The sequence below is a fragment of the Vicugna pacos genome, chromosome 20, assembly GCF_048564905.1.
Source record: "Vicugna pacos chromosome 20, VicPac4, whole genome shotgun sequence".
NCBI classification, from domain to species: domain Eukaryota; kingdom Metazoa; phylum Chordata; class Mammalia; order Artiodactyla; family Camelidae; genus Vicugna; species Vicugna pacos.
In genome coordinates, this window is record NC_133006.1 from 22,896,798 (window position 1) to 22,968,886 (window position 72,089).

At 39.2% G+C, this 72,089-nt stretch overlaps 2 protein-coding genes and 1 pseudogene across 2 annotated transcripts; 2 read left to right on the top strand and 1 right to left on the bottom strand.

The window, feature by feature from the left end:
* The first annotated feature begins 34,581 nt into the window (after window positions 1-34,581).
* Window positions 34,582-46,357, top strand: LOC140687603 (butyrophilin-like protein 2; annotated as a pseudogene).
* Window positions 46,358-49,908: 3,551 nt separating this feature from the next.
* LOC140687604 (butyrophilin subfamily 1 member A1-like) lies at window positions 49,909-57,257 on the bottom strand. Its single transcript, XM_072944697.1, has 9 exons — window positions 57,179-57,257; window positions 56,279-56,626; window positions 53,850-54,131; window positions 53,511-53,678; window positions 53,129-53,149; window positions 53,004-53,034; window positions 52,123-52,148; window positions 51,889-51,915; window positions 49,909-50,444 (listed from the first exon to the last, which is right to left on the bottom strand). Exons 1-9 carry the CDS (start codon window positions 57,255-57,257, stop codon window positions 49,909-49,911), a joined length of 1,518 nt encoding a protein of 505 aa, XP_072800798.1.
* A 5,125-nt stretch (window positions 57,258-62,382) lies between these two features.
* On the top strand, window positions 62,383-70,172 carry LOC140687605 (butyrophilin-like protein 1). Its single transcript, XM_072944698.1, has 9 exons — window positions 62,383-62,512; window positions 64,738-65,088; window positions 65,672-65,953; window positions 66,067-66,267; window positions 66,838-66,858; window positions 66,949-66,975; window positions 67,162-67,188; window positions 69,001-69,027; window positions 69,682-70,172. Exons 1-9 carry the CDS (start codon window positions 62,383-62,385, stop codon window positions 70,170-70,172), a joined length of 1,557 nt encoding a protein of 518 aa, XP_072800799.1.
* The last annotated feature ends 1,917 nt before the right edge of the window (window positions 70,173-72,089 follow it).

Below are 72,089 nucleotides of genomic sequence, written 5' to 3' on the forward strand. Positions count from 1 at the left end.
TGCCATACCTTTCTAACTATTTCTAACTTTTCCTACCTTTCTATCTATATAAAAGTTCCTGGCACATCCTTCTCCTCTTCCCTCTCCAATATTTTGGATAAGGACCACTCTCATATTAATGTCTTCCTTCTATATTTCCTGTTTCACTCCCTAATTCTCCTTGTTTTTCACTGCATGCCTTTTATTTCTTTTTTTTTTTTTCAGTTCTTCAGATACTTGCCCTGATTGATTATTATTTTTGTAGAAATGTCTGGCATTAGGCGGGTCACTACATCACTTCCATTCTATATATGTTTTCTGGCAAATGACCACTGAGGTAGAATTTCCATCACCTTTCAACTTCTGGGGAGAATAACTATGCAACTGAAGGTGATCCAACTTAAGTGAAAAGAAGACTCCAATTTGCCGAGTAAAATTTCTCAACCTTCTGATCTTTCAAGGACAATAAATTGATGTCATTCTTGGTCAAGTGTGAGCTCTAAGCTAATTCTACAGTTCACCTTGATCATATTACCCAATAGTTCCCAAGTATACAAATGTATTACCTAACATTTTGTGACCTCTTTTCTTTCAAAATTATTAGCTCTGCAAAATGTAATTTTTCTTAATGAGTTTAGAGGGACTTTACCTGCTAAGGGAAGGGCATTTCATTACATATCTATCATTAATAAAATGTTATTTCATTAATGTGAGAAGTGAAGTTTGGGGGAAAATTTTTTAAAGTTTTTCAGAAAACACTGATTTAAACAATAATTTTTTACCTCCTCTATCCTCTTGAGATTTTCCATCTACACTTTTGTTTCAGGAGAAATTCAGTTTAGCCATGTATCTCTTCACAGTTTATAGGAGGCTCAAAGTGGTGACTGTTCCATTAGCCCCTGTGCACAGCGGGGCCCTTTACCGTATGTTTTCTCATCACTTTTTAAGTATATCTTCCCTATCTTCCTTTACGTTAGTATTTTATTTTGAACAAACCTAGAAGAGCCAACACAGCCCAATAGGAACTCCTATTCTACCTCCTCTTATGGAAAAGTTTCCAATCTTAGATCCTTTGCAAAATAGAAGTTATGGAATTAAAACTACAACACTTCTCATTGGCTATATGGACTTCAAACTTTAAGGCTTGAAATCTCATAAATGTATGCTCATTTGAACCTAAGAGAAAACTAAGTAAATACAATATATTTTTGAAGCCCTCGCTTCCTCCCTTCCTGACATTATCATCTTACATGGAATGAGTTGCTGTTTTCTTATTTTCATTGACGGATCAGTGTGAAGAGGGTAAAGTCATGGCTCATAAGGTATTTCACTGTGTGCTAGAGCATGCTTTCATTTGTTTCTTGTACCTTTGCCTTCAATACTCAATTTCCCTATTCCCCAACACCATTGTACATAGGGCTTACGTGTCTGTCTTCCTGTTTAGTCTTTCCAAATGAAGTTTGCCTTCTCCATTGTTTTTTAATTTCTCCCATTAGCACTTCTGTGATTTCTCTTCTGGATACTATCTAGGCAGAATTTTTTTGTCACTAAATGTTACTAATAATGCATTTCAATGATTTGCCTTTTCCAAGCTTGTGAAGTGTGAGTTTTCTCCAATATATTCTCAGTCCTTGATATACAAATGCTTTCAAACTAACATTTGGTACTTAAACTCCATCTTTTCATGGGTTTTTATTAAGACATGCCTCAGTAGGCTTTAGCTACAATAGAATGTCATATCACATGAAGTTATTTATTGATCGGTTGAGAGAAATGTGAATAGAATCATCCAGGAAAAGATCCCTGAATTTCCTCTACAAGACTGGTTCATGATGTTAATTCAATGTACATGTCTTCTTCACACAACTTAGGTATTACAATAATGAAGTTGACTGCATACATGTATTAACAGGCAAAGAAGTATTATAGGTAATAAGCCAAATAATAATAGCTCTAGTAATGTCAAAATAAAGGACATTTTAAAAATGTGCACTTCAGAACTGTTACTACGATACTTTTCCTTAAATTAGATGATATTTATTTTTATTCCTATTCTCCTTTGGGAGAATGTTTCCTTGACAAAATCAGCTCTGATTCACTGTGTGTATGGTGTGTGTGTGCCCCTCTGTGTGCGTGTACCTGCATTCAGATAATTTAACTTTATATGTATATATTTTGTAACAACTTTGGTTTCCTGGTGTTCCATTTCCATATTATTGACATTAATCTTCCATTTTGCTTGTTTTTTTTTTAAAGAACCTGAGGGAAGGGATGACAAGTATCCTAAAAATTCTGATGACAGGATTTTGAAAAATGGTAAGTATTCTAAAAACTGTAGAATCCCTTTTTCACGGCTGATTTCTTGAGCCCTTAACATTCCCAGTACTCAGTCCCTGTGCTTTTCTTTGTCTTTCCCTTCTCCTGGATGTCGACCTTTACCTCTCGCAATTTTACGTATGGACCTCCCCATAAAATGTTCTCTCCATCTAGTCTCCACTTGTACAATCCATTTCAAATCCTTATTTTTCCATCCTTTAACATATCTTTCCTGTTAACATTATCTTTGTATGTTTTTAGATACTTTTAATAGAATGTCTAAAATGTTGATGAGATTATGGACATTAGTATAAAAGGCACTGGGTTCCACTCTGTTTGGGTTCCACTCTGTTTAGCTTCCAGGAAACATCCCTAGTTAGGACCTCCATTACTTTCCAATTTCAATGGCCCACATTTGTTTTGATAATACTTCCCCAAAGCTGCAGAGATCAGAGAAGATGCCTAAGAGTCTGGGTGAAATTCACCTATTAATTTTCGCTTCAAAGCCTGTGTAAATTCTCCTCTCTCTCCTTCTTGAGGCACATTTCTCCACTTGCTTGAATACATACCCTAGCACTCTTAGGTTTAACAATATTTCCAATGGTGTTTTTGGAAGTTTTTCTTTCATCTTCTTCTTCTTTGTTTTTCGTTCTGCACTTTGAATGACACAATGAACACCTCAACAACCAGAAAGTTGTTTGATGTTTACAAAAGAAGTTTAAATAGCAGAAAATGTTCAATTGTTTCTCTCGCTTCCTCTCAATTCTCATCTCTTGATGTGAAAGATAAGGAAATCATTGCCCTGGAAAGTTTCCAAAGAATTTTTTTAAAACAATTGGATAATATTTTTAAGTTTTAACATCTTTTCGTAACAGTTTCCAGTGATAAGTATTATTTTTAAAATAATAGAATTCACGAATATATCAAATTAATGTATATAGCAGGATTTATAAGACTATCATTACCGGTAGCTTTGAGGAAGATGGGTGCCATTACTCTGTTCTTCCTCATTTCTTTCCAACTACCTCTCTTGTGAATGGGTTTGTGTTTGTTTTCTATGAGTCCTGAAAAACGAGAAAGTTCCGACGGAAGACCAATGATGTGTAGCACCTTTATCCCTTAGAGAGGGCGCCGATAGCTCTTATGTATTACAATATGTATAGGTATTACGTGATATCACTTTCACTCTTACTCATTTTGACACACAAGCATATATAGAATGGCAACAATATTTCCTCTTCCTGGTGAAATGATCTTTGAATCTCCTGGTTCCAGTGCTCAGAAATATGTGTCAGTTAGGACCCCTCAGAAATGTATTGCAGTGTTTGAAAATTTAAAACTCTTCTCTTCCAACATTCACTCCTCATTTTGAGGGAATTGTTTATTTATTTTTTTACTTAAACAGTAACTCTCCTGGTAGTAGCTCACAGTGAAAAAGAATATGAAAATGAATACATGTATATTCATGTATGACTGAAAAATTGTGCTATACACCAGAAATTGACTCAACATTGAAAACTGTCTATAACTCAATAAAATTAAAAAAAAAAAAAAGGACAGTAACTGTGAGGAGAAGAAAACAAATCTAGTTATTGTTTATCCCTGTGTATCTGGTCATGCTTTCACTGTTTATTGGAATCTTGTCTGCAATGCTCAATTGCCATCTTAATCAAATGCAATATACACATATTCTTGTATGATTTTGACTCATCTAATCGCTTTTCAGTGGATGTTTGGCAAATTAATTACTTATACAGTGTTCCCCATTGGTACTTCTGTGACTGGACCTGCTGCATCAGTCTCTGTAGACATTTTCTTCCTCTCTAGTTAATGCCAGCAATCACATACCTCTGAAGCACCGTCATTTTAAGATCTGTAATGTTTGTCTGAGAGACATAAGCCCTGTAACTTAGAATTTGTGTCACTGGCAATGACTATTTCATTTCCCTTTGTCTCTTGAGATTTAATTCACGTGCCCTTCATTTAGGCATGAGTTGAAATAGAAACCCACGAATACAGGGTGATGTGTTCATCGACTGACATAAAAGTGAATAGAGAGACTCAGTACATACTGTGTGTAATCTCTAGTAGGGTTTTCTAGTCTTCTAATTCAGTGTTTGTGTCCAGTTTATTGAACACAAATACCCTGATCACTGAATAAACGTGGCAGCAGCCAAATAGTGTTTTATATTTTGCAAAATATATAATGAAGGTATAACTAATATCAGACATATTTAAGAATTTTTTAAAAAGGTAATCTCCAGGACTAAGAGTCCTAAAACTGTTATCAATGTAGTGAAATCATTCAGTTGAAACCGCTCTCCATGTCTAGAAAATATCCCTGTGCAGAGTAAGGGTTTGGTCACTGTGGATGTGTGAGTGTTTTTGTGTGTGTTTCTGTGAATATTTCCTCCTGTGACTATAGGCCTGTTCCATGTATGTTTTCTTGTTTTTTGTGTGTGTACCTGACTACTAACCATTTAGTTGTCATTGCAAAATCTTGAATAAAATTGAATTCTATTTGTTTCTCTTTCTTTTGATATTTCCTTGGACTTTTCATTTTGTTTTTCAGATGTTTCCAAAAAACCAATTGGTACATATTCTCACATTCTTTGCCCCATAACCCTTTAAATGAGTTCTAACTTTCCTGCCTTTGTATCTGTATGCCACCAATTGGCTCATCCTTCCTTTCTTCCCTCTCCAATTTTTGGATCTCAACTACAATATTCATTTCTTCCATATCTTCTTCCCCAATTCCATCAATTCCCTTTTATTCTTTTGTACTACAAACATTTTCTTCTTTGTAACCATAAGGGGTTCTTCCTTCCTTCCTTCCCTCCTTTCTTTCTGCCTCTCTCTCTCTCTCTCTCTCTCTCTCTCTCTCTCTCTCTCTCTCTGTCTCTCTCTATTTCTTTTTTAACGTTTCCAGGGAATGGCCCTGATTTGCTTTTGATATTTGCAGAGATGAGGGTTAGTAGGCTGATCATGACATTGCTTCAGTCCTATGTATATGTTTTATGCAAATGACCATAGAGATAGGATCTCTTTCAAATTTCTGATTATACAACCCATACCAACTAAAACTACAGTGGAGTGAAAACACAAAATTTGCTGAGTATCTTTTCTCCACCTTATGCTCTTTCAAAAGCTAAACTTCAGATGTCGTTCCTTGGTCAAGTGTGAACTCTAAGCTGACTCTCCCATTCACCCTGATCCTATTACCCAGTTGTCCCCAGGTACACACATGATTTACATCCCATTGTACGGCCTCATTTCTTTCCAAATTACTATTTCTGCAAACTGTAGATTTCTGAATACCTTTAGAAGGGCTTTGCCTGTTAACAGAATGTTACCTGATAACATATTGTCATTAATAAAATGTTGTGTCAGTGACATGAAAAGTAATCTTGCCTGGGAAATTTTAAAAGGGTTCTTCAGAAGATACAAAGTTAAACGCTAAGTTTTAACTCAGTCTCCTCTTGATAGTTTTCATATACGTTTTTTGTTTTGGGAGAAATTCAGTTCAGCCATGTATCCCTCTACACTTTGCAGAGGCTACCAGTGGTGACTGCTCCATTACCCCATGTGTACAGAAGGGCCCTTTACTGTCTGTTTCCTCATCACTTTTCAAATATGTCTCCCCTCTATTTCTTCACATCAGTGTTTTATTCTGACAAAGGCTGAGCGACCCACACAAGACATGATTGTATTTCTAACCCCAAAGAACTCCAATTATCCCTCCTCTTGTGGGGCCGTTTCAAATCATACATCCTCTTGCACAAAGGACTGTGTGGAATTAAAACTGCATGACTTCTCACTAGTGAGATGGATTTTGAAACCTTATGGTTCCAACTCTTACGAATGTGATTCCATTTGAACCCAACAGAAAAACCAAGAAAGGGTTTCACATATTTAAGCTCCTCCCTACCTGGCTTGACTTGTTATTTTGAATGAATTTGAAGGGTTTTTTCTTCCTTTATTGATCAGTTAGTGTGTAGAGGAAAGAAGCATGTCTCATCAATATTTCACTGTGCACCCAAGCATGCTTTCACCTGTTTCGTATCATTTTTCTTCAGCACGCAACTTCCGTCTTCCTCAACACCATCCTACATAGAATGTCCATGATTTATCTTATTATTTAGTTTTCCCAAGTGAAGCATGGCTTCTGTATTTGTTACCCAATTTTCCCCTTATCAACTTTGTGATTTCTCTTACTGAGACAATCTAAGCAGACATTTATTTTGAGTCTACAAAATGTTAGTCATGATACATTTCTGCATCTTGCCACGTCCGGGCCTTGGAAGTGTGACTTTTCTCCCTTCTATGCTCAGCCCTTTGATGCATCAACACTTGCACTATCGTTCAGTACTTAAACCCTGTCTCTTCACGTCAGTTCATTAATAACAGCTCCACTTTGGCTTTAGCAAAAACAGAAATTCCCATTACAGACATGTATGTAGCCATCAGTTGACAAAACCGTGACTAGAATCACCTGGAAAACAAACCTGCATTTCTCTACAACACTGATACAAAATGCTAAGTCAGTGTTCCTGGCTTCTATTAAATCTTTGGTATTACAGTAATGAAGTAGGCTCCATCTATTTCGTCACACTTAAAGAGAGCATTAGAGTTCAATGCAAATACTAAGAGCGCTACTACATTCAATATAGGTGAAGAATATTTTTAAAAAGTAACTTTCAAAACTAGTATTTTAATAACCTTCCTCCGTTAAGAGAATACTTTTAAATATCACCCCTACTCTTCTTTGGGAGTATAGTCTCCTGACAAAATGAGCCCTCATCCACTGCACGTGCGTGTGTTTGTGTGTCTGTGTTTATCTGCATTCAGCTAGTTATCAATTCATTGTGAAGTTTGTCAAAAAATTTTGTTTCTTGGTTTTCCACTTCCGTAGTATTGACCTTAATATTTCCATTGTATTTTTCTATAGAAATTCAGAAACGAAACGGTACATATTCTAAAAGTTGTCACTCACTACCTTCTTTCACACGACTGAAATACTAAGTTGTTTATCGTAGGGAGGAGGGTACAGGTCACGTGGAAAATTGCATGCTTAGCTTGCACAGGGCCCTGGCTTCGATTCCTAGTACCTCCTCTGAAAAAATCAATAAACCTAATTTCTTCTCCTCCCTTTCACCCACCCTCCCCAAAAATATATGTATATATGTATAAATTGTTTATCTCCCTCTCCCTATTCTCAACTTTAGAGGTGAAAGACCAAGAATCCATTGCCTGGGAAGTTGCCAAAGAGATTTTGTTTTTCCTTGTACAACAGGATATAGTCCTTACATCTTTAATATCTTCAAATGGCAGTTTTCAGTGATAATGTTTATTCCAAAGGTAATTCCATTCAGGAATAGATCAAATTAATGCAAGTACACACTTGATATGACTACCGTTACAGGTAGATGTTTGGACAGATCTGTCCCTTTACTGTGTTCTTCCTCATCGCTTTTCAAGCACCTCTCTTGTGAACGAGTGCGGGTTGGTGTTCTGTGTACCCTGATAAAGAAGTAAGGTCCAATGCCAGACCAATAATTGATGTGACTCTTACACCTGACGGAGGCCTATAGTACCTCTTTGCATGATGTCATTTTCAGTCACATTTTTGGGGACACACAGGCATACAGAGAAGTGCAAGAATACTTTTTCTACTTGGTGAAATGAGCTTTGAATGTCATGGCTCCATTGCTCAGAAATGTGTGTCAGTTAGGACCCCAGCAAAAAGAATCTCAGTGTTTGAAAAATTTAACCTCCTCCCTTTCCAACATTTTATCCACATTTAAGGGAATTCTTGGTTTTTTCACTTGATCGGTAAGTGAGAGGACAAAAAGGCAAATCCTGTTAATGTTTGCCCCTGTGTATCTGGTCATGCTTTCATTTGTCATCGTCACCTTGTTCAGTGCCCAACCACTGTCTTCAAATTCGGTATACACATAGTCTTGCAGGAATTGTCTTGTCTATTTGCTTTTCAACGGATGTTTGCCACATTCATCAGCTATTCAATTTTTCCCATTGGTACTTCTGTTTTTGTCCTGTGGTTGAAGTCTCTGCAGACATTGTCTTCTTGTCAAATTAATGCTAATAACCAGATACCTCTGGAGTACTATCATTTTCAGTGTGGCTGATGCATAACGTGTTTGTCCAAGACGTGTTCTGTGATTTAGAACTTGCATCACTGGTGTTGAATATTTCATGTACCTTCCTTACATGAGATTTAATTCAGATGAGCTTCCTTTTGCCTTGGGTTGAAATACAAGCCCACAAAAATCGGGTAATATGTTCACTGACTGACGTAAATGTGAATAGAGAGGTCCAGTACATGACCTCATGGACTCTCTAGAAGGGGGTTAGCCCTCTCATTCAGCATTTGTATCCAGTTTATTGAACATAACTACCCTGATACCTGAACACATGTAGTAACAGCCAAATAGCTTACAGTATCTGAGTAAATAATGAAAGCCTAACTAATGTCAAAATATTTAAGAACTTTTTACAAAGGTAACCCCAGGACTAAAATTCTCCCTCAATGTAGTGTAATCACTCAGTTTAAGCCCCTGTCCACTTCTGGAGGATATCCTAGTGCAAGGTGAGTGTTTGATGAGTTTCGATATGTGTGTGTGTGTGTGTGTGTGTGTGTGTGTTTCTGTGTGTATGGCCTCCAGTGTTTATAAGCCTGCTCCATGTATTTTTTCCTTTGTTGTTTGTGTCTTTCTGAATACCGACAAATTTAATTGAAAATCCAAATTTCTTCATAAGATTGAATTTTTTTTCAATTTATATGGATATTTTATTTTTCAGATGCTCATGGAAAAACTCTTGGTAAATTTTGTCACATTCTTTGCCTCATAATACTTGAAATTTTTTCTAACATTCCCTGGCCTTCTCTCTATATGCCATCAATTTGTTTATCCTTCCTCTATTCCCTCTCCAAGTTTTTGGATGTCAACATCTCCCGTATTAATTTCTTCCATCTGTTTTTCTCTTATTTCATCACTTCCTCTTTCTTTCTTTCTTTCTTTGTTTTTTTTTTCTTTTTGCATTACAAAGCTTTTGTTCTCTGTAACCACTAGGGGTTTTTTTTTTTTCTTGTTTTTTTATATCACCAGAAAAGTGCTTTGATTTGATTATGGTATTTGTAGGGATGCAGTTTATTAAGTTGATCAAGACATTTCTTCCATCCTGCATGTACTTTCAGGCAAATGACCCCCAGATATAGAATATCTGTGACATATCAATTTCAAAGGACAATAATTATGTAACTCTATCCAATTTTTGGATATGGACTTCTTATTCCCTTCTCTCCACCTTCTTCCCGAATGTTCCATCAATTCCCTTTGCACCTTTTTTTATTCCATACCTTTCCTTCCCTATAACATTTACTTTCTCTGTCGTCCAGAGATATGCCATACTAGCATTGTGAATTTGTGGGACAGAGGGGTTTGGACTAATGGGTTTCCACACTCTATATATATTCTGGAAAACATCCATAATGTAGGACGCTTTCAAGTATCCAAGTGAAGGGGCCATTACTGTGCTATTGATATTTCCCCAAAACTTAACAGAAGAGAGGATTCCAAATTTACTGAATGAAGTTTCTCCCTCCATTGCCCTGTCAAAGATTGTGGGAATTCTGATGTCCTCCACTGGTTGTGTTAGACTGAGTCTCACTCTTTTACTGTTCTTGAACATATTACACAAGTTTCCAAATTTTATAAATATTTTACAATATTTTCCTGTCTTTTTTTCACCTATAGTAAATGTTCTTTCTTTTGCATTTTTATTCACACAATTATTAATTCTGCAAACTGCAATATCTTTTCAATGTTTGCAGAAGGATGTTACATTTTAAGGAAAGTTTATGTACAATACATATATCAATACAGAATTTTTTATATGAATGATGAAGTAGAAAAGGCAGCTTTATTCCTTTGCCAGGCTAAAGGAGATCACAGTGGGCTAATGCTTCTAACACTGTGAGCCTGTTGGGTAAAGAAGGCAGGTGGTTTTAGAGTAAAACTTCACGGGTCCAAGCTAGTTTCCACAGAGATTGTATATAGGGTAACAAATTGTTGCAAAGTTGTTCTTGATTTTGCAGATGCAGCAGCTCCTTTCCCTCACCTGGGTATGAAGTTCACCTCTGGCTCTGGGATTCTTTTAATATTCTTGTTACCTAGAGAAAAGGATGCATAGGAAGGTGGGGTCCATGGAAAAGAGCTCTAGAGAAAAACTTGTGCCATTTAAAGTCAAGTTGATAAGTGCCTTTAGCCTTTTAAGCATGCTGAGACTTGGGACCTCCTGCTGCAGGTTGAATCCTGCAGCTTGAACAACAGGATACAAGGAAACCACAAAGGGCCAAAAACAACTGCAGACACCTGCACTTGGGGCAAGTAATTAACAAAATGCACAAAACGCCCAATTGCCGTTTCTGAGGTGTTGGGGTCAAGAGGAGAGCACTGAGGTCCAAAACAGGATACCAAGGTCAAAAACAGGGCACTGGGGGCAAAAGCAGGACACTGAGCATGATCCCTGCACACAGCACCACAAGGAGGTTGGGTGGATCACCCAAGCCTCCCTCCTCTCCAGCCTACCTCTGGTCAGCAAGAGCATGAGAAAAACTCTTTAAACCATGATACAGTTAGGCAGTTACAAAAACCATTACAGATACCAGATGGTCACTGATGACAGTAGGGTCCTGCTCAGTAACACAATGATTATCTTTTTCAACTCCAAACTACATTTATACATTTATATCATATTTTTATCATTTTATTGTTATTTCAACTGAAGTTTATCATCTTCATATATTCTCTTTTTTTCATGTTTAAACATTTTTTTATTGAGTTATAGTCATTTTACAATGTTGTGTCAAATTCCAGTGTTGAGCACAATTTTTCAGTTATACATGAACATACGTACATGCATTGTCACATTCTCTTTAGCTGTGAGCCACCACAAGATCCTGTATATATTTCCCTGTGCTACACAGTACAATCTTGTTTATCTATTCTACAATTTGAAATCCCAGTCCTGTCCCACCCCCAGTCCCCCTGGCAACCACAAGTTTGTATTCTATGTCTATATGTCTGTTTCTGTTTTGTATGTTTGGTTTTTTTTTTTTGTCCTCATTTGTTATTCAATGCTCATTTTCCTTTGATTTATCCTGTCCTTGCTATTTGTGCAAAAAAATTTCCTTTTTGTCAAATATATACTAATAATATTAATATGTAAATTTTTTCTATTTTTAAAGTTTCTGATCTGAAAGTTTTGTCCAAGATAGTTTCAGTCATTTCATTTAGAAGCCCTTTTACTGCCATTTAATACTTCCTTTCTTGTCTTTTCATCCAACTTAGTGAAAGTAAAATTCACTGAAGAAAAATTAAAAGCAAACTCCCATAAAATACAGTTATGTATTAATCAGTAAACAAAATTATGTGAACAGAGGCACCCAAGAACCTGACCTGACCTGACCTGACCCAAATATCTTATGAGACACTAGTTCAGGATTTTGTAATTCAGTGTTTGATGATTATATATAGTAAAGGTACCAGTATAGGAGCATTGAGTGTATATATTTAGCAGCAGTCAGATAACTTATTAAAGATAAAAAACTGAGTAGTAGAAGACTAAGTAATTTCAAAAGAAATCATGAAAAGATTTATCAGGTAATTACCAGAAATAATCTTTCTAAAGTTTTCTCAATACAGAAAATGTATTAATTTTCCCTCTCTATTCGTTTATTGAATACTATTTATTTCTCAAAAGGAAGCTTTCAGATGCTGAGTGTTTTTGTACATCTGTGTGTGTTTGTGTAAGTGTGTCTGTCTTCTGTATTTATCTGCATCTTTGGGGGGTTATTTTTTATTGGAGTATATTTGATCTGCCTCTTGATAATTTATTTTACCTACAAGTTTTTCAATAAATCTGAATTTTCTTCATGTTTCTTTCCAATGAAATTTACTTGACTTTTCAAGATGAACTTCAGAAAAGAGTTGGTAAATGAACTTTGATATCTCTTTACTCCCAAAACACTATAAAATGACTACTTTCCTGATGTCTTAAACATCTCCCAGCTTTTTATCAATATGCCATCACTGGCTTGCACTCTCCCAGATCTCTACTGTTCTAAGGCAATTTTTTGCCTGTGAACTTCTCCCATAGTCCTCCCTTCTCTGGTCTTTGAAAGCCTGTATAAATTCCTATATAATTTGTTGCTCAAGTGTAAGCTGGAGAGTCATTCTTACACTGCTCTTAAGCCTATTCTCCAAGTGTCCCCAAGTATTCAAATACTTCACATAATTTTTCCTAGAATTTTTTATATCCAATTAAAGTAATTTTAATTCATTCTTTTTTACTTTATTGACACAACTGTCAATTTGGCAAACTGCAATTCCTTCAAATATCTGTAGAAGGATTTGATGTCTTATGAAAACTCCAATAATAATACATTTCTCAATTCTAAATTTTAATGCAAATGATATAAGAAACTATTAAATGTTTTTTCATAAAACACAAACATATTTTCCAAAAGTTTAATATGTTATTTTTCTAATGACATTTTTCAGTATGTTTTCAGAGGGAATCAAATTTATCTCTGTAACGTATGTAGCAGGCTTCATGTAGCCACTGCAATAGACATTGTTTTGAACAAAAGAGTGTTTTTCCCTTTGTTTCCTCATCTCTTTTTAACTAACTCTGTTTTGTATGGGTGTGTATTTGCATTTTATTCTGAGAAGGTGACTGAAATAAGGTGAGCTTCATTTTGCCATGAGCAGAAATAGAAATTCACCAAAAGCAAAGTTATGTAGTCATTGTGTAACAAAATGTGAAGAGAGGTTCTTAAGAACCAAACCCTGCCTTTTCTCTAGAAGCAGTGGTTCAGGATTCTCGAATTCACTGTTTTTGGATAGTTTAAACAACAAAGCTAAAACAAGGAGGAGAATTGATGATTTATATTTAGCAGTATCCAAGAAACTTATTAAAGGTAACCAATCACCTAAAAGGGGTCCAAGTAATGTCAAAATAATTTAAGAACATTTCAAAATGGTAAACACGACAACTAATAATCCTGAAAAATTTCGTCCAATCAGTAGGATCATTTATTTTCGTCTTTTAATTTTGGGCCAATACTCTCAGGGCAAAATGAAGCTTTCAGGTGCATTGGTATTTGTGTGTACCGCACACGTGTTTGTATGTGTGTGCATCTGTCTAAACCCTGGTATATTTAACATTGTATGTGAATTTTTCACTAAATTTAAATCTCCCCTGTGTTTTTATCCCATTATATTTACCTGGGTGTTTCCTGTTTATTTTTCTGATGATCTGGAGAAGATGGGTAAATTTCTCTGACAACCTTTTTGTTCCAATAATCTTTAAACAAACACTTTCTTGGTTCGTTTAACTTTTTTTTTTTTTTATCTATATGCCATCTGTTGGCTCATGCTGCTTCTGGATGTACACCCCTCCCCCCTTAGTGTTTTTGTTTATGAACTTATCCTATATTAAATTCTCTCTGTTTTTGATACCTTGCACCTGATTCTTTCCTAGTGCTTCCCTTTTCATTCATATGTTCCTTCCTATAAACATTGTCTTATTCTGTCATCCAGAGTCTTGATAGTTTCAATATGAATTTTGTGAGAAAAAGGGGATGAGACTGATGGACACATGGCTTACATTCCATATTTATTTTCTGGAACACTTTCATTAACTTGGGACCCCTGTCATGTATTCAAAGTTCAATTTCCCCCATTATGATTTCTTTAATTTGTCATGTTGTTTCAGGTGACATAAACAGACCCTACCTGTCAGGTAAATTTTATTAATCATATACTTCTGAAGAAGTGGCATATTCAAGAACTAATGTGAAAGTTTTGTCCAACATATGTCCAAGTTATTTGATTTTGAACCCTCTGCCTTATGTGTAGAGTGTCATTTCCTTTCTTTCATGTGATTTGATTAAGATGAGCTTCATGTAGGAATGAACTGAAATAGAAACCAACATAAAACAAGGTTACATATTCATTGGTTAGAGAAAACTTTGGAGTAGAGGGGCACCCAGGAACCTAACCTTTTATGTTATCTTGTAGCAGTGGTTCAGTATTCTTTAATTCAGTGACTGTGTCTACTTGTACAACAAGAGCTACCACAATAATGAGCATTGACTATATATTTAGCACTTGTCAAATAACTTATTAAGGCTAAGAACCCAAGTAATAGATATTTAAGTAATTTGAATGGGATCAAGATAATTTTTATAAGGTGACAAACCAGAGAAATAATTATTTTTTTCAATTCATAAAGTTTACTCATTCTTCTCCTTTTCATTTTTAAATAAATTCTTTGCATAAAAGGTGCTTTCTGCCACTGTTTGTGTGTGTGCATGTGTGTGTATGTTTATATACATCATAAGATCACAAGTTTAATCTTATTATGTATTTTTCAATAAATTCGAATTCACATTATGTTTTTTTCAATGAAATTTGCATGGATTTTCTATTTTATTATTCAGAAGAACTTCAGAACAAAGCTAGTAAATTTTCTCTGATGTTCCTTTATATCCAAAAGCCTTTTAAAATGGCTGCTTTTCAAATGATTTTAACATTGCAGTCTTTTTATTTATTTGTCATTCATTGGCTCACACTTCTACTGAATGTAACCTGAAGTATTGCTTACGGACTTCTCCCATATTTCTCTCTCCGTTGTCTTTTCAAAACCTGTGTAACTTTTGATATCATTCATTTGTCAAATGTAAACGTGAGGGACATTCTTCCACTGCTTTTGAACATATAACCCAAGCATTCCCAGGTATGCAAGTATTTTACATGATTTTTAATAAAAGTTTTTAAATATACAGTGATAGGAATTTTACTTCATATTTTTTATTTTACTGGCACAATTATCAGTTTGGCACACTTCAATTCTTTTTAAGTGTTTGTAAAATGATCTTCAATGATGATACACCTCCCTATTCTGATTTCTTTTAATGTGAAAGAGAGAAGATATTGCCCTGCATAATTTTCAAAGATTTTTTTTCACAAAACACAAATATTTTAATTAAATATATGGTATCCTCTTTTTCTAATAACACTTTTAGTTATATCTTTGCTTTCAGAGGAAGTGGAATTTAGGAATATCCCTTCCTGCATGTAGCAGGCTTCATGTAACTACTACTGTACACTTTTTGGACAAATGGGTGCTTTTTTCTCTTCCTCATCTCTTTTTAAGTAACTTTATCTTGTGTCATGTGTTTGCATTTTATTCTCAAAAGCTGACTGATATACGATGACCTTGATTTTGGCATGAGTTAAATTAGAAATTACCAAAAAAAAGAAAAAAGTTTATGTAATCATTTCTTGAGGAAGCTGTGAATAAGAACCCAACCCTGCATTTTCTCTAGAAACAGTGGGATCAGTATTCTCTAATTCACTGCTTTGGATGCTTTATACAACGCAGCTACGAAAACAATGGCAGTTTAGAAGTTTCTCCAATTTAAAAGACGCATTGTCTGGCCACTGATGAGTTTATTTTAATAGCAACTCAAACCAATAAGATGCAAGATGCATCCCCACAAGAGAGTGCAAAGGATTTAGCCATCACAACATCTAGAATGTTTACTAAGAAAGTAGAGGGTCTTCATTGTACCAGCACAGAGATTGAGATGACAGAGGTCCCTTATTGGCTTGGACCCATTATGATGAATTTCTGTAAGGGTTGGCACAGCCAGAAAAGATGACTGCTCAGAATCCCAGTCTGTTAGACTGGCTGCCAAGTGTACACTATATGTATACCTTCCAGATAGCAGAGAACAAGCTCTCAAAACACAGCAAAAAACAAAAACAAAAACCCAAACAAACAAAAACCACACACACCCAAGAGCAAGAAGATTATATAGAAACATTTGCATCTCAAAGGCACAGGGAAAGAAATGTATGTTACCCCTAGAAAGGCTTTTGTTCCTACAAGATCAGAATTCTGAAACGATGTTTTATCAAACTAGCTTTTTTCTTTAGCTGCACATGCAGTAAAAATTAATTTTGGTATGTTAAAACAACCATTTGGCCATCTTTAGGTAATTTTTTAAATTTCAATTAAGCAAATACTTGTAAGTTCTGAGTGTAATAATAAAATCTTTCCAATGTCTCTTAACTGAAGATAACCCACTCAGTGTCTTTCAGCTGAGGATAACCCAGATACCTCTCCTTGAAACTAAGTTTCAAGAAAACCTAGTCTTCTGGCAAGGAGTTTAACACTACTAAATAAAACGTAGGATCATCAACTAATAATGGGAGATCCAAGACCCAGGAGAGACTCACTCAAATTCATCTGGACTCTCCAAGGAAGCGGATGGGCACAAGGGGGCCTCTGCTGTACCAAGGCTCTGGATCCTCTTAGAGTTCAGGCTAAGGAGAAAAGTCTGCTCTGGGCGCCTACACTTGTTACCAAAATTTTTGACTGAAAAAAAATGCACAACTTAAAAGTTTGAGTATGCTTTATTCTGGGACCTTACTAAGACTGTATTCTAGAAGACAGCCTCTTGGATAGCTGTGAGGAACAGTTCCAAAAAGGAAAGTGAGAAGCCAGGATATATAGGAGTTTTTGCTGAATTAAATACACACACAGACACACAGACACACACACACACACACACACATAAACCAACCATGTAGATGAACATCAAAAGATTACTGCTAATCTCAAAAACAGGTATCTCCAATGAATGATTTTAGTGCTTTTCTATGCATGGGAAAATGCAAGAGTCTGGGTTTTTTGAAATTGTTCTTTTGATATGCATCATAAATACTAGGGCCAGTATCTTGAATTTCTCAACCCAGATTTCCCTCAGGGTGCACTGTCGGGCAGCTGCAGTGGCTGATAGCTTGACAGTGGGTAATGTTTTTAGTTTATTGGAATGAAAGGCAATATTTTTTGTCTGCAAGTCTAAACTTCATTTTTCTTTTATTCAGTCAATTAGAAAAAAATCACTTCCTTTCTCTCTAAGATGAAAATGTAATTTCTTGGCATCACAGTTTTTGTTTTGTTTATTTGTTTTATCTAATTACATTTACCCATCTATTTATTCTGAAGTGGAAACTTTATTTTCATTTTAATTTTCTATTGATTTTCCTTGATATTTACATGAGTTTTCCATTTGTTTTTCAGAACTCCAGGAAGAAATTGGTAAATTTTATGACTTTTTAAAACTGGTGTATTTCCTAGAAATGTTTTTTCTTATCTTTTCTAAACATTCACCTCTTACTTACTCCTGTCTTTCCTTCACTTTCTTATAGATTTAAATTAACCTATCCATTTTCGTTTTGACTTCCTGAATTCCTCCCATACTAAGTTTCCTTCTCATCCTCTCTTCTAGTTTTTATTCTTTCTCTTTTCTTCCTTTGCTGTATTCTTAGGATTCTATCTTCCTGGTGTTTACCATAATTTCATTAGAAGGTTGGTGATATGCAGAGGATTAGGTTAAGAAGAATGTGGTTGTTTCCATTCAATAGAAAGCTTCCTTTAACTTGGGTTCCCCAACATGTGCTCTGAGATGGAGTCCCTATTGCTTTAGATATGACATTGATCCAGTATTCAAGGGAAGCAGTCAGACTCCAAAGCTGCTGAGTGAGATAAGTTTCTCTTTTGCTGACCTTTCACTTTGTATACACTGATGTCAAGTGTAATCTTGAAACTAGTCAGTCCACTTCACTTGACCATATTCTCAAGTGACACAGTTATATAAATATTTTTGTATGACTATGTTTTTTCTTTTTTCAAAATTGTAGAATAGATAAACAAGATTACACTGTATAGCACAGGGAAATATACACAAAATGTTATGATAAATCACAGAGAAAAAAATGACAATGAATGTGTATATGTCCATGAATGACTGAAAAATTGTGCTGAACCCTGGAATTTGACACAACATTGTAAAATGATTATAAATCAAAAAATGTTAAAAAAACAATAATTATTACTGTTCTTTCATCTTTATTTTAATCCACTTAATTATTAATTCAATAATTTCTTCTTCCATTAAGTCTTGATACATGTATTTTTCACTCTCTCTAATAGATTTCATTGATAATATATCTCTAAAGTCTATCGCTAATTTCTAATATAATCCTACATTATCTTTGGTATCCCATTACAAGAATTATTAAATTCTCATGTTTCTACATATCGATTATAATCTTCAAATTGTAGTGAAGTTGTCAAATGGAATTAACTTTAGCAACTTTATTGCTTTTGAAACGGACATTACTTACCAACTTTTAGACATAAATATTGGCAAATGTATGGCATTACTTGCATTTTCTTTATGATGTTAAGAAACCTGTATATATATATATTTTTTTTTTTTCACACACATAATTGTGTCTTTTCTCTTAGATAGGAGGAAGGCTCAATTCAAGTCTGGTGAGTAAAATCTATCTCTCAGAATTCTTCATTCTGTCTCTCCTCGCAGTCTGCCCCTATAGCAGTGGTTCAGGATGCAGAAATATAAGAAACATATTTATAATAGGCAAATCAGCATTGGAAGCATTAACTTTATAAATTCCAGTACTTTCAATAAATTCTCTCTGAAGTGCAAACCACTGGTGATTCAACATGTTCTTCCTCCTTCCTCCTTCCTTCCTTCATTTTATGGTCCTTCCTTTCCGCTCCTCCTCCCAACCCCCACCTTTCTGTTGTCCTACATTTCTATCTGTCCTCCACCTGATCATTTCTATATGCTTGAAAAAATGGAATATGAAAATATAGGATAGAAAGAGGAAGTCCAAAGAATTCACAAGAAATGTGACAAACAGTGAAATGGAAAATACAAGAGAAAATATGGAAGGAAAAAAAAGGTAAATGGTTTCCAATTTTGTTCTTTTGCAGCTTGGAGGGAATCAAAATTGTATCCTGGTGAGTAATATGAACTCTGATGAAGAATGTCATATTATGAGAGATATTTTAAATGAACATCTACTGTATACAAATCAATATGCTGATAATCAAAGAAACTCCAAGTATTCATTTCATGAATTCAGTAGTTTACTCACTATTTTAACAGAATGTATTTGAAACATTAAATCTTAATAGTTTTATTATCTTTAATTACATCTAACATTGCATTTTGAGTTTAGGTAAAATGCTTATTGTCTGCTAAAATCTGAGGAAACTAAAGTGAAAAATAAGTTATTTGGTCAGACTCACCATGTCCCCTATTTCCTCTCAAACATCCTAAATAGATTATAAATATTAATGTTGGTGAGGAGAGCATAGAGATGGGGCAAGTCTTCAAGTCAGACATAATTTCACCTCTTGTAAATAGAGGTTCAAGTATATAAAAGAGTATTTTCTTCAGTTGCTGTTATTCTTGAATTATTCCTAAGGAACTTATTAGCATAGTATTCTGGACAGATAGGCTGCTTTAGCTGTCAGATAGTGACTTCTCATGTTCATTTGTTCCTTGCAGATTGGAGGAAAGAATGCCAGACTGGTGAGTCTATGGTGGTGCAAGAGGGACCCTGCTCCATGTAGGGTAGTGCCAGGGGAAGACGGGTGGAGATGAACTGAATCCACCCAGTGCCAGAGACACCCTCACAGAATGGGGACACTCTGGTCCAGGGCTACTGAGACCCTTCCTAGAAATGTGATGGTCACATTTCTTTGCAGTAAATATAACTCTGGATGCAGACACTGCCCATCCTGCCCTCCTCCTGTCTGAAGAGGGGAGAAGAGTAACCTGGCAAGAAAGGCAGCAAGATCTACCCAACTCCACAGAGAGATTCCATTCTTTTCCTTGTGTGCTTGGTAACCTGCATATCAGCAAAGGGAGATACTTCTGGGAAGTAAAGGTTGAGAACACACATTCCTGGGACCTGGGGATTTGTAGGAATAATGTTGAAAGGGCTAGGAAGGTCATAATGTCACCAAACAATGGTTTCTGGGCCATCAGGCTCTATGGGGGGGAGTACTGGGCCCTCACATCCCCAGAAGCTCTTCTTACTCTAAAAGAAAAACCCCTTGGTGTGGGGATATTCTTGGATTATGAGGGTGGAGATGTATCTTTCTATAACATGACAGATGGATCCCACATTTTCACCTTTTCCCAGAACGTATTCCGTCATGTCCTAAGACCATTTTTCAGACTTTGGTCCTCTGACTCAGGCCCCTTGACCATTGTCCAGGTGGAGTAGAACATGCTGATGTAATCCATATGCCTACTCTTCCACGAATAATGACTTTCATTTCCAAATATGATCACAATTCTCCCCGCTAGTCACAGATTGATTTTTTCTTACTCCTTATGGATTTATTCTCAGGATGAAGCTCTAAGACACAGACTCATGGCTGCCCCTCATATCAATTCTCCCTTCTTCTTAATTTATGTTATTCTCTTATTACTATGCCTTGTGACAGCCTAGTACAAAGATTAGATTTCGTAGCCTTACCTGCAGAATGTGACTAAATCATAGTCAGTGCTTTATAAACTGAACTATTCAGTATGATTTCTGGGATGTGTCTTTAAAGAAAACTTGTGTGCTTTTCTTATTTTCTCTAATTGTTCTGATGGTTGGAATGTAGCATGATGGATGGAACTCTAAAGAACACCTCTGATCATGTAATATGACACAGATGGAAAAGAAAATGGAATGAGCTTGGGTTTGTGACAACTTTATGGAACTACTCAATTCTTTTCAATAAGAAATAAACTATTATATCTTTAAGACATTTATATGTTGTTTTTTTCTCAGTTGTGATTGAATCCAGTACTAACTCATGCACCCTCCCTTTAAGGATGGTAGCAGATGACAATCACAGTTGAGTATTCAGACGAAACTAGAGGTGTAAAGCCCTGTACTTCCTTGCTTAGCTACTCCAATGTGTCAGGCTCATGAGGGCCTTTCAATTTCTCCTGAATCACCGATTCCTTCTGACTTTTTCCTACCCTTTCCTTTATAGGTACCACAGTTAATAATTTTAAGTATTATCTTACTACTGTGTAAAACTCCCTGGCCTCATTGTCCTTATTTTACATCTGCTTGGCAAAACCCCAAATATGGATGAATCTAATTATCCCTTTTCATGCTATACAGATCCACATATATGAGCAGATTGTTGCTCTATACCCTGTAATCACGTATCACAGCTTGGATATCAGCACTATCAAGTAATCTTCCCATGCTTCTCCAGCAATCTGCATTTCCTTGTTATTGTACTGTCAATTTCATTAGCAATTCTATTTTTATTAAACTTCCAAATCTACTCCCACCTTACTCTAAATATATAACTGTGTTCCCACTTTGAAAAATAATATTAATAATAATAATTGGAATCAATCAGAAGAGAATTGTCTCATCTTTGTAATAACAAATATAACAAATCTATCTAAAGCTCTACCTCTCCAATACTCCTCCCTGAGTTTTATACTAGAGTATCCTCCTTTCTGCACAGGGAACACCAACACATCTTTCTCTCCATCCATCCTGTACTGTCCTCTCTGGTACTGGGATCCATCATTTTTTTCTCTCAACTTTCTCCTAGCTTTTTCCCATGAATCTTACGTTTTTCAAAATCTTGCCCATATGAAAATCAAAACAATACAATTTTTCACCGACTCTAGATCCTCCTTTATACCCTTTGGTCTTTCACAATCAAACTTCTCAAAATAATTATCTAAAAACCCTGTTTCTATTTCTCTGATTCCCATTTCCTTCTCAATATACTCTATATTATAGGTTAAATTGTATCTCCCTCACTACTTCTCCTAAATTCATATGTTGAAAGTCCTAACCTTCAGAAGGTGACTTTGTTTGGAAATAAAATCATTGCAGATATCATTAGGTAAGATGGAGCAGAGTGGGTCCCTAAAACAATAAGACTGTTGTCCTTATAAAAAAGGGAAATGTGGACATAGACATGCACACAGGGAGAATGACATTTCAGTTCAGAGCTTTGTTGCCACAGCCAAGAATGTCCAAGATTGCTGGCAAACCACTAGACACTATGAGAGAGGCTTGGAACAGATTCTTCCCCAGCACCTTCAGCGGGCATAGCCCTGCCACACCTTGACATCACACTTCTTGCCTCTAGAACTACAATACAATAAATGTCTATTGTTTAAGGTACTCAGTGTGTGATATTTTATTACTTTATAGTAGAAGACCTAGCATACCACTCTCTTTTTTGTTCTGTTTTGTTAAATACAATCTGATCACTTATTTTCTTTAAAAATAACCCAAAAGAGAAGAACTGTTACAGAAATTCCAAGGAATTTCTACATTTATATAAACTTCATGTCACAGTTGAAAACCAACAAATTACAAAAGTGTTTTACATTGTACAACTCTGATAAGTTTATGTAAAGTACTTAATTCTGTGATAATTATGTCTTGCATTTTAGTGTTCACAATTTCACATATTTTATACCTGTTGTTTCATGTTAAAGTTAAGGATATATCTTATAAATGTTTTGTTCCTATTTTATAGATGAGTAAATTAAGGCTTTGATTATTTAAATTAAATTATCTGACTTACTTGTCCAAAATCACATATTTTACTAGATGCCAGAACTGGAATTGGAGCCTCAGCCTTCTAACTCCCCAAATACAAGGCAATGTCTACTACCAAATTAAACTCACTCTTTCCTTATTTACAGTGACCAGAGAGAGCATCCTGATACACGTACTGCATGCTGAGAACCAGTTACAGGCTTATGATTAAAAAGGCAAAATCAATAGTAGTGTTGATTCTGCTAGTGTGAAAATCAAAGAGAGTTATAGTGAATGGTGGATGGGCATAAGACCTTTTAGTTTAAAGAACCCTAAGCTATTAATTCGCCAAATGTGGCTTCATAGAACATTAGTTCTGTGATAATCTTCTTGATCAAATAAAGTTTGCAAACTCTTTTCTAATGTAAGGATGATAAAATCCTGTAGGCTGTAGTATACCCTGGAAAACACTACTCTAAATTATTCCAGCCCTAAAAGCAGTGAAAAGAAATAGGAAAACAGGGACTTCCGGGCAAGATGGCGGAGTAGAAGGACGCTTGTAAGTCACCCTCTCCCACAAATACACCAAGACCCACATCTACAGACCCACTCAGCCAACCAGAGCACCTGAGGAACTCCAACAGATCATCGCCCTCTTCAAAAGATAAAGACGCCAAAAATCTGGTAGGAGAAAAGGAAAAAAGAAAGAACAAAAGGCAAAGCAGCGCGGGACGGGTCCCGCGGGGAGGAAGCGGCAAAGGAGGACTGGCGCTTGCTCGCTGGGTCTCCCCTCTCCAATTGAGAGGCCAGCGGGACGGAGGGGGAGCCTCCAAGGCTCGGATCTGTACAGAGCAGCCCTTGTCTGACAGAACTAAGTTAAACGGGCACAGAGCGTCCCCCCGACACCCAGCCTGAGACGCGGGCCGGCAGCAGCAGGCAGGGCCAGGCTGCACAAGCCGGGCGGAGGATGGGGGCGGCTGCACGGAGGCAGCTCCGGGGGACTGCAAGGGGCTGGGCGCCGGGGCTGTGGGTGTACAGGACAGAACAACCTGGGCCCTCCATAAAACAGCAAGGTTGATGTGCTCTTGGGGGAAGGGTGCATACCCCCATCTCTGAAAACCCAAGGAAACTTTTCAGGGGAAGGGGGGGGGGCGCCCAGGCAGAGCCGCCATATTCTCCGGCGCTGAGCACCCAGGCGGGGGCAGAGGTGAAACCTGTGTCCGCACCAAAGGGCTTAGCAGCCTCAAGGGCCAGACTGAGACGGGCCTACAGCCCTGGGCAGATAGGATCCTTCCATTCTGGTCCCCCAGAGAACTTGCTCCACAAAGACAAACAAGCAGCTGGGTCTTGGCTCGGAGCAGGGACGAGGCTGCCCCTAGGTCTTCCCCGAGCCCACCCGCGGAGCGCCACCAGGGCGGAGCGCCGGCGCAGAGCGCGCAGCCGCACAGAGCAGCGGAGCTACCGGCGGCGCAGGCAGGGGGAGAGCGGCCCCCCGCCTGTCGGGCAGGAACACAACCCCTGACCGAGGTGCTGGGAAGGAGCACGACCCGCCCTCCAGCCTGGCCAGTCTGCAACATCTGACTGCGGCATCCGGAGGGGCAGTGACCCGCCCGCCCGCAGCAGAGGAGAGCTGCATCTGACCCCGTGTTAGGAGGAGGCGCAATCGGCTTGCCGACAGGTGCTGGGAGCGGCACAGAAGAGGGCGCCACCGGAGGGCCTGTGAAAACAAGCTGAGCTTCCAAAACAGGACGAAGACAGAAGGACATCACATTAAAAGCACACACACTCCAGGAGAACACTGACAACCCCCCCCCCTTTTTGTTTTTGGTATTTTTTTGTGTTTTTTTGTTTGTTTGTTTGTTTTTTTAATCTGTTTTTACCTGTTCTATTTTCAATTACTCTCTTAATTTTTACTTCTTAATTCATTTCTATTTCTCTTGGGTTTTGATGTCCTGTTATTGATTAGACACAGGCTTCAAACACATATATTCATCTCCCCACCCCCCCTTTTTTTTTAAAGGTTTTAAAAGGACGTCTCCACCCGATTAATACTCTGCTTCAACCCGCTCTTCTATTATTCATTATACATTGTTTTCAAACCCTCTTTCTCCCTTCTTTTAAAAATCTTTCTCTCTCTCTCTTATTTTTTTCTCTTTTTTTCTTTTTTCTTTTTTTTTCCTAAGTTCTATTCCTAAATAGGCATTAGATAGATAAAATCCTTAAGCTCCAAAATAGACAACTGATACTCCATAAACCACAGTGCCAGAGAGGTATGAGCAAGATGAAGAAGCAGAGAAACCTTTCCCAATTAAAAGAACAAGAGGAATCCCCTGAAAGAAAGCTCAATGAAATAGACATCGATAGCCTACTAGATCAAGATTTCAAAAAAGGAGTGATCAAATTGCTGAAGGAATTAAAAGAGATAATGCTTAGAGAAATAAAATATGTCAAAAATGAAATTGAAGCTATAAAGAAGAGCCAAGCAAAATGGGAAAACTCATTGACAGAGATGAGGAATGATCTAACAGCGGTGCAAAGCCAACTAGTTAATGCAGAGGAACGAATTAGTGATCTAGAAGACAGGGCAATAGAAAGCACCCATTCAGAAGAACTACAAGATAAGCAAATAAAAAATAATGATAATAGCATAAGGGACCTATGGGATAATATAAAGCGTCCCAATCTTCGCATAATAGGGGTCCCAGAGGGGGAAGAAGGATCAAAGGGAATTGAAAAGGTTTTTGAAGAAATCATGACTGAAAACTTCCCAAACTTAAAGAAGGAATCAGATATCCAAGTACAGGAAGCTCAGAGGGTCCCAAACAGGAAGAACCCAAATAGACCCACACCAAGACATATCATAATCAAGATGGCCAGAGTCAAGGATAAAGAAATGATTCTAAAGGCACCAAGAGAAAAGCAAAGAGTGAACAAAGGAACCCCCATAAGGCTCTCAGCTGATTTCTCTACACAAACACTACAGGCCAGAAGGGAGTGGCAAGATATATTCAAAGCCCTGAATGAAAAAAAGATGCAGCCTAGGATACTTTATCCAGCAAGGCTATCCTTTAGGATAGAAGGAGAAATAAAGAGTTTCACAGACAAAAAAAAAGCTGCAGGAGTTTAGCAACACTAAACCCATGCTAAAAGAAATATTGAAAGGGCTATTCTAAATAGAAAAGCAGCAGGATGCTACAGAAATGAGAAACGTACAACTGGAAAGGTGATAACTCATGAATTACAAATAAAGAAAACATGAAATTATAAAAGAAGACATACAAATCACTGAGAGTGGGAGAGGGAGGCAGGGAAATATAGAATTTTTTTCTTTCTTTTTTAAATTTTTTTAACAGTAGGATGGGTTTGAGATCATGTTATTATCAGTTTATTAAAAACGGGTATAGGTTAATAGATTTACAAAAAAGGGTAACCACAAGTCAAAAATTTACAAGGGAGTCACAAAAATTAAATAAAATCCATGATAATACAAAGGAAAATTACCAAACCACAAAAGGAAGAAGAAAGGAACAAAGAGGATGTACCAATTCAACTGCAAAGATAAGTTCAAAATGGCAATAAACACACATCTATCATTAATTACTGTAAATGTTAATGGACTAAATGCTCCAGTCAAAAGACATAGAGTGGCAGAGTGGATAATAAAGCAAGAACCTTCAATATGCTGCATACAAGAGACCCACTTTAGGGAGAAGGACACATATAGATTGAGAGTGAAAGGATGGAAAAGGATATTCCATGCAAATGGAAAAGCCAAAAAAGCAGGTGTTGCAGTACTGATTTCAGACAAAATAGACTTTAAAACAAAGGCCATAAAGAAAGATAAAGAAGGACATTTTATAATGATTAAAGGAGTGATACAAGATGAAGATATTACACTCGTTAATATATATGCACCCAATATAGGAGCACCTAAGTACATACAAGAATTACTAACAGAGATAAAGGGGGATATTGATGGGAATACAATCATAGTTGGAGATTTTAACACTGCATTAACATCACTAGACAGATCTTCCAGACAGAAAATAAACAAGGCAACAGAGAAATTAAATACTACAATAGAAAAACTAGATTTGGTGGATATTTTCAGAGCTTTACACCCCCCAAAAATAGAATATACATTCTTTTCAAGTGCACATGGAACATTTTCCAGGATCGATCATGTACTTGGACACAAAAGAAACCTCAACAAATTTAAGAAGATAGAAATTATCTCAAGCATCTTTACTGACCACAATGCCATGAAACTGGAAATCAACAACAGAGAAACAAAGGAGAAAAGAAGGAAAGCATGGAGATTAAACAATATGTTATTGAAAAAACAATGGATCAATGAGGAAATCAAAGCTGAAATTAAAAAATACCTTGAGACAAATGGTAATGAAAGCACAACCACTCAAAACCTATGGGACACAGCAAAGGCAGTGCTAAGAGGGAAGTTGATAGCGATACAGGCCTTCCTCAAAAAAGAAGAACAATCTCAAATAAACAAGTTAACCCACCACCTGAATCAACTAGAAAAAGAAGAACAAAAAGCCCCAAAAAGCAGCAGAAGGAAGGAAATAATAAAGATCAGAGAGGAATTAAATACAATAGAGATTAACAAGACCATAGAAAAAATCAACGAAACCAAAAGCTGGTTTTTTGAAAAAGTAAATAAAATCGACAAACCTCTGGCCAAACTCACAAAGAAGAAAAAAGAGAGAGCACAAATTAGCAAAATAAGAAAGGAAAATGGAGAAATTACAACAAACAAAATAGAAATACAGAATATCATACGAGAATATTATGAAAAACTATATGGAACCAAACTGAATAACCTAGAGGAGATGGACAAGTTTCTGGAAACATACTGTCCACCAAAACTGAATCAAGAAGAAACTGAACACTTGAACAATCCGATCACTAGAAAGGAAATAGAAATAGCAATTAAAAACCTCCCTACAAATAAAAGTCCAGGACCGGATGGCTTCACCGGGGAATTCTACCAAACATACAAAGAAGAACTCATACCAGTCCTTCTCAAACTCTTCCAGACGATTGAAAAGGAGGGAATACTTCCAAACTCATTCTATGAAGCCACCATCACCCTGATACCAAAACCAGGCAAAGACACTACAAAAAAAGAGAATTATAGGCCAATATCACTGATGAACATAGACGCCAAAATCCTCACCAAAATTTTAGCAAATAGAATCCAACAACACATAAAAAAGATTATACATCATGACCAAGTGGGGTTCACCCGAGGGACACAAGGCTGGTTCAACATACGCAAATCAATCAATGTAATACATCCCATCAACAAGAGAAAGGACAAAAACCACATGATCATCTCAATCGATGCAGAAAAAGCACTTGATAAAATTCAACACCCATTTATGATAAAAACTCTCGCCAAAGTGGGTAAAGAGGGAACATATCTCAACATAATAAAAGCTATATATGACAAACCTATAGCCAGCATAGTTCTCAATGGTGAAAAACTCAAAAGCTTCCCACTAAAATCTGGGACAAGACAAGGATGCCCACTATCACCACTCCTATTCAATATAGTCCTGGAAGTCCTAGCCACAGCAATTAGACAAGAGAAAGAAATAAAAGGGATCCAAATTGGAAAAGAAGAGGTAAAAGTGTCATTATATGCTGACGACATGTTACTATATATAGAAAACCCTAAAAGGTCCACAAAAAAGCTACTAAAGCTGATCGAAGAATTCAGCAAGGTAGCAGGTTACAAAATTAATGTTCAAAAATCAGTTGCTTTTCTTTACACTAACGATAAATCAACAGAAAAAGAAAGTAAAGAAACAATCCCCTTTAAAATAGCACCCAAAGTAATAAAATATCTGGGAATAAATCTAACCAAGGAGGCGAAAGAATTATACACAGAAAACTATAAACCATTGATGAAGGAAATTAAAGAAGACTTTAAAAAATGGAAAGATATTCCATGCTCTTGGATTGGAAGAATCAATATTGTTAAAATGGTCACACTGCCCAAGGCAATCTACAGATTTAATGCAATCCCTATCCAATTACCCAGGACATATTACACAGAACTAGAACAAATCATAATAAAATTTATATGGAACCATCAAAGACCTAGAATTGCCAAAGCATTACTGAAGAGAAAGAAAGAGGCTGGAGGAATAACTCTCCCAGACTTCAGACAATACTATAGAGCTACAGTCATCAAGACAGCATGGTATTGGTACCAAAACAGACATATAGACCAATGGAACAGAATAGAGAGCCCAGAAATGAACCCACAAACTTTTGGTCAACTCATCTTCGACAAATGAGGCAAGAATATACAATGGAATAAAGACAGTCTCTTCAGCAAATGGTGTTGGGAAAACTGGACAGCAGCATGTAAAACAATGAAGCTAGAACACACCCTTACACCATATACAAAAATCAACTCAAAATGGATTAAAGACTTAAACATAAGACAAGATACAATAAACCTCCTAGAGGAAAACATAGGCAAAACATTATCTGACATACATTTCAAAAATTTTCTCCTAGAAGAAATAAAAGCAAGAATAAACAAATGGGACCTAATGAAACTTACAAGCTTCTGCACAGCAAAGGAAACCAGAAATAAAACAAGAAGAAAACCTACGGAATGGGAGAAAATTTTTGCAAGTGAAACCGACAAAGGCTTGATCTCCAAAATATATAAGCAGCTCATACGACTCAATAAGGAAAAAATAAACAACCCAATCCAAAAATGGGCAGAAGACCTAAACAAGCAACTCTCCAAGGAAGACATACAAATGATCAAAAAGCACATGAAAAAATGTTCAATATCACTAATTATCAGAGAAATGCAAATCAAAACTACAATGAGGTATCACCTCACACCAGTCAGAATGGCCATCATTCAAAAATCCACAAATGACAAATGCTGGAGAGTCTGTGGAGAAAGGGGAACCCTCCTACACTGCTGGTGGGAATGCAGTTTGGTGCAGCCACTATGGAAAACAGTGTGGAGATTCCTCAAAAGACTAGGAATAGACTTACCATATGACCCAGGAATCCCACTCCTGGGCTTGTACCCAGAAGGAAATCTACTTCAGGATGACACCTGCACCCCAATGTTCATAGCAGCACTATTTACAATAGCCAAAACATGGAAACAACCTAAATGTCCATCAACAGGTGACTGGATAAAGAAGCGGTGGTATATTTATACAATGGAATACTACTCAGCCATAAAAACCGACAACATAATGCCATTTGCAGCAACATGGATGATCCTAGAGAATGTCATTCTAAGTGAAGTAAGCCAGAAAGAGAAAGAAAAATACCATATGAGATCGCTCATATGTGGAATCTAAAAAACAAAAACAAACAAAAACAAAGCATAAATACAGGACAGAAATAGACTCATGGACAGAGAATACAGACTTGTGGTTACCGGGGGGGGCGGGTAGAGGGTGGGAAGGGATAGACTGGGATTTCAAAATTGTAGAACAGATAAACAAGATTACACTGTATAGCACAGGGAAATACACACAAAATGTTATGATAAATCACAGAGAAAAAAATGTGACAATGAGTGTGTATATGTCCATGAATGACTGAAAAATTGTGCTGAACACTGGAATTTGACACAACACTGTAAAATGATTATGAATCAATAAAAAATGTAAAAAAAAAAAAAAAGAAATAGACTCATGTCCAGAGAATACAGACTTGTGGTTACGGGGGGGTAGAGGGTGGGAAGGGATAGACTGGGATTTCAAAATTGTAGAATAGATAAACAAGATTACACTGTATAGCACAGGGAAATATACACAAAATGTTAAGATAAGTCACAGAGAAAAAAATGTGACAATGAGTGTGTATATGTCCATGAATGACTGAAAAATTGTGCTGAACACTGGAATTTGACACAACATTGTAAAATGATTATAAATCAATAAAAAATATTAAAAAAAAACTGGTGTCCCTTTTAAGGGCTTTTTGAGAAGAGATGCACAAACATTTAAACAGAGCTTCTTTAAGTGGTCGGTTGGTGGTAGCATGACTGATCTAAACAAAATGCAAAGACAAGTCCTAAGGTCCTGGGAAAATTCCAACACAATATACCATCAAGATGATACAGATTATGTGTAACAGGTAGAATAGTTTCAAACCACAATATTGGGTGTGAAAAAATAAATTTCTGTATTTTCCTATTCCTGATCCTAATTTTTATGTCAAACCCTATACTGTCTTATAGCAAAGGCATTAATCTAGTAATTTCCAGTTAAACTCTGTGGCTTTCACAACTATTAATGGTTGAAAAACGGCCCTCCGCCCAGGGTTATTTCTAAGTTCCGAGGTAGGAGATAGTACAGGGTGGGTGGGGAAGGCTCACCTCATGTTACAGCATTGACTCCCCCTGTATGTCACGATCACACTGCCCCTGGTCGGCCCCGACCTCCGCATGTCAGTGGTGATGATGTTACATGCACGCCATCCCTCTCCCCTTGCTGCATCATCCCGTGCCAACGTTCGAGGCAGCAAACTTTCATTCTAAGCATTGAGCCTTCAGGGTTGTGTCTTCTTGCCTTGGGTAGCTTTCCCTTTAATTCTTCTCTTTGAAGCTATTGTGGGAGAGAGACAGCTGTGTCACCATCGCCACCCTGGGACCCAAAGGTGAAGTGGGGCACTGCCCTCTCCACTCTAATTGAGAGAAACAGGGCAAAGAAGCTTTCATCAATGCTGAATTATTTTTTTCAATTCCCAGTACCTCCTCTAAGAATAAATAAATAAATAAACCTAATTACCTCCAAAAAAAAAGAAAGAAAGAAAGAAAGAATAATGATTTCAAGTCAGGTGGCCCAAATACTTATCGGCTGTCGTACCAGGGGAGAAGAAACGTCAGGAAAAAAAAAATCAACTAAAATGCTCTCACATCATAATGTTGTATGTGCTTGTATTTTACATTGAAGTGAACGTCTAGAATTAAATTTAAATTGTCCTAGCGAACTCTTGAATTTCTGAGTATATAGAGGCATACCTTGGAGATACTGCAGGTTCGGTTCCAGACCACTATGATAAAGCGAGTATCACAATAAAGTGAGTCACATACATTTTTTGGCTTCCCAGTGCATACAAAGGTTATGTTTACACCACACTGTGGTCTACTAAGTGTGCAATAGCATTGTGTCTAAAAAATGTACATATCTTAATTAAAAAATACTTTACTGCTAAAAAATGCTCATCATCGCCTCAGCCTTCAGTGAGTTGTAGGATGACATCAAAGATCACTGATCACAGATCAGCATAACAAACAGAATAATAGTTAAAAAGTCAGAAATGTTGAGAGAATTATGAAAATGTGACACAGAGACACGAAGAGAGCAAACGCTGTTGGAAAAATGGTGCTGATAAACCTGATTGATTCAGGGTTGCCTCAAAACTTCAATTTGTAAAAAACCAAAAAAAAAAAAACCAGACAAAAAAACCAACCCAAACAAAACAAACACAACCCCCCCAAAACACAATGATCTGGGAAGCATGACAAAGGGAGGTATGCCTGTGTCTGCGGACCCCCCGGGTACTTGGACTCTGATTCAAGAAAAACTGAAGATTTAAAGGAAAATCTAACCTAAACCAACACAAACACAACAGTGTCTCTATCATAATTTTTGTGCCCAAACATCGTGTTAAGAAGCTTATTCGATTTCTTCCGTTTAATGTCTGAAAATAATTAAGCTCTTTATCTGCCAGCAAAGGGAGATAAAGGACCAAAGTTGTAAGAGCAATAAACTGGCTCAGATGGACCCCTGGCCTGGCGCTCTGAGCCTGGAGAAGGTAATTCCTTTCTCTGGGACTCTGTTTTCTTACCATGAAAAGAGGGGAAGGGGTATTTGATATTCAAGATTGCTTCCGACTCCAAGCCCCAGGAGCGCTGTGTTCTGGGGGAAATTTGGGATTAGACAGGAGTCCTTGATGTGTAGGGAGGCAGAGGGGACGGTCCAGACAGACCCCAGCGTGCAGTGCGCTGCGAGGACCTGAGAGATGGCACAGCCGTGGCCTGGCTTCCCCAGGAAGAGGGGGAGGGTCAGTATCACCGTTTTGTCTGCAAGTCTAAGGAGCTCATAACTCAGCCCAGTCAAAGGTCACTCGCCATCTGAGTTTCACTTTTCAGAGGATTACAGCTGTAGGAGGCGAACGTGCAGGTCTGATTGGAAGCTCATCTTCAGGGATTTGGCTCTTCCTTCAGTTTAGGGGAGGTGGCTTAAACCCTCCTTCACCCAAAGCCCCGGGGAAACAGGGGCCCCTCCACCTGCTCTGGCTGTGCTCAATTCTCCCTCCAGTCAGCACGTCAGGCTCTGACCTGTCTTTGGACACCTGCCCTGTGGATGAAGGGTACACCTGAGACCCAGTGAGAAGACGACCCAGCAGCCCCTGGTTTCGTCCCCAAGGAAAGAGGGAGACGCGTGAGTGGATTGGAGAGTGGCTGGTGGAGGATGGTGAGGGGAGGCTGGGGAAGGTGGCTAAGATGAGGAACTGGGGCACAGAGACACGTGGTGTACATGCGGATGCGCAGGCACCCGGCAGGGAAACCCTGCCACTTGTCCTAATGCCTCCCTCCTGTATTTTGCACTCACACCCCACTCTAAACTTTGCGAAGTGCTGCCAGAGTTTACCAGATCCTCACAGGGTTGCTGTGAAGCAGGCTGGGCGAGGAAGGGGCTCTAGACCAGACTCAGAAAACCGGGACCACGTTACTCGTTTGTCGCGGCTGACGTTGGGCTTGTGCCCCCGAGCCTTGCTTCCGTGTCTGGCGACAGTGCAGCTGCAGAAATGTTAGGAGTGACTGTCTCCTCCAGAGACGAGAGAAAGGAGGGGTTCACGAAAACAGAGTAAGATGCCCAAGGTCACAGAGGTAAACACAACTCACCTCATCTCCAAGAACCCTCACTTTCCTTTCCTTTCTCTCCTAAAAACGTTTGTCTATTAAGTTTATATGGATAAATGAGCTCCCAACTTCACGAATTGATTTATTTTCCTCTATGGTTACTTGGCAATCTGAGAATTTAACTTTTGAAGTTTTGGTTTTTTTTTAACTGAAAAAATTCCTCTAATGACTCGGGACATCTAGAAATTTGTAATTTTCTTTGGCATGAATTTTAACAGTACATGCATAGACCTTGAAATCTGGTATGGTTATTTACCTACTGACTGAACACCAGCTACCACTTATTGCTGCATCTTAATACTTGCACTTTATACAGAAGAGTAAATGGAACGTGGGTTTTTGAGAATTTGATGATACACAGGCATGTTAGATCATATCGCTTGACAGTATCAAAGTTTACCATTTTTAATATCAATGGTGGTTACATTAAATGGTAAAATGGAGATGTCAGAAACTTATAATTAAAATGTTTTGATTTAAAGCTTACAATCTAAGTCTGGTTATTTATTTACAAAAAAAAAAAATGCCAAAGATTTTCAGCACGCTGACAGCAGGTGGTCTATGGTAGTGTTTTTGTCCTTTTAGCCCAGAAGACATTTTCATTTGTCAGAAATCTTCCTTCAGGGCCCCCGAAGAGCTTAAAGTACAACACAGTAAGTAAGAGTGTGGAAATGATGGATAAATGCAGAGAAAGGGAGCCAAGCCCATTGCATCATCTGACAGTGGAAGGCTCTGATGTCATCCCTCGTGTCTGCACAGCCATCGGGAACCACAGAAACGCTTGCTGTATCACAGCCTCATTTAGGCGCCATCATGTTTCCTCTTGTGTTTGCTCCAGGGAGGATGGTGGATTTTCCGGGATACAGTCTGTCTGGCGTAGCTGCCTCCTTCCTCTTTGTATGGCTCAGCATGAGGCAGTCAGGTAGGACGCTCTTCTTCCTTTGACTGTATACTCGAGTGTCTCAGAGGTCCAGTCTGGGTGCAGAGATCGAAATTCAAAAGGCCAGTACAACGTTAAGAGTGGAGATCCAGGAGCCGGAGCACCTGTGTTCCAAAAAGGGCTCCTCCACTCTCAGCTGTGTTATCTTTGGAACTTACTTGAATACCTTCTGCCTTAGTTTTCTCACCTCTATGATAAGGGTAACAGCCTACCTATGTCTCATAGGCTTTAAGATTAAATGAGGCTGTACGTGGAAAACACTGGAACACGTTAAGTCATCCATTCTTGTGCTTCTATTCAGAACAGCACTTTGGGGGTGAAAAGAGTGGCTGCTTTTAACCATAAATTAAACAGCATAAAAATGCTTGGAAATAAGAAACTAGAAGGAGACCTCCAAGAATTAGGCTTGGAAATCTCAGTAGCTAAAGTTTGTTGGTCAAAATATTGCACCTTGAAACAGGATTGTGAAAATTTGATGTCAGTGGGTAACATTGGAGCCCAAGGAACACACAGGGTGGCAAAGTGGGGAGTCTCTGGACAGGACCCGAGGAGACACAGGCTCCAGACTGAGGCTGCCAGAAACTACATGATGTGGTGAGGCTGCCAGAAACCTCTGTGTGATACTCCTTCCTAACGTGTTAAAAAAAAGAAAAAGAAAAAGCCAACCAGATGGTAGGACTCCAGTTCTGGCTTTATCTCTAGATTGCATCCATGCAGAACGCAAGCAGATCACCACCCAAGTCCCACAGTCACCTCTGAGCACCATCTATTTGGTATCGAGCAGCAACTAAGCAAGACGCTATTCCTTCTTAGGAAGATTGGATCTGCACAGAGAAAGTGCCAATGGCCCTGGAGCATTTTAGGATGAGGAAAAAAACATCATATACACGACAGATGAAATGATTAAGCGTAGTAACAGACAGAACTGTTCAGCATCTCTTCAATTTGCAGATAACGAAGAGGTCAAACATGACTTAAAATTTGATTGGGAGGCTTCAACTCTTTACACAAATCATGACCCTTAATTCACTACAAAATGTCCTTGCAAAAACAACACTTTACATAGCCCCAGGCGCTGGAGTCTTGCCTGCTCCAGACCAAAAAACAAACAAACAAAAAACCAACCAAATAAACAAACAAACAAACAAAAAAGAAAAACAACCAAAAAAGCTTTACCTAGGACAAGAGCAGTCCCGAAAAGCTGAACAGTCTATTGGATAAACCTATTACCTAAATTTTAGGAAAAATGACTGATTATAATTCAGTCACTGAAGTGAAATTACTGACTATAAAATAAATCACGATAAAATAAAAAGTAAGTCACTAACTAATAAAGTTCCCAACTGAAAAATCAATTTATACACTAACTTATTTGAGAATAAAAACAACCTTAAGATGGAGGTTTTAGTATCTTAAAGATTAAGAAATTGAGATTCCAAATCTCAAAATCTCATTGAGAATAATGGATTTGCCCCACTTCCCATCACACATCATAATGCTGGATTTCTCTAGAACATTGAAAATAAAGCTTTCCCTCCTCCAGATGCCTCCATTTTGAGAGGCTGGACCTCCCAAAGCAAACATATTGATCCTCCAGTTGGCTTTTCCTGGCTCTCGTTGTCCCTCTTTTGTAGATGACTTCAGAGTGATTGGTTCCGCCCGTCCTGTCCTGGCCGTAGTCGGAGAAGATGCCGTCCTGACCTGTCAGCTCCTTCCCAGGAGAACCGCAGCACACATGGAAGTGCGGTGGCACCGCTCAGAGCCCAGCACACCTGTGTTCGCGTACCGGCACGGAGCTGAGGTGACGGGGACACAGATGGAGGGATACAGAGACCGGGCAGAGTGGATACAGGACAACATTGCTGAGGGAACCGTGGCTCTGAAGATTCACAGCATCCAACCATCCGACGATGGGCAGTACTGGTGCCGCTTCCAAGAGGGAAACTACTGTGGGGAGACAAGCTTGTGGCTCAGAGTAGCAGGTGAATATCGGGGGAAAGACATAAGGTCTTGGAAAGAGAGGTATATTAATTTGTGGTGAGCTTATTGCCAACGGAAGAATTCCCTTTGCGTCATCAAGGTAATTGCTACTGCCCAGTTCTCCATTCCCGATTCACTTGAAGGCAAGTGCTTCTGAAGTCTTTAAAGTGAGCTCACCCATACACAGTTTCCCCAGATTTAAGTTACACGTTTTGACTATTCTTGAGGACTATTTATAGTTGATGACATGTAGCCTTTAACAGTTTTGCGGAGGCAAGAACCCACGCCATGCGGACTGGCACACAAGGGCGGGTCTGTTGCTGTGTTACATCTGTGTTCTCTACTCAGCCTGAAAATACAGGGACTGAGAAGTGAACACTTTGTTTCTTTGTGTAACACCTCCCGTTAGAAGGCTCCTGATGAGACTGAAGAGGTTAAGAACACTGTGTTTTGTGGGGATTATCATATACTCCTGTTCAGTGAACTGGGGGATCGAGGATGCTCTTGGACATGCCCACTGTGAAGGGCAAGGTTCTGTATGATGCTGTTGTGTTGGCAAAGTAGGGAGGAGTTGGAAGAAGGAGAGTGAAGAAAGGATTTCTCTGTGGGAAAACAAAATATCTGAAAAGTGGACTATCACATGGTTCCCTGGCAGGAGTAACTCCATCATGTGCTAAAGACAAAATCAGGTGAATCTCTTTCCCTCATTGGAGAAATGGCTCTCTGGAGGTGCTAAAGTCTCTGGCCGATGCTGCTTCCTTCTTTGCTCCCCCATGAGGCTGTTCCCTGACACCTTTTTGAGTACCACCTGTGACTATGATTATTACTGCTAATATGTTCAGGGTGATTCAAAGTGGAGGAAATCCCCGTGCTTGTGAGATGTGCACAGTGGAGGGCACATACCAAGGCGTTTCACCAGGAATATCTGAAAACCAAACATGCATTTTCTAAGGCCCTAACTGAGGAAGTGGGTCTCTGTCTTCCGGCAAGTGATAGAGACAGAATCACCATCTATGGAAAATATAATCACCTTTGTTTGGGTTTGAGAGTTGTGTTGAATACAGAAAGAATTTCCTGATTGTATAAAACTGGGCTGTTTCAAAAACATCTTCCCATGGAATGGAATATTTAGGCTGAGGAACTCCTCATGAATCTTGCCACTTTACACACACCAGGTTATCTGTTTGCATCTCAAGGTCACAACCACCAACAAAAGGGAGCGGAAGAACATTTTCCCTGGAGGTGATTTCTCCCCTTATATTAAATATTCTATTTAAATTAGAGTCAAGCTATCATCCAACAGGTGAGACAAAGTGCCTGCTACAATAAGATGAAAAAGGCAGAGTTTGTGGCATGAGAGAGTTCATGAATAAATCTTTGTTTGCAGAGATGGAAACAAAATGTCATTATGTCCTTTCCCCTTATTTTCCTGTCTGGATCTGCATACAAATACTGCTCATATACTAAAATATAAAGAATCAGACTGGGGTACATATAAAGTGTGTGCAAACTCCAGTTTGAATGGGAAGAAGACTTTGGGCCACTGTTTGCTCCCCAAAACGCTGAACTCCTGGCGCTCCCTCTGAGCACCGTCACTGGACTCTCAGCCTCTATTTGTGCCTCCGTGGGCTCTGGGCCTCAGGGCTGTGTCTTTCCTCAGGTCTGGGGTCCGCCCCTTACATCCACATGGAGGGATCTGTGGAGAATGGAGTCCAGCTTGTGTGCACTGCAAAAGGCTGGTTCCCAGAACCTCAGGTTTCTTGGCAAGACATCACGGGAGAAAAGTTGCTGACTGTCTCTGAGCATCACGTCCAAGATGAAGACGGCTTGTACTATGTGGAAAGCACTCTCGTGGTCAGGAATCCCCTTCCAGAGGCCGTGTCCTGCTTCATCCACAACCCCACGCTCACTGAGGAGAAGGGGTCACATATCTCCATCTCAGGTCAGTGCTCTGCCTCCCGGACCAAGGTGCTCAGATTAGCAGGAAAGGTCACAGGGACAGTTCCATAGCACCCAGTATTTTTTAATCAAGAAAAAAATCTAACATTTAGTAATATACATTAAAAACTATAGAACTATTTATGGCTAGAAATATACACACTATATATCCTGATTAATTTTCAAGTCCTTCTTTTTCTTTTTTATTAATTTACTTTACTCACAAGTATGTGTTACATTGTAAAGAAAATAACTACATTCTTTCAACCAAAATGTTTTCCTATGCTGAATTTGTGTCAGTTACTTCTTGGAACCTATCATCTGAAGCTAATCAGAGATGGAGACAGCTGTTTACATAGTAGCATCGTAATCACAGCCTCATTTATAAACAGCAACACAAACTACTGCCAGAAACCCAATACAACAGTGGAGCATTAAGTGTATTATGTTACTATACGTTATAGCATTGAGGAAAAATGGTATTTTCAAATAAATTTAATGGTTGAAAGAAATTGTCATGACAGACTCCTCAATGATAAAGATTATATCTGTCTATTCATCTATCTATCTATAAATAGAGATTTCCAATCATGTAAAGTTTATTGGCTGTAAATAAATTTAGAACTGTGCTAAGAGCTTTGGGACATACTCTATATTTAGATATAAGGATGCAAGTACACGGTTACTCATATAAATGGATACAGGGAAAAAAGTTAAAATAAATATTGTATGTTAATGTCAAAAGGAGCCAACTATATATATATATATATATAAATTATAAAACATATACATATATTTATATGTTTTATCTCTCAGTGTGTAATTATGGGTGATAATTGTCTATGTCCATATATTTTATACATTTGATGCATTTATAAACATAATATTATTTTAATAAAATAGTTAAATACTAGTATGTTAAATACAGGCAGAAACAAACAGAATCAGAGGGCGGTTGAAATGTGTGTAGGTGGTTGACCCAAGAGCATTTTTGTTGTACAGAGAAAAGGAAAAGCAGCTGGACCACTAGGAGATGGATGGGAAAAAAATTATTATTTTTCTGCATTTAGTTTCTTTCTTATGAATCAAGCATATCAATAAAATGGAGGACTTGATTTTATTATTTTTTGAAACATTTCCTCTCCTTTCCCTTAGACCAAAATGTTTAATATGTTATTCTCATTATTTTTCCAGAGAAACTGCAGGCGGAGCTCGGTACGTAGATGTGGTTGCAAGCACGAGTCTAGATGAGCCTCTGCCCTCCCCGGAGGGAGGTGGTGCTCCCTGGACAAAGCATGTGCAGCCACGGCGACTGCTCGTGATCCAGATGAGAAAGCAAGGCGTGACCTGCCCTGTCTCACGTTCAGTTAGTACTGGAGGGACCCACAAAGCAAGCGCAGCCTCCCGCAGGCACCTTTGCCCTCCATGACCTACCACTTTCAGTGTCCGTGGGGACCCCAGTGAGCCTCGGAGAGATGCCCAAGATGGCTGCAGACGCCAGCTCCGTCCTACTGGGCGGGAGGAAAGGGAGCTGCGTCTGGTGTGTGTAGAGGGTGGCACAGAGCGGCCGGCCAAGCTCTGGGAGCCCTAGTGTGAGTTTCTGGTGGAAGTGCAGAGGCATCATGAGAACCGGTGGTCCTTCCCGGCTCCTGCCGCCTCTGGCCCTGCTGCAGTTTCTGCCCCTGCTGCTCACCCCGTGGGCCCAACCTCATCACTGTCAGGAGGGGCTGTTACTTTCCTGGATGCAGCCTGTGAGGTGATCATTTTCTGTTTTTTTTTTTTTTTTTTTACTTTATAGTCGGATGCAGGCATTATTTTATTGGACCTCAGATAAGTGGTTTAAACAATAACCAACTGATTTTTGAGCCGCTTTTGGTTTCTCTTTATTGCTTTATCATCTTCCTCCTTTTCTTCCTTTCGGTGTCCTCTTCTCCCAGCCCATGATGGCCAGCCTGCTCCCTGCCCGTTCACTTTCTCCTTCCAATACCCTACTCTCCCTCAAAACACCGGTTACAGGAAAATGTGTGTAGGTGTGTGTGTATGTGTGCTTGTTGCGCATTAGGTGAGTTTAAGCCCACTTTTCAGCCCATGTAGGAGTTTTAGAGGAAAATTAGGGTGGCAAACACACCCCAATCTCTGCCAGAGTCTGTTGTGACACTTCTGACCCCTTTGGGCCATAAAGATAAAGGGGAAGGACTTGGGACGGTCAAAGGTAACGCCACAGTTGGAGGAGAGCTGCACACCTGTGAGCCTGACCTTCCAAGTCAGACGCCCTCCTGCCTGGGGTGGCATCTGCTTGTGACAGGACGGAAACCTTGACTGGTTAGTTATGGCTCAGAGAGCCAAGCCTGTGACTGGGGCAGGTCGAGCCACGTCTCTGTCCCTTAGGAAGATTTTCGGTGAAGAGTCATTTCTTGGAGTTATCTGAACCAAATCGCCATGTCCATTGGAAACCCAGCACACAAAATACAGCCTGATGTCCTAGTGTTGTGCACACCTTCTGGGACCACAGTTAAACAAGATGAAAAGTTGGAGCTTCCCTTGGCTCCCGGTCGGGAGGAGGGCTGGGCCCTCAGGAGCTTCAAGGGTGTGCTGTTAATGGAGAGAACCAGGAGAGTCGCAGCCGCCTCTGGTTGTTAGGGCTTGTGCCTAAGCGCTCAGAGGCAAGCTGAGCTTTCTGTAGAAGTCCTGAGGCTGAATTTCTACTTCCCACCCTGTCAAATAATGTTACTGATTTTAAAAATTATGACTAATTTTTTGAAAGGTTAATTATATGCTCGGCACTATGCCAAGTCCTTTTCAGGAGTTATTTTCTTTTCTTACAATAATTTTAAAGATGAATAGATTTGTCCTGATTTTACAGGTGGGAAACAATCTTAGAGACATTATGTGGTTTGCTGAAAACCACGAAGAAATTGTGATATTTGCCTTCTAATCTCTGTCTAGCTGACTTAAGAGTATGTGTTTTTAATCACTTATTGGTGATTTTAGTAAGTCATTGGTCTCTATTTTTTGTCACTTTAATATAAACATATTGAACTTAATCCCTAATGTAGTGTCAGGTTCTAAGTAAGAGTCATGATATGATATGATATGATATGATATGATATGATATGATATGATATGACATGGTTTACTGTATTTGAGGAATGAGATAGCCCACTTATTGAATAAGCTGGTTGAGACAGGATTAAATGATATGATGATGAGATTATCAGCCCCCCCGGGATGCCCCTGGGTTCTAAACAACCCAAAATGTTCTTGCTGATGACACTCTTGGCTCCATTTTGAATCTTTCATTGTGTTTTCTCAGCTTCCTTAAAGGTGATTGGACCTTCCCAGCCCATCCTGGTCAGAGTGGGAGAAGACATACGATTAACCTGTTCCCTGTCCCCTAAGACTAATGCACAGAGCATGGAGGTGAGGTGGGTCCGATCCCACCGCTATCCTGCTGTTTATGTCTACATGGATGGGGACCATGTGGCTGGAGAGCAGATGGCCGAGTACAGAGGCAGGACTGTATTGGTGAGCGATACCATCAATGAGGGGAGGCTGACCCTGCAGATAAACAATGCCAGAATTTCAGATGATGGACAGTACCAGTGCCTTTTTGAAAAAGATGGTGTCTACCAGGAAGCCAATCTGGATCTGAAGATCGTAGGTAAGGACTCTAGATAGATGTTTTGAATTCAACATCTGTTTCTACTGCTTTAACTTCCTAGTTCATGGAAATTGTCTCTAGCACTAAAATTTTCTTAATGTCCATTCACTCATCAAATTTATATTAAACGCTCCAATGTGCAAGAGATGTCATCAAGTCCAGAAACACAAGTGGACCAGATTTAATTCTGTGTGTGTAGAATTTGTATCGTCTCTAGATCTCCATAAAGTGGCTGTACATCTAGTGAAGTCTGGGAATTTTACTCCATAACTACACAGGACTCATTATTTCAGTGTGTTGTTAGAATTCTGGGAAATGTATAGTTATTAGAAATTATGATGATGAAGACTAAATCAGATCCACTGTAGAAGCAAAAATCATAAATATTGACAGTATTGGCAGGGATGGAAGAGGAAAGGCAAAGTTACTCCCCACATCATGATGTCCCACTGCTTCTATTTATGAGTGAAAATTGGTTTTCCAATGTTAGCAAATTCCATTGTGTTCATAGCCAAAATCAGGGATAATCTACTTGTTTCTTCCACTTATGGTGTATCCAAATTAATAAATATATTTAAAAATTATCTATGGGAGTGCATGTTGAAAAGTTAAATGAAAGCTATCATTGGAATTTGACACAACATTGTAAAATGATTATAAATCAATAAAAAATGTTAAAAAAAAGAAAGCTATCATTTTTGCCATTAGACACATATATGTATAGGATTTTGATCTTTGAGAGTATTCTCTTATTCACTTTCATTTTTTTTCTTGGCCATATGACTCATGCCCTGGTCAAAGTTATTCTGTTTCAGGTATAGAAGAAAAAAAAATGGATTTGAAATGTATTGGATCCCTTAACCTGTCCTAGGATGATTTTAGGAATACATAAAATAAAAATAAAAATATTATATATGTAAACAAAAGGAAACAAGTAAAGACTCCTGCTAGCATCATCCCTAAGTGGAGTGTAATTTCCCAATAAACTTTGGTCTCTTCCCCAAGCTTCTGATTCCCCCTCTTCCCTCTCGGTGAAGTCACTGGCTATATAACCACTTTCAGAGACTCTAAGTTGCCTTCCTTGGTTTCTATTCCTCAGGTCTTGGTTCTTCCCCTCTGATCTCCGTGGGGGAATGGAAGGATGGAGAAATAAAGCTACTGTGCACTTCAGAAGGGTGGTTCCCAAAGCCCCATGTACAGTGGAGGGACGTGGAAGGAAAGGCCATACCATCGTTTTCCCAGGACCTGACTCAAGGCAGCCACGGGCTATTCCGCGTGGAGGCGTTTCTACTGATCACAAACAGCTCCACTGTGAACGTGACCTGCTCCATCAGCAACCCCCTTCTCGGTGAGGAGAAAGTGACAGCTTTCTCTCTTTCAGGTTAGTGACTCCATGCGTTCCTCTCAGATTTGGGAGATAAATACGCACACCGACCCAGACTTACTCATCATATCGCTTTTCTATTTTTCCTTTTTTCTTTCTGATGAAACCTCTTGATGGCTCTTGCAAAGCTGGTCTTCTGGACACCTAGAGATTCTACTCTTTTGAGTCTCTTCTAGAAATCCCCAGCTAAAGCTCTAAGGTTACATTGTTACATTGTTACATACCAAATTCCAAGAACTGACTCTGTTGTCACTATATCTACAAATTCTTTTCTTCTGTTGTGAAAACGGTATCACTTTTTTCCCCTCATGATGGGTTTTCTTCTGGATTAGAAACTAATTTTCCTCAACATTATCTTCATGGCCTTGGACTTGGTGATTTTATCTTTTTGTCACCCTTGTTGTTCCAGTGATGGTGATGATATAATTGGAAAAGAGAAGGGAAGTGTGTGTGCGTGTGTGTGTGTGTGTGTGTGTGTGTGAGGGGGTGGTTTCTGAGAGGAGCAAACAGTAAAATCAGCATAAACCTCTGGTCTCTCCTCAGCGTCTGCAGAGCAAGGAGGAGAAGACCAAATTCCTTCTTGACAGGACCAATTCTAACCCTCCTCCTCAGCCCAGGAGCTGCTCAGATGAAAAGGAAGATCTTGACATTTTCCCAATTTCATGATTTAATGTGATTCTGGGGTTTCCGTTTCAGAGTTCAGGATGACTTTTCCACAGATGATACCGATTATTTGGGGATTGCTTCTTATTGGAGCTGTGGGCTTGATCTGGAGGTGCTGCTGTAGACGAGGTAAGTCAGGCAAACAGAAACAGTGTGAAGCATGCTTTGTGGTGGGAACCTTACTGTACACTTTCCCTGGCCTCTCTTTTCAGCAGGCACACACAGAGGCATTCAGTGGATATTCAGTGATCAGTAAAACACGAGAGTCCATGGCTTACACACGTGTAATTGAGGATCAGTGCTGAACGAGATCAGAGTTTACAGTTATAATAGAAGCAAAAGGATTAAAAGACAATCATTTCACCCTCCCACCCCTGTCCACATTCCCAAGTGATCCAGTTAAGGTAGAAGAAGAAAAAATGTGGCATAGCCAGCCTTGCTTTCAAGGCTGAGAGCTGAGACTTAACTGGGATGCTATTGGCATGAACATTTCACTAAAATCATTACAAATATGATGCTTATTGGTTATCTCTGCCCAGGAAAGACTTCCCAGGGATTGATAGGTTGTTTGGTGTGCCCTAGAAATTTCTTCCACTTTGAATTTCTTAAGTTACTATAACTTTTGTTTGCCCATTTGGATGTTAATATCATGAAATTAATATTTTTAAGATGCTCCCATACTGATTCTTATCAGAATGAATTTTCTTTCTCTGCAGTGAATGAGACATTGGACTCAAATACAGCTCACCAGAAACGATCCTTTCTGAGGAAAACGAGTGTGTGGCCCAAGGTCAATCAAGCAGCCAGAGATCTGTAGAGATTTCACAACCTTCTCAATGCTCTGGGCCAGGAGGGGCTCATGTCAGGCAGATGGGTCTGAGAGGTGGAGTTTAGGGACAGGGAAGCACTGGTCCTGAGTGTTGCCAAGGACAATGTCGTGGAGTCATCTCTATGCCATCTGAGAATGGGTTTGAGCAATGGGTTATTATGGAAATGAGTACTGGGCCATCACCTCTCCTCTCCTCCTCCTCTCCCTGCACATGTCCCCAGGACAGATTAGAATCTCCCTGGACTACGCCCTCTGGACGCTTCTCCTTTTATAACATGAACAGCAAGTGCCCTGTGTATACCTTCCCCTCAGTTTCCTTCTCTGAAATTCTGCATTCCCCACTTCATTCTTTGGTTCCCTAATGTATGTTCTCTTGACATCTTTCCTGCACCCAAGGGAGCCTCTGCAACTCCTCCAAGGAAAATAATAACCTAGGATTCTGGAAACCGGGATTATATTCTGAATCCCAGCCTTTCTCTCCTTTCACCAGCCACTTGAAGGGAACTCACACCATCACCCAAGTACCAAATCAAGAGGCTTTAACCACACTCTGGCCTCAAAACTGACCAGGAGACTGATTCTTTCAGTGACCTATTGTATCCAAGCTCTCTGATGTCCTGCCCACTGATCACAATCTGATATCTGATGACAAAGGACCCTTAGAAAATCCAATGGGAAATGCAATTTAGCCTAGACGAGGAAGTGCGAGGAATGACCAAGTATTTGATTGGTTTCTTTAGGAAAGTGACAATTAATTATGCAAGGAGGGCTGAGAAAACAAAAATATAGTTAAAAACAAGGAAGAGAAAATACAGCTGAATATAAGGAGGAAAACCTGATTACCAAGATGTAATCTTGAAAATCCCATGAAGTGTGGAATCCCTGCACCAGACTTTTTCAGAAAGTTGATTGAGAATGCGGAGTGAAGAAACTTTTCAGAAATTCTAGTCCAAGAGAAAAATTAGTTATGTGTCATGTATATGTAAACATCAAACTTATTTTTTAGAGTGAAAAAAACACAACTTAAAATTAGTAATTGTACAATAAACATAAGCAATAAATGCAACACAAGTAATAAAATGCAATGGAAATAAAAATATTTTAAAGTTATAATGAATTAGGAAGGAGAAGCTACAGGTAGAAGAAGAAAGAATGTGAAGAAATAAAGATTTGGAGAAAGTCTGAAAATCATCTGAAGTGAGAATGAGGAATACCAGCAAATGACACGCTGCTGCCGTCTAGGGAGGCAGACACCACAGTTCCTGCTGTCCTTTGAAGATTTTTTTTCTGCAGCATTCCAGAGTTTTCTCTTCTGGTTCATAATTTCTTTCTCCATTTTTAAGCTCCTAACTTTACGTTTGAAAGTATGCATTATTCTTTCACAAGTATTTACACATTTATTTTATTTAGTTTTACATTTTTTCAATTGTGGTAAAATACACATAACATAAAATTCATTGTTTAAGCTATTTTAAAGTGTACAATTCACTTGTATTTTTACCCTCACAAAGTGTGCAACCATCTTCAATATCCAGTTCCAGAATATTTTGATTACTCCAAAAGGAAACTCTATAACCGTCAAGCAGTCATACCCATTTCCCCCTGCCTCCAGCCCCCAATCTACTTTCTGTCTCTGTGAATTTACCTATATGGGGTATTTCACATAAATGCAAATGCAGTTGTAAAATATGTGGGTTTTTTGTGTCTGTATTTTTTTACTTAGCATAATGTTTTCAAAGTTCATCCATGTTGTAGCATGTACCAGTACTTCATTCCTTAAAAAAATAAAAAGATTTTATTTTTTTAAGAGCTGTTTTAGGTTTACAACAAAACTGAGTGGAAAATCCGGAGCACTCCCATATCCCTCTCCTCTCACCCCTCTGTTTCCTCTGCTATTAACAGCTCGATCGGTGTAGTACATTTGTTACAACTCATGAACTGATACCGATACACTATTTTCAACTAAAGTCCAGAGTTACATCAAGGTTCACTTTGTGTATTATATTTTCTGGGATTTCAAAAATGATTTACATGTTTTTGGTACAAACATTTCTGACACCCCTTTATGTACCCCTTACATTTTTGAAGACAAATTTGTTAATAAATATAGTAGCTTTGCTTTAAAATATTTTTGATGCTACTTTGTTATGATTTAATATAATTAAAAATATTTTATTTAATAATGTCTGAGGTTAACTGTCCTTTCTTTCTTTTCTTTTCTTTTCTTTCTTTTTTCTTTTTGAATTGGCCTGCCCACTCAACCTAATTTTTTTCTTGTTAGTCCTATGGGCTTGTATAGGCCCAATAGATAAATACATACATTTTCCCTAGGAGAGTGTCATGAAATGTGTTTTTCATCAGTCAAAATCTTTCACTACGTATTAAGAAACATATTTTCTGTTAGCTTCCCAAATTGGGGGTTGATTTGCTTTCTCAGTTCCAATTCCAGGTAGAAAAACCACAGGGAAAGAGACTGGTTGGTGCTTGGATAAGACGCCCCAAACATGGAAATAATTACTGTGACTAATGGATGAGTAACTGGATCGGCCCATCAAGGATCCCGTTCCTTCTCACTGCTGATGCACAGAGAGCTGGCTGTAGTCATGCAAAGCATGGCAACTCTCACAACAGATGTGCAGATTGGATGGATCTCAGTTTCAAGGAAAGGACAGGAAGAAACCAGAGAGAGTAATTCTGTCAACCCCCGTGCAGGACTTTGTCCTCACTTGTCAGAGACTATAAGTTCCTTTAAGGCAGTGATATTTTTCTTTTCTGTGTATCCTCACAACCTAGAAAAATGGCATTTATTCGTTGGTCAACAAACATCTGTGGAATGTGTGAAAAGATTCATAAATAGAATATTTATTAAATACCTTATCTGTAGAATTCACTGTGCTAGGTCCTAGAGTAAAATGCTTAATAAGACATAATTCCTGCCCTAAGATATTTCTTTCTTCTAGTGAAGTCTCTTTTCTTTTTTGAATGTCTTACCAAATCTTCTTGAACTCTACTCAAAATGGGATTGCCAGAGTAGTCTAGCAATAGGAATCAATTGATGGAGTCAGGTGGTGAATTTAAGATTATTACATTGCTGGAAACCACAGGCTACTCGGAGACCCTTCACTGCTTGTTGACTTACCCGCAGCTAGAGATGAGGATATGCTGGATGGTGTTGTCCCTGAAAACATTTCTATAACCCTGATTCCAGTAGAGCATCAACTGTCACACAGTCTTTCACTGAACACCTCCAGCCTTTGCTCCCCAATGTCTAAGTTAGAAGGACAAAAAACCACTACAGTGAAGTGACAGGTAGAAGAATTCTGCTATAGAATAAACTAGGAATTTAATTCTTGCAGGAGACATACTGAAAACTCATTTGGTAACCTCATGCTGAATGTCTTGAGTATAAACAAAAGTCAAATACCCAAAACTGAACTCACTGCCCTTCCTGTTCCATGCCATACTTCCAATACCATTTGTACCCATTTTGCTGTTATCCCCACATATCCTCTCAGCCACCATGTCCATTTGATTATACCTACTAATATTTTCCCACCATTCACTTGCCTTGCTCCTGCTTTTACTATTTCTTGCCATTTAAGACGTTGCCTTAATTCAGTAAAGTTAATATTTTGGGATCTGGATTTATTCTTCTTGGGTTCAAATACTGGCTTTGCCCTCTAGTGGCCGTGTTTTAGGGAAATTTTGCCAAAGAGGTATATCTTCCAAAAGAGATTGTTAAAGGGACTTGCCATTTAAGGATCTGCTGGCTGTACAGAAAAATCTAAGTAGATCTAAGTTGATCTCTTTTATTGTCAGAAAGAGAGGGTTTATTTGACAGGAGACGCTCGTATATTACATTCCGGAAGACGCAAGCTTTGTAATAAACAGCTGCAGAGGCTTAGATGCATTAAAGGCAAAGGAAACCCTCAACAGCGGGAAGAACATGGTCAGAAAGAACTGACTTTTTTCCCCGAAAACATACATTGCAAAGCCCTTTCCTTTTATATTCACATACTCACAATTCTGGACTTGCTGATCAGTGAGAACTTGTTTTAAAAAAGGGGGGAGGGGTGTGCTCTTCCTTCCCAGAAGGCTTGGTCTCCTGCTCAAATGGTTTATAGTTGTTTATTAGTCCTCCCCACCCCTTGGCAAAGTCCAAGTTTAGAAGCTGATGGACACCAAAGTCTAAGGAAAAGACAAGCTGAGTCATTAACTTTTAAAAGACTTGAGCAGATTTCTGTGTATCTCCAACCGTAGCCTGTGTATTAAGAATTTACTCAACTGGGACCCTTCCCTTCATGCACCACACCCTCCTCCATATTTGATAACAAAAATAGTAGGAAGAGAGATTTTCTTTTTAAATGTAGCTGTAAACATATTTACTTCAAAACACAGTAAGTGCCAGAACTGAAGAAAGGCCCACGCGTTTAGCTGGAGTTTTCTTGTGACAAATCGTTGCTGTCCACAAAGAGGGCTTCCCCAAAGGTAGCACTAGAGGAAACTCCCCCAGGCGTTTTCCAGCTGTTCCCACTTCTCTCCCCGTCTCCCTGTCTCTTTGCAAGGGGCTGAGTTCATACCCAGTGAGGCTGACCTGCTCTTGGAGAAACACCCGTAAGAAGTTCGGGCGGGGGCAGCAGATGTGCCGACACTTCGCTTCTTATGGACATTAATAGAGAGTTAGCTTCTTCGGGGACACTTAGATCACAACTACTTAAATGAGTTACAGAGGCCTTTGCAGAAAAATCAGGACAATTTTCATTGTTATCTGAAGCTCAGCACATAGTCAAAGATGTGCCATCACCCTGAAGACTAAAATAAGGACGAAGTTCCCCGCAGAAGGAGATTCCAGTAAAAGAATGGATGTGGGATCCATCGATCATGTTGTAAAAGGACACGTTCCCAGCATCCCAGTCCAGGAAAACTCCAATCCTGCAGGGCCACTGTCTCAGTGACAGAGACCCTTTCTGGGAAATGACTTCTCCTTCCTTGTATGTTACCACCCAGAAATTCTTCTCTGGACTTTCTGCAAACCACCCCTCTCTTTTTGCTGTAACTGCACAAACACCCAGAGCACATCTAGTTCCAGATCCAGCTTCTGTCTTCATACTCACTTCTACCTCCCAGCAATGTCTCCCTGGGGTAAGGTCATCCTGGCCCAAAACACTGGAGATGGTTTCAGACTCTTCTTGCTCTTGGTGTGTTGAGGCGTCACCATTCTGAGGATCATTCTCTTTTAAATGAACTTGTTTTCTGCTCTCAGATAACTTGAGCTTGTGATGAGCTGTGTCTGGATCCAGAGTAACATCCACTGCAGGTTTGGGGGGAAAAAATGAGTATCATTCCACCATGGAGATGGGGTGACTTTAGGAAAGATTCAAATTACTAGGAAAGGAAAATGAAGAAAAATAAGAGGGAGAGAAATGGAAGATAAGGTAAGACAGTTTATGTTCTATTCTATGTCAGTTCATAGGAGACACATGTTGTGTAGGTCAAAGAAGGTCAGGGTTGAATTGGACCTTAGATAACCATGTGTTCCAGACAGACTGAGACCATTTAGCCAAGAAGGATGTCTCATCTGAAAACCCTCAGGATCAGATATTTCAAGCTGGAGTTTCTCCAACCTCATGCAGACGCTGACTGCTTTACTGCCCGCTCTTAATAACTAAGCGATGTCATATTGCCAATCACAGCATGTCTACTTTCATTTGAGCTTCTTCGGTGTCATTTTTCTGTGGGCTTATGTAATAAATAAGTCATCTAGTCTCACACACTCTTATTATATTTCTAATAGTCGAAATCCCAACTCTGTGGTCAGAAAGATCTGAATTGTGATAACCACGCTGTCTTTAGGAGCTGTGATCTTGGAGTTCCTTTGCCTTGCTCAGCCTCACTGTAACCTCATGAAGATGCATATGATGATGACACCTCAGCACAGCACAGTGAGAAGCACACGAGACAGTGTGCAGAGAACATAGTGCTTTACCCTGCCCGTGATGAGCACGTGGTAGATGGTAGCTTCCAATGGTTGTAGTAACACTAACACCAGGAGTGCGAGTGGCACCAGTGCTAACTCTAGTAGCAAACCTCACATCTTCAATAATGAAAATTTTTCTCATAAGAATTTGTATGTGAGGAATTAGAATATATTTTAACTTTTGGAGGATTACATTAATTAGGAAATGTTTGTGGACACAGGGATATTCAGAGTTAAGTAGCATACAGTAGTAACATTTGACTCATAATTCTGGAAAGACTCTAAGATGATCAGGGGCCATTTTCCACTTGCGCTGAGATGCAACAAGCCCTTCTCTGTCTCAGACTGGTTATGTAGTAGACTTCCTTCTGCCTCAGCTACTCTGTCAATGTTATCTGCATGAATAAATCTAAAGTCTCACTTAAATATCACTTAAGTCTCAGATTAAATATCAATTCCTCAGGGGAATTCTTTGAATCCACCATTTTTTTTTCTCATGGCATTCTCTTATCCTTCCATAATATTCATCACCGTTTGTACATGCACTTTCCCATGAAGTCGGACAAGATCTGCTTTATTCATTTGGCACTGAATAAATAGTTGTATAATTTTATGCTGAATGAATGAATGAATGATGTCAGAACAGTAAGAAATCTGTTCACATTTCTGCATGAGACTGAAGCAAAAGCCACGAAGTGAATAACCAGCTAGGCATTATAGAGTGTTTTCTCATTTGTATAGAAAAGATTATGTGAGACAAAATAGTAAGGTCACTCACCTGCTTCGAACAGTTCCTTTCTCCAGTCTAAAAAGAAAAAACAAAAAAGGGAAAATATGCCAAGAACATGTCCTTTGAACAAGTGAGATGCTTATCCCCTTATCCCTTGTATTTTTTTGAACTCCCAGATTCAAAGTAAAATCTCCAAAAGTTGGCACTTTTCTGAAAACTGCCCTGGAAATGCCTCATGAAATCCTGAAGCACCTGAAGCCCAAGACAACACCAGTTACTCACCAGCATATAACTCCGCTTTCTCCAATCTGAAAAAAAAAACCAAAAAACAAAGGAAGTAGATTCTCCCATTCATTGGAACTTCACTTCAGAGCACGGCAACGCTGTGACCACGTGGAAGCGGAAGGGTTATGATGGTGCTGCGCTGCCGTGTCCGTCACTCAGTGACAGTTCTGATGTGCTTGTCCTCTTGTACATCTCCCACTTTATTTCTCACGTTTTCCACATTCCACATTTGTGATCAAATGTGAGGTACTGTTTTTTTAATTTTTTGTTGTTTTTTTTTTGTTTGTTTGTTTTGTTTTTCAAGGCAGGGATAGGCTTGAATTATGAAAGTATTGGAAAGCTTAAAATTTTATGTGCTGCCTTGACACTTTTGAGCTTCACAGGACTCCAAATGCCTAATTTGCCTGCTCTCACCCGATATGCCCTCCACCCAGCACGGAAAACTCCCCTATCAGCTAATTTCTCTGTTGGCCAAGGCAACCTAACCCCACCTGGTCTTTAACCTAATGTGCTTCACCTCACCGTCAGCCTGCAAAATTATTCAAACAAGCCAATTTCATGCTTCCGCAGAAAACAGAGGCATCTCATCCTCTTGTAACTACGGAGCCTGCCTCCCACAGCCCTTGCTAGCTCATTGTGCTCTCAAGTGCAACCCCCACGTGGTCCTGCATGGCTCATGGTGTCCTTCTCCCTAGGACGTGAGTATATGTAATTTAAAAACTGCTGTCAGTCTCATCTGTTCAGTGTTGTGTGTCATATGTTTGACCATTTTATACTATTTAGGGTAGGGATCCCTTCCTCACCAGCAAGGTAAATAGGAAGTGACTAGAACAGAGGGGCAGGTGAGATGGTCGACCCAACAATCACATCAATATAACTCACCTTGCTGATATAATGTCTTCCTTCTGGCTGAAAAGGAATAACAGCCTGTGAGATGCCAGACATACGGCATAGAATAAGGACTCTATTTCCTCTATTAGAGCAAAGAAAATGGAAAACTTACCAAGCTCCTTCTCAAGTGATTCTAAAAAAGAAAGAAAATAATAAAATGGATTTAACAGAAAATAAACCTAAGGTTAAAAAAAATAAACCCAAGGTTTATTTTCTAGACTGTGTTCCTAAATCCAGATCCTGAATGCTACTTCCATGTACCTAGGACAAAAAATTACTTTAATTGAAATTTATTATGACTATTAAAGAAAAACCCTATGTTTATACTGTGAGTTTTTTCTTTCCAATGAACTCTGTAATAATATTTTTTTCTCATGGAGATCTTGGGGCTCTAACTCAACCGTATATATATTTCTGTGTTCCCAAAAGATGCCATCCATGTTAACAAACCCATAAATTCACAGATCCCCACCAAGTCTGATTCACAGTTTTACCTTTGGCTTTTCTTTCTTTCTTCTTTTCCTTCTCAACTTCTGATACATTTTTCTTTTCCTGTTTTTCTTTCAGAGCCAAATACACAATAGCACCAACGGAAATCCCAAGTATCACGAAAGTCACAGTGAATGCTACCTTCCAAGGAGAGGTCCTAGGGAAGAAGGGTTCTGACACAGGGTGCCCAAAACCTGATCAAAAACGTACACCAAGCAAGCCTATCCCATCCCAGGTCCCCAGTATCCCCCCCACCCCTTACTTCCCCCTTACTTACATTTTAATGTTTTTAACAGTGCTTCAATAACTGTTACGTGAATTGCCCCCCAAATGAGCGCACTGACCTGGGATAAAAATGGTTTCCACTTGCTCTTGTCCAAAGAAGGGGTTCTTCATGGAACAGGACACTTCTGTCTTTGAGCTGTCTCTCACAATGAGAGACGCCTCAGTCTGAAACAACCCATCATCATCTTGCGTCTGGTCTTCAGAGAGAGACGGGATCCTCTCTTCCTTTGCATCTTTCCACTGAACTTCAGGCTGGGGAAACCATCCTTTGCCTGTGCACTTCAGCCGTATTCCTCCATCTTCTGGACCCACCATGAAAATATGAGGATTGGAACCCAGACCTGGAGAGGAAAGTCATTTATCTGAGACTTGGACATTTTTTTTTGTCCAGAAGTCCCTAATGTTTCACAGATACACCAGTTGGGGGAGATGAACAAAGCACCATAGTTCTCAATGGATGGAGGGGGTTTCTTTTCTTTTTCCATGAGATAAGTGTGTATCTGAGATTCAAAAATTGTAAGAGCAATGAATCTGATACTGACACTTATAACCAACGCCTGTCTTATCTCCTCTATGCATGCATATCTGCAATTGGCCATAGAAGGATAATAGGAAAGGAGCAGAGTAAAATTTGCCAATGTTGAATTCTTTCAGAAAGAAAATCAGTATATCTACTCTATATCTATATCATATGCTTATTCCATTTCTTAGAGTCTCAAGGAAGACTATCTTTCTGCGCTGAAATTGAGACTTCTTCTGGTCTCTTCCTTAAACAATTTCCTTTTGTAATTTTCCAAGTTTTCTTTCTTTCACTGAGTAAAGATTATCTCAAAGATGGAGGTAACAAGGTGAAGTGAGTCCACGAGGGAGCCAGTATATGTATATGAAACAAAAATTAATTGACATTTTAATAGTGTTTTTAACTGTGCTTCAGTAACTGTTACTTGAATTGTCCTCTAAGTTTTTCTCTCTCCTGACCCCAATTATATTATATCAGCTTCAGGGATAAAAGCAGGAACAGCATAAAAAAGCTCGTTCTTCCTACATTGCTGAATGCGTAAGTTAGTTACAGCAATTATATAATACGGGTGAGAAAAAATAATGTCGATGAGCTAGTGTCCTTAAGCGGAATAAAAAGAAATTTTGATAGAATGAAGGGGAGATTTCTCAAAACCTAAGGAAGAGACAGAGATCTTCAGGTGGCTCTTGAAGAGCTGCATCTAAAGTTTTTAATAATATTTGTAGCAATCTTTCATGAGTCAATGAGGAAAGATGTAACAAAGGCTGGGATGATGATCATCCTGGTGCTAACCAGTGGGGGACCAATCCTGGAGGAGATTCGCTGAGTCCTGAATGTGATGGGCTGCATTAGACTCCAGGGATCTTTGCACAATTATTATTCAAGAGAGGGACAGGAAGCTCCAATAAAAACTAAGATATAACTTCACACGAGCCTGATTGGCTGAGGGCTTGAAGACAGAATTAATTTTGTTTTTAAATAAGTAAACATAAACATTTTTGAAAACTAGTTTATGAACAGAGATTAAGATCTGCTATATAAATATATTACATATTATAATTACATAATATATTTTATTATTTTATACACAATTATTTATCAATTTAATTATATATAAATATAATTATCTATAAAATTTATTATATAAAAAGAGATAACTGAAATGGCACAGAACAGTCTGGCATTAAGAGTTACCTAGGAAGAGAAAAGGAACATTGAAGGGAAAAAAAGATAATCATTTATATTCTTACCTTTCTGAAATGTTTGAGTTTGATGCAATGAGTTATAATTTTATTATAATTAAAAACAAAACAGCCCCAATGATGGTAACACTCACAGTGATCAATTCAATGTTCTGTGGGCCAATCCTCAGTGCATTCCAGCCTTTCACAGTTGCCCCTATCTGCAGGGCCTTTTTATTTCCCCGAAAGCCACCCCGTTAATGGTTTTCTCTATTTCTGCTTCACTAAGCTCCTGAATGTTAATTATTTTCCAGCCTCAATCCTTGGATGATGCTTTTTTTGTTCCTTTTTCTGCAGTATCAGTCTGTTCTGTCAAACCCTCATGGTCACTTTCTCCAAACAGCGCATTCAGTACTTGACCACTGACAGTTCCGGATAAGCCTCTGTGCATCACAGTAGCCAAATGGGATTCTGGCCTCTGAGATTAATGGTACGTTTTGGTGATCATGGTGCCCTCCTTCAAAATGTGTGAGAGGAGACATAGAGGGAATTAAGTGACCTATTTTTTGGTAGATATTTCTGGAAATAGTGCAATTTTAAAGTACAGCACAATACATGTATAAACAGAGTAAGAGGATTTGGGGTTAAATCCAGTGTTTAGGATGTTGACCAGCTCCAAGCAAACTTGTCTTTTGTCTTTGTTCTGTTCACCATCCTCCCCTCAAAATCAAACACAGAACAGTTACATTTCCCTTAGAGTAATCTACATTTTCAGATAATTACTCACCTATCACTTTTAGCTCCAAAACGGCTTCTTCAAAACCACTTCCCTTTTTAAAAAAACACTTGTACATTCCATCGTCTGAGACGCGGAGGCTGTGGATTCTCACAGCCACTGTTCCCTCAGTGATGTAGTCTTTCACCAGCTCTGCTCTCCCTCTGAAATCTACCAGCTGTTCTCCTGTCTGCTCCATCCCGTCCTGATACACGTACACAGCCTCTGAGAACTGGGAGCGGAACCAGCGGAGCTCCATGTTCTCCAGGCTCATGGCTGGGAACACGCGACAGGGCAGCACCGTGTCTGCACCCAGCATGGCCACAATGGGCTCCGAGGGGCCAATCACCGAAAATGAATCTGTGGAATAGAGCCACAAATGAAAAGAATATCAGAATAACCTGCCTGGATTTGAGAACAGCGTCAGTACTGGCCCAGTAGAGCCCCATGGACATTCTCTCTCCCACTCACGCAGCAATAATTTGCAGCACAAATTCAGGCTGAAGATGGCAGTGAACAAGACAAGGCGGATTTCTACCCTTGTGGATCTTATAATCAACAGAATGATCAAGTATTAAACAAATGATTTTTAAATTGCCATGGGGGTGAATTCAGTGAAGGAGGAGGGGAGCTAGAGTTTTTAATCAGGTCTTGCGCATCAGAAAATGCATTCTTCCAGAAGCTGAGATCTGAATGAACTAGAAGTCATCAGTAAAGTAATTCTATCTGGTCCTCCTCTCTAAAATGACCATATAATGATTTACTTGCCATCGTGTATGGGCAAATACATTATTATATCAAAATAAAATATTTGAAATTAACCTAGGTAGATATGAGACATGATGAAGTGGTTTAATTCTTCTGTTCAGAGAACAAGAGAATCCACATATAGGAAATATAAAATATTCTCACCTGAGCCCCACATGGACACCTGGAGAAGCAGGATAAAGAAGAAGTCTCTCTGCAAAGAGAGATCCAAGGAACACACCATCTTTCCCAGAGCAGAGAGCAGTATGACACAGAGCGAGGTCCTGAAAATAGCTAGAGTCAAAAAAAAAAAAAAAAAAAGGGACCCACAAGGTTGAAAAGACTGCAGCTAAGGTGGTTCACAGTGCTTCTAAGAAATGACCTCCTGAAGCTCTCAAACAACTGTAGCGTCTCAGGGAACATCAGGGAAGACTGACTTTCACAAAGAACTTTCGTTTCCCTTTGCCAAGAAAACAGTCTTCATCTCAACAGCCGTGTTCTGCAGTGATAAAGCTGACCACAAGATCTCTAAACTCAAGAACATTTTATCCAATGGATGTGAACACAGAGGAAAGGCAGCGAACAAGCAGCCACTGAGAGAGATGGCTTTAGCACAAATGTTACTCTGGCCCCGCAAACTTTCTCCCCAAGGTTCCTATATGATGAAGGAGCAGATGCAACTCAGCTTGTCCTGTCAACCCCCAGGGTCCTTGCCCAGATTCCCTCACTCACCCTCTTGCCCCACTCACATCTTCTGAGTTCTTCTTACAGGGACGAAGGCATCCTGGAACTTCTCCCCCTCACTGCCGCAGGCACCGGGAAGATGCACTCTCCGCCGTTCCTCCAGGTCACCCTCTCGCGGCTGCCTGCGGGTCTCCAAGATGCCGAGGGAATATCAGACGTTGGAAACCTTGGAGCCCCCAGGAAGCTTTAGGTGGTTATTAAAAGTGTTTCAGAAAACTCTTTCTGAAGGGAAGAAAGATGGCCCCTACTCAGGAACCACTCAGCAGTGTGCTTCTTGTCTGCTAGGCAGACATGTTCAAAATTGAAAGTAAAATAAAGTAAGGAAAGAGAACTTTGACCAGGCATGAATAATAAACTCATCTAATAATTACATACTTACAAGGAGAGGATCAAAAACAAGCGATTTCTTTCTCTCTGAAGTAGATTTTCCAAGTTAATAGCATAAATATTAGAACTCGATGGCCTGAGTTAAAAATCCTGGTAAGACTACTTATAAGCTCAAAGTTTTGAGCAAGTTACATAAACTCTCCGTGCCTCAGTTTCCTCATCTGACAATGGGTTCAATAGTAGTACCTATCCTAAGGATTACATAAATTAATAGATGTGAAACACTTAGAAGAGCGTCAGTAATTTTTACATTCTTTATAAGTGTTGGCAATTTTTATTTTGATGTTTTGTTGAATTCACCTCAATATATCTGCCATTCTGATAATAAATTTTCATCTACCAGTTAGGCCCCTCATTCCATTAGACAGGGAATTGAAAAGACATGGGCCCATTCATATCATCTCTCAGACGTAGAAATTTCCCCCACTGATATCTGGGTTACATCCATTGCAACCAGGATGGCAGAAAAATATTATGAAAGTCCCCAAATGGTTCTCCAAAAACATTCATCCTCCTTCCATACTGTAAACAATGAGAGGCAAGGATGATTTTGCTGTCCTGGGTCTACAGAATTCATTTTTGTTTTGAAGATCCCTCAGATCCTTTGAGTTCTAGAATATTTGTTTTTCTTGCTTAGAATGACAGAAAGACACTCCAAGTTAAAGCCTGAAAGAATTAAGAAAGCTCTAATTTATATTTTTGAAATTCTGCACCTGAGATTGAACAACTATGTATGGTTTGTAGGAGACATAGGAAAAGAAGCAATAAACAGATATAAACCAGACACATTCTAACAAAACTTTACGTATGGCAATATTAAAATTAAAATAAAAATAACATTCAGAGAGAAATCATTAAAAGAAACAAGGTTTCCTCTGCAGATAAGGGTGTTCGTTAAGAACATGTAACTTTCAAGGATTGCATGGTTCTAAAAACATAGCGGAATTTAAAAATGCAAAAATCAGTTGGGAACTCAAAAATTTTTTAAATCATAATTAATCAGAAATGAACAGAATCATTCTAGAACACGTAAATGAAGTCACAGAGGTTTTAAATAATATAACAACTATGCTACATCAAATCTTTTGCTTAATGACTTGGTGAGATCCAATAATTTCTCTTATTTTTTGATTAGTAGAAATCCACTTAGGATTAACAGAATGACCCAGTGTGAAACTTATCTAACCCCTTCCTCCACTGTGCTTTACAAGAATTCATGTATAAATGACTCATTTTTTTTCTGCAATAGTCCAACTTTTTATGAAGTGCCCTTTTTTCTGATTCTTGTCCCTAATCTCCTTTCCATTTTGGAAAACATACTAGGTGGATGTTGAAGTGTTGGATTTATTATGCTTAACTTATATTTCCTCAATTTTATCTCTTTGATTTAACGTACCATATTCTGAGAGAATATAATAACTCTATTTTTTTCTAGCCCAAAGTTTTGATCTTCAGCATTGGCTACTCTGATATGTGACACTTCTATTTGTTTTCTACTTTAAGCCAATTTTTCATTCCCAAGAATGCTGATTGTTTTCCCAATCCTGCATCTCCTATGAGTGAATCCTTCCTAATACACTTTATATTTGGATTACAAATCTTTATATACACATGATATTCTTTACTTTTTTATGTTAGAGAAATCTCAAAATTAGAGATAAGCAAAAAGAATAGAAACACCCACACTTGTGCCAGTAAGAAATATATACCCTACCATTATTTTCCTGTGATTTTGATGTCTATCCTTTGATCTTTCTTAAACAAATAAGGTCATTTTGTTCACACTGTTTTAAAAACTGCTCTTTGAAATCAATAATACCTTGTAGTTCTCTCTCTCTCTCCTCCCCGCCCCCTTTACCTTTCTCTCTTAAACACACAAACACTGGTATGTATTCAGTATAATTCCCTCAAAATGTTTTCTACAGATTAATTGGCTTTACTCAAACAATTCTCTGTAATTGGGGAAAATGTCCAAGACATGTATATAAATTTTTCAAGCTTGTTTTTTCTTAATTTTTCGAGCTTTGTTGGAAATGTATATTAATGTGTTTCCATTTTGAGATAGAATACACATGCAAACATATACCATACACTTCCAAGTAAACAGAAGAGGCAAGTCGTGTCTTCAGCCCATCCTTTTCTCCTTCAGTTTTCCCTTCCCACTCCTCAGTATTTAGACCTAACCATTAGGTGGGTATCAGACCCCAAATGAGACAGGAGGGCCTTAGGGAGGAGGTGGAGGGCTGCCCAGCATGGTGTGAAAGAACTTGAATAGAAGGAGAAGGGCCTGCATGGGATGGGGAGGCAGCCCCAAAGAGAACTGCAGAATAGATTGTCCTATATACAAACAATGCGACATTATTCAGCAATAAAAAATTTAAAATGTATTGATACACATAACGTGGTTGAATCTCAAAAAAACCATTTTCTTTTTTAGCCAAAGAAGCCAAACGCAAAAGCACACATACTCTATGACTCCATTTTGTTGTTTTTGAAATTTTAGAATAGATAGGACTAAGCTATGATGATTTATATCAGATATTGTTTGTTTTTCCCGGAATGGACTGACTGATGATGGGCATGAGGGAAATTTTCAAGAGACCAAAATCATGCATATTTTGATCAAGGTGGTGGTGACATGAGTGCAAGCATTTGTGAAAACTCATAGAAATGCATGTTTTAAAACCATGCATTCCATTGTATGTGAATTATATCTCAATACTTTTTATTTCTTAAAAAAAGCAAATGGATCCCCACTGTTTGTAAAGAATATTTATTTAGGATCTTGGTCTTTGCTTGGCCAGACAGTTAGGGGCTTTCACAAGAATATTTATGCAATTGCTGTCTGTGTCCCTGATTATCTGTAAACCTGTGTGACATGAAGAAACACTAATTAAATTTGGAAAGAGTGTGAAAGGGAAAGAAAATGCCTTTTGGCCATTCTGTATCTGGCACTGACAACTGTGTTGTTATATCTACTCTACTTTTGGGAACACTAAGGTTTTCGAAATACAGCTGTAAGTTTCCCGGAGCACAGAACCTTCCATTTGCGACCTCTGACTTTGCCCCTGTGCAGCTCTGCACGCGGCTTCCGATGCCAGCGGCGGTGTGGTAGGAGGAAGCGTGCTTCTCTTGGGCTCATTCTCCAAATTCGAGTTGAACGTTTGGATGACCAACCAACCTGAATATACAGGAAGATGATTCCTTCTCCCTGAATCACGTGATTTCAGCCCTTTACAGGTGGCAGGAAGGACCTACACTGAGCATTTTCGACCGAAACAACTTCAGAGTTCCTGCCATTCTATAGCTCAGCCCAGTTCAAAGTCCCCTGGGATGACCTTTTTTACTTCCGCTTTCGAAGTAACTAGAATTTCACTGGAGGCAGGTTGTGATCTTCTCCTTGAGCCCATTCTAGGAGAAGCATTCAAGTGCGAGTGCCTCTTGGCAGCCTTGTTTGTTCCCCTTCCTAAGAATATTTTCCCAATCCAGAGTCGGATTAGAAGCCTGCTGTTTCCAGCCCCTGCAGCTGCACACACTCTTGGACGCTGACCACAAGTACAACGAGGTGCAAACTGTCTCTGGAGCCAGGCCTTGTAGATGCACTGAGCTGCCCAGGAGCCTCTGAGAAACCCCCTGGCTCATCTGGATGGTGAGAGAGAAATGTGTGGTGATGTGCAGGTGTGTTTGTGGGACATGTGGGTCCTGAAAAAAGAAGGGCTTGGGTTCTGGGTCATGTGGTGAGAAAACTCCCTTCCCTTTAAGGAGTTAAGCCACAAGAGTATTTGTGGTCAAAATAAGTAAATAAATGTATGTAGGAATGAATGAATGAATGAATGAATGAAGGAGGAAAGTAGCTTGGCTGAGAGGAGTGGACCCATTTTGTGTCTGACTTCATTTCTCAACTTTGAACTCAGGGGCTTCAATTTCAAGAGAGCCCTGCTGAGAAGGTGAATCCACACAGAAGCAAGAGAGCCCACGGGACACCAGAGAACGTTTTACAGTTTTCTACACCTGCTGGGGAAACGGTTAGTTTTCAGAAAAAAAAAGAGGAAAGAAAAAAAAAAAACCCATTGGGAAGGGTGGGAGTTGGTGGTATTTGTCTTAAGGTCTGTGAGGGAAAACATACTAAAAACTGTGTCTAAAAGTATGCCTTTGAACAGGGGAGTTTTTTCTTCCCTAAGAACTTTCACTTGCCTGGCTTCTCGCCACCTTCTCCTACAGAGTACCTCGTTGTCAGAATGAACATTTGGTGCCTCCAGTGTGCTCCACTTTCTGCTCTGAAGAAGATGGTGGGTGTTCCCTGTTTCTTCTCTGCTGGCTTTCTCCCCACTCTCCTCCTTCTCCAGATGTCCACGTGGTGCTCCGCAGGTCAGTGGTCTCCCTCATGCATTTCATTTTTTGGTTTGTTTGCAGTGGCTCTTCTCATATAATGAGTCCATCAGTCACAATTCCGCACCCTCTCAAAGGCAGTTATATCTGGGGAAACTGTGGCTGCATCTGCAGCCAACAAGAGGCTTCAAGGGTGGGAGTAATCTCCTTCATATCAACATCCCTTACTCCTTTGATCTGACTTCACAAAAGTCAGCTGTAATATTTATCTAAATCTTTATTGAATATAAGTGATTTCAGCCTGTTGAAATCTGATGTAACTGTTCATTAAAATATACTTTGTAATGTTTACACTGCCAAAAAAACCCAAGTTTCAGTGCAAAGAATTTGGACTCAGGATCACTGGGCACTATCTGGTTACAATCTTGGACAAATGATTTATTATTCCTGGAACACAAGTCCTTCCTTCATAAAATAAAAGGGCTCCTCAAGATAAAGTGTTCAGACTCCAGGTTTGAAGAGAAACCAACTACGAGGTCACAATAATGACACTTTTCTGTTATTGTCTCCTAAATTTGAAGTAGATTAGGCAGTAAGTATCAAAATATTTAATTTTCATATATGTTGACTCAGCAATTCTATAATAATTTACCCTAAAGAAAAGCTGTCTGTGTTTATATACATGTATGTTTAAAATGTTTATTGCAGGGCTGTTTGTAGTAACACTAAATTGGAAGCAATAGTCACCAGTATAGGAAAAGCTCAAACACGATGGTGTAGGCAGTACCCAAAACAATCAGTAGAGCTGGCTACATGTACTAAAATAGTTGCAAGTTCCTTGTTGAAGAAATTGGTGTATAATGATCCCATTTATGTGAAACAGAATGAAGTTTTTCCACTGCATGTACCTCTAAGTAACGTCAAATATCTTTTCTCAAATTAAAGGGCTCATTTAACATGAGTGGCCAATAGCTCAGTATCACTTAGCTAAGGACGTATATCTGTTAGTTATACCAATACCCTGGGTTTTATACAGGAATGGAAAAGAAGGGGGACCTTGGCTTCAGTCCAGCAGAATGGCCGATGTCACGTTCTTTGCCCAGGATGGCCTGATCCACGCTCTCTGGGACAGACTGGCCACAGGCACCTTCCTCTAAGCTCATGTGCTCTTGCCATGTGTGCTCAGTACACGTGGGCACTCACACAGCCACGCCTCTCTGAACTCTTCCCAGCTCAAAGTCACTGCATTTGCAGGCCTAAAATCCCTGACCTTTCACAGATCCACAATATCCTGGCCCTCTGCCAGTGCAAGCCAAGGCAAGTCCTGCCCAGGGGTTACCATTTCCTCTTAAACATCGTGGATTTCTATACTAAAGTCATTTTCAAGCAGATGATTGTAAGTTACTTGAGAAAGGAGCATATTTTATAATTCAGACAAAGTCTCATTTTGGTCTACAGCATCCTCCTTCCTTTCCCTGGGGAATCCAGCCAAGGCCTGACCTGCCTCAACACCTGGAGCCACTGATCTCCAAGTCCTGCACTCCTCTCAAGAAAATAATTTTTCTGAAAAAAAAATTCTCTATGATTTCAAGCCTTCATAGTTACTTTTTTAAAAAGGTCTACCTCACTTTATAAATACTGCTTTTCATTTTGGGATAAACGCCATTAATCCTGCCTAACCCCCAACGCACAGTAACCTAAATCTCAAGGTCAGAAATGTCTACTTACCCTCCTAGGAGCAGAGCAGTGGGAGACAAAGGGATGAGTGAGGAGAGAAGTACCTTCCATTCTCCTCCCACCAAAAAAGGGAAACTTGCTTAATGTCACACTGCCACGTTTAATTCTCAAGAAATCTCTTTTACATAGGATTTACATAATTTACATATAAATACTGTTTGTAAATGTATAGAAAACACACGTCTTCTCAAATGCCAAAATATCACAGTTGCTACCTCTGGGGAATACAGCTGAGGAAGTTAGGTTATAAAATATAATATGTAACTGTTTTTTGGAAAATAATACAAATAAGAAAGAACTAGAATATGAAAACAAATGTATGTATGTATATGTATGGCTGGGACATTGTGCTGCACACCAGAAATTGACACATTGTAATTGACTGTACTTCAATTAAAAAAAAAAGGATTAAAAAAAAGGAATAATTAAAAAAAGAACTGTTTGAGTCTCTAAATAAAGAAATGGAGGTGGGTGTATCATCTCATCTCCCTCACTCATTCCCCCATCTGTCTCTGATTTTCATGCAGTGTCCGGGTTTTCTGTAAAGGGACCAGCTCAGCCCATCATGGTGTTGCTAGGGGCAGATGCCACCCTGCCCTGCCAGCTGTCCCCTGAGCAGAATGCCGCCCACATGCAGATCCGGTGGTACCGAGCCCAGCTCTCCCCCGCTGTGCTTGTGTACCAGAATGGACAGGAACAAGACGGGGAGCAAATGCTGGAGTACCGTGGCAGGACAGAGTTGGTGGGGGACTCCATCGGCAAAGGGGCTGTGGCCCTGCTGATCCAAAACATCCGTGCCTCTGATGATGGCCAGTATTGGTGTCATTTTAACGATGGTCGCATCTCCCAAGAAGCCACTGTGGAGCTGCATGTTGTAGGTATGTTAACTTAGCACACAGTGTATGTCACGGTGTAGAGCAAAAAGGGAAGATGAGAGCCCTCTTAACCTGGCATTTCTTGTGAGCGTCCACGTGTTGATATACAACTTTACCTTGTAGAATGTCAATTTCCTAAACTGTATGGTGAGGATAAGACTATACACTCTTTGCTTTTAAACAAAGAAGGAAATATTTCTGAGGATATTTTGATATCCAAAAAGATCTCAGAAATTAGTTAACTATATGAATTCAGATAGGTACTGACACCTTCAAATATTCTTTTTCTCAATCAGTAGAGAAAGACAACTTAATAGAATTAAACTCCTTTTTTCTGACTGTAATTGTCCCTGTTCTTTTCTCTTTTGGAATGACCCCAGAGCTATCAGTCCATGTAAAGTGCAAAGACATTAAGTTGATTTAAAAACTGAATCACAATTAAGCCTAGCACTGGCTGTGAGCAGTTTCTTGAACTCTGAGTTTCCGTTTTCTCATCAGCCTGGTGAGGGGCAGTTAGGCCTTCCGCCCCAGGGACTCCTGAGCCCTCAAGGACCTCAGGCCTCAGGCACATGCCTTCTCTCCTCAGGCGTGGGCTCTGCCCCTCATGTTCACATGAGGGGCCCCGAGGATGGCGGGATCCGAGTTCTGTGCTCCTCGGGTGGCTGGTTCCCCAAACCCAGGGTGCAGTGGAGCGGCATGGCGGGAATGAAGCTGCCATCCCTCTCTGAGTCTCAGACCCAGGATGGAGATGGGCTGTTCCATGTGGAGGCATCTCTTGTGGTCACAGATAGCTCTACGGGCAACGTGACCTGCTCCATCCAGAACACCCTCTCCGGCCAGGAGAGAGTGTCGGCCGTCTTCCTCCCAGGTCAGTAAGGCACAAACCCCAAGGCAGAGCTGGGCTGTGTGAAGGGCACGGAGGGCCGACAGGCCCTTGGAGAGGGGGCAGTCTCTCACCGTGTCTCCACATGCCTGCGTCAGAGGCCTTCTTCCCCAGGACGTCTCCATGGAAGGCAGCTCTGGCTGGGACCCTCCCTGTGCTGGGGCTTCTCCTCATTGGGATCAGCTACGCCGGCTGGAGAGAACATAAAGCCAAAGAAAGAGAAGTAATGGAAAGGGAGAAAGAATCTCATGAAAAGGATAAGATGAGGAGAGAAAAGGAACAGGTGCTTGAAGTCAAAGGTAAATCAGGGCAGCAGGTCAAATCAGAGGTTTATGGAAAACTTGCAGATACAGGCTGCGTAGGGTGGTTGGGGAAATAAAAGATTGCCAAAGAACCTCACGCAGAACACAGGGTACCAAGAATTCCACTGAGCTGGAAGTCTTACGAAAAGGAGAAAACCATGTGGGGAGTTAGGAGAGCTGTGGGCAGGGGTCATGAAGCCCCCGGTCTGCCCCAGGCCTGTTCATGCCTCTGTGCCCCAGCCTCGGCTGCTGTTTCTTTTTGTGGAAATGTCTTCCCTTATCTTCTCTTCCCCTTTGTGCTTCAAGAATAAGCTTCAGAAACACCTTAGAAATTTTAAATTCCCATGAAGCCTGGGCATTCCTTCCTGTGTGGCCCCACGAAACTTTCCATGTAACTTTTCTTAGCACTTGGTGTTTTGCATTTGACATACATGTTTGCTGATGTTTCTCATCCACTGAACAATGGGACCCATAAGAGATGGCCAAATAGAATTAATTCAGCTACTCACCAAACTCAAGAGCAGCTAAAACCCAATTTGATGGATTTTATTTCTCTTCCTCTTTCAGAAAACCTCAAGGCAGACCTTGGTAAGTCTTGTTTCTTCTCATGTCCTGTGTAGAATTTGTTCTGCTTTTCACACCTGTTCCGGATCTCTCACTGAACATTGTTTCTTTCAGAAAGACGAAAGGCATTATACCGAGAAGGTAAGGGACTCTCATGCTAACTGATGTCCTGATGCCCAACAATTTCTCAGCTCCCTATCCTTTGAGGAAAAGAAAGACTAAGAGATTTAATGATGATTAGCAGAAGAGAGACAAGGGAAAGGAAGAGAAATATGAGACCCCAGATTAATGTCTCATCTTATTTTACCTGTATTTTTTCTGTTTTAGATTGGAAAAAGGCCTTGCTATATCCTGGTACGTAACCATCTGGCCCTGATCTCTCCAAGTGCCCCTGGTAGTCTGAGCGTCATAAGCAGAATCATAAACACACACAAACACACACACACACACACGCACATACACTTGTGAAAGTTGTGACAATTTATTTGATATCACTCTGTAGTATTTTGTATTTGGAGGCTCAAATAATCAGTTGTTTTCCAGAGCTAATGATAAAGGAGAAGTAACTGGTGACAGGTAAATTCTACAACACAGCTAGGGTAGGACTCAACATGAATTGTTAGCCCAGCCACTATGGAGAAGGAAGACACAGAACACAGAGTGATTTTGATAAGATTTGGGAGACTAAAGAATACTCTATATTATGTCAGCATTTCTATTCTACAAATAAAGTTTAAAACACAGAAAATGTATTGATATTTAATACTTGGAAAAATACTTTAACTGTAAGTTTACTCATTTTACCTATTTGAAATAAAGTAAAATTCAATGTACAGGGACAAAGGTTTATGTCTGAAAAAGTTGAAAAACAGTCTTCCAAGATATTTTAATATCATTTGCAAAAATGTGTTTATCTGGTGGTAGGAGGAGTTGCTTATTTTTTATACCTTCTAAAATCTGTGTCTATGTATTGTGTGGCTTTCTAACTCTGGGTGTGCATGCGTGTGTAATATAGAATTAGACCTCAGAAACATACTAGGTCATTCCTTGACTGTATACGTGTGCAATTTTTATATGCTAGACATTGTGCTAGATGTTGGTATAAGCTATTATCTCTGACCCTATGGAACTTAAAGTCCATTGAGGGAAGTAAGCTAGGAGCCAGTAAACTACACACAGCCTGTTAAGTGCTTAGATAAGAGGAGGTCAGAGGAACTCCTCCCAAGGATTAAAGCTGATTAAGCAGTTTCTATTAAGCATTTTCTTTATAAGATGCTGAAAAAAGTTCCTATATTTCTAAAGGAGCGAGCAAAGTGTAAAGGAAGGCCTTTGGGTTTTAGTTCCAACTCTACCAATTACAGATGAGCAATTGGGTTATTTTCTCTTTCTTGGCCTCAGTGTCCTTAACTCTAAGATGAAGAGACTGGGTTACATGATCTCATATGTCCTGCTTGACTCGCATATTCACAGATTCTCTGCATCAGAGTGCTAACACTTCTCACAGGAGGCCGGTTTGGTGAGGGGCCACAGAGCTGCGCCAATCAAGAGTTATGGATATGTCCTTACCTGCCTATTGTCCTAAGACTCTAATGAGAGTATTCAATCTTTAAATAAAATCACAAGCCCTGTAATTCTACCACAGCCGCAGCAGAAACAGATGCAATTCTATTTCCCATGAGGAATCTGTCTCTGGAGAAAAACATAAACAATCTGATTACAATTGAGGTCAAAATAATGAGTCAGTTTAAATGCCTTGGTCATAAACTTATGCTTTACTCTGTGAACGTCATAAGCTGGAAAAAACATAAATGAAATGAAATGAAATGAAATGAAAAACACATCAGTGAGGAGGTCCATAAAGGTCTTGAGAGCACAGTAGAGTGGCATGTGGAGCAGCAGACCCTGCCCCAGGTCAGCCTGGCTCAGACTGGAGAATGAGCCCCAGCTTCGGGCTGAATTGTGGGATAGTTTCTAGCCTGACATAGAGCACAGGAGACATACTTTTTGTCCTGTAGTTTCTGGACACTACCAGAGTTTGTGGGGCTTAGAGGAGGAAGAGAGTGTTGAGCGGAGAAGGTGATGAGTTAGGGGAGGAAGCGTCTTACCTCCTTTCCATTCCCTGGGGGTGCTTCCGTCTCAGTTTCAATTTATGTTACTTTTTTTCAGATTGGAGAAAGGAACAGTTCGAACCTGGTAAGTGGTTCTTTATTTATCTTTTTGGCTCCCTTCCAATCTGCCCTCTGAGACCCTGTTTTTCCTTCCTAACGTCATCTCCTTGTTGAAAAGACAGAGGCACCGTTCTGGTCAAGCAAGGGAAGAACATGAAAATAATATTAGCCTGGACTGAAAATTACCTCTAGGATTAGCTATTCTGCTAGCGCTTCTACTTTCATATATGGACACAGCTTTCTCATCTGTGGGGTCCCCGTGGTTCTGAAATAGAAATTAATAGAGCCCCTCAGCTGAGGAGACCCGAAACTAAGCGAAAAGTGCTCAAAACAGCAAGAGTAATTGCGCTGTTCTTTGCAGAGAGGTCAGCTCACACGGAGCCTGTTACTAACTGAGGAACATAGGTCTAATTGGCAGAGAACATAGTACACTATTCTCAAATACATACTGCAAGTCCCCTGCTCACTCTGGCGTTCTGCTGAGACACTGACAGTGTAGATAAGAGAAGGTAAGTAGCCTCGAACTCAAGATGAGAGCACATCAAACCCACCTCCCACAACACACGTTCAGAGCAGTGTTCTTTCACATTTGCTCTGTTTGTTAAGGTTTGCCCTGTACAACAGTTCTCTGAAGTATACAATATTGGCCCTTTTCTTCCCTTTTTAAAAAAAATTCCAGCTCCTGTGGCTTTAAATCAAGAAAACTTTCATCAGGACGATTCTTACCCAGAGAGAAAAGAGAACTTCAGAGAAGACATGCAGGGAGACTGCAAACTTACGGCACTAAAAGCGACAGGGTTCACTTCAGGGAGATACTATTGGGAAGTGGATGTCGGGGATGCGGATGAATGGACTCTAGGCATTTATGAGAAGCCCACAAAGTGGAGTGATTTAAAAAGTGATCTACTAAAGAAGTACAGAGTCTTAAAGAAGAAAGGACGTGAATACAGGGCTCTCACCGGTTATTACCCACACATTTCCCCAGAAAAGCTTCTGGTGGAAAAGTGTCCACAAAAGATTGTGATATTCTTGGATTATGAGGACAATGACATTTCTTTCTATAACATGACTGATGGAACCCACATCTTCTCCTTCACTCAGGCCAATTTCTCTGGGTCACTCTATCCTTACTTCGAACTTAAATCCATGGGGCTCTCCCCATCTGCATGATAGTAAGTGACACAGAAAAAGAATCTATATACCATGAAGGCAGTAGCAAATTCTCTGTAAACCCTAGGACTCCAATCCTGATGGATGTCCTCAGGGCCACTGATTATGAGGACTCCTGGCTTAAGACTCCTTGAATCTGCATGAGCAAAATTTCTAATCACATCAAGCTGTGTTTCTCAAACAATCTGCAGAGAAGAATCTTTTTTTTCTCTCTTTTGGTTATTGTTGTAATTATCTCTTGCGTTATGTATTATATATCACAGACTCATACTTTTCTGAAATAAATTACTGGAAACATAATGAAGTGAATAAAAAACAAAGGCATACAATTACAAGGAGTAATTTTATTATTAGATACAATTTACCTAATATTTTCTGTCATTTCTCTAAATTTTTGTAATGCTCTATTTCTGTGTTTGTTTCGTAAAGAACTAGTAGGAAACAGTTGTAAATATACACTGGTCTGTGGATCACACTTTGGTGGCACTGCTCACGGAATAAAACTTAGATATACCTCAGATTTCTTGACAGTAACACTGAATAAAAATAACAAAAGAGTGCTGTTTTCAAATGTCGAGGGAGAAAAGTTAAACTGTACTTTGATAACAAGCTAAGTTATTTCTTAAATGCAAGGATAATTTGAGAAAGAAAAAGTAAATATCAATCACAATCCAATTCTAACACGTGATGACGCCAACATAATGGCTGTCTGGGGAAACCAGAATCAAATGAGAGCATATCGAGGTATGGATCTCACTGAATTATGAGAGAGAAATTTGAATGCTTTGCCCAAGATGTTGCTAAGGAGAATGACTACTTTGTATTCATGGCGATTCTAAGTATGACCACTAGCAGAGGTAAGGAATCACATTAAAAGCTTTAATGAAACCAGACAGCACAGGGGACTATATTCAATATCTTGTAATGAGCTTTAATGAGAAAAAATATGAAAATGAATGTGTGTATATGCATGACTGGGACATTGTGCTGCACACCAGAAATTTATACATTGTAACTGACTGTACTTCAATAAAAATTTTAAAAGCTTAAAAGTTGATCCCCTGGAGTTTAACAAATTATTAAAAATATTAATAATAATAAAATTAATTTCAATGATTGAGAAAACTATACCTGAAAATTATTGTTCCAGCCTATAATGAGGTGCACTACAACACAGAAATAAAAGTACACAAATGAAACATGCTATAAAAGGTGACTATGCGTTGGGTGTGTGTGTGTGAGAGAGAGAGAGAGATCTCTGACATAATGGATACTAGATCTGATTCCAGATTTGCCAAGCATAAATGACTCCTCCTGACAACATGAGGCAGACACATCAGCCTAGGCTGACTAAAATAACTTTAAAAAATAGTATTTTCTACAAGAATTATTAAGGGGCTTGATGCCCAAGCAGCCAAGTTTCACAGATGGAGACAAAATATAATACAGAGCTACACAGATAACCAAGAGTTTTGAGACAAAAGGAATTGATTTGAACCACAACTAAAAATAATATTCAAAATATTTCCAATGAGCCAAGATGTAGTGAATACATTTTTATATTCCACTTATTTTATAGATTTATATTGTTTTATTCCATTATTTATGAAAGTAAAAGTTTTATGATGGGGATTAGAAACATTAAAATAAGACCTAGATTAAATTCTAATTAGAAATATGAAATTATTTGATGCATTTTTATGTTGTTCTTCTGATATACTATACTTAACTATTTACTAAAGTAATAATTGATGTAAACAGGTCTATAAATAGTAAATCCTCTGTATATACATAAGCTATGCACAATGATAATTTGTATATGTTCCTGGAATGATGGAAGATAACTGATCCTGTAATAGTTTGGTGCTATTAATGAAAACTGTTAATTAGGCATTTGAAAGGAGTATACTGAAGGAT

Coding starts and splice junctions, on each gene's coding strand:
- LOC140687604 (XM_072944697.1), bottom strand. CDS start 57,257: ATGGTGTGTTCCTTGGATCTCTCTTTGCAGAGAGACTTCTTCTTTATC. Junction 53,150..53,510: donor GAAAGAAAGAAAAGCCAAAG/GTAAAACTGTGA, acceptor TTTCTTTTTTAG/AATCACTTGAGAAGGAGCTT. Junction 52,149..53,003: donor ACATTATATCAGCAAGGTGA/GTTATATTGATG, acceptor TTTTTTTTTCAG/ATTGGAGAAAGCGGAGTTAT.
- LOC140687605 (XM_072944698.1), top strand. CDS start 62,383: ATGAACATTTGGTGCCTCCAGTGTGCTCCACTTTCTGCTCTGAAGAAG. Junction 66,268..66,837: donor ACAGGTGCTTGAAGTCAAAG/GTAAATCAGGGC, acceptor TTCCTCTTTCAG/AAAACCTCAAGGCAGACCTT. Junction 66,976..67,161: donor AAAGGCATTATACCGAGAAG/GTAAGGGACTCT, acceptor TTTCTGTTTTAG/ATTGGAAAAAGGCCTTGCTA.